Source organism: Lynx rufus, unplaced genomic scaffold (genome assembly GCF_022079265.1).
Source record: "Lynx rufus isolate CCGP_SWC_20201006 ecotype Redwood Valley unplaced genomic scaffold, mLynRuf1.p SCAF_28, whole genome shotgun sequence".
In the NCBI taxonomy this organism is placed as follows: Eukaryota; Metazoa; Chordata; class Mammalia; order Carnivora; family Felidae; genus Lynx; species Lynx rufus.
Window position 1 is genome coordinate 5,115,383 of NW_025814843.1, and position 72,089 is coordinate 5,187,471.

At 46.0% G+C, this 72,089-nt stretch overlaps 1 long non-coding RNA gene across 1 annotated transcript; it reads left to right on the forward strand.

Moving 5' to 3' along the window:
* The first annotated feature begins 403 nt into the window (after positions 1–403).
* Positions 404–33,273, forward strand: LOC124519604 (uncharacterized). Its single transcript, XR_006964143.1, has 6 exons — positions 404–569; positions 4,764–4,923; positions 16,520–16,703; positions 22,618–22,738; positions 31,345–31,505; positions 32,742–33,273. It is a non-coding gene; the product is annotated as an uncharacterized LOC124519604 (long non-coding RNA).
* Positions 33,274–72,089: the final 38,816 nt, after the last annotated feature.

A 72,089-nucleotide genomic window follows, 5' to 3' on the forward strand; every position in this document is an offset into this window, starting at 1 on the left:
CGGGGGCAATCAGCAGAAGAAAAGATTATAGCCCAAAGAATATATTAAATGACACCACGAGGATGTAATTAGGAAAGCCAGAACGTGAGAAATTTTGCAGCCCATTGGGTTATATGACAATTAAGAGACAAAAACCAAATGCAAAGTGTGACTCTTGTTTAAATGAACTAAAAAAAACAAAACAAAACAAAACAAAACTTATGCGTAATTGGGGAAATTTAAACACTTCCTGGCTATTTGATGAGGCATTCGTGTTCATTTTTTCAGTACTCAGGCTATTGTGGTTATGTTTGTTTTTTTAAGGTTTTTTTTTGTTCTATTTTTTATTGTGGTAAAATACACAGAATTTACCAACTCAACCATTTTTCAATGTACAGTTCGGTGGTAATAGATAAATTTCTAATGTTGTGCAACATCACTACCATTGATCTCCACAGCTCTTTGGATCTTGCAAAACTGAGACTCTGTACCCATGAAACACTAATCCTCATTTCCCCATTCTTTGCAGCCCCCGGCAACTCCCATTCTCCTTTCTGTCTCAATAACTTTGATGACCCTAAGCATGTCATGTAAGTGGAATCCTAGAGAATTTGTCTTTCTGTGATTAGTTTATTTCATTTAGCATAATGTGGTTATGTGTTTCACAAGAATAGTACCTTTTAGAGATGCATACAGGAATATTTAGAGATACAATGATGTGATGTCTGAGATTTACCGTGAAATAATCTTGCGGGAGCAGGTGGTGGGGGAATGATTGTGGTATAAATGAGATAAGAATAGCCATGTATCAATAATTATTGATGCTTGGTGATGGATACATGGGGACTCACTCTCTTCTATTTTTGCATATGTTTGAGATTTTTCATTTTTTTAAAAGCTTATTTATTTTGAGAGAGAGAGCGTGCATGCAAATGGGGGAGAGGCAGAGAAAGAGGCGGTGCGGAGAGAGACAGAGGATCCCCAGAGGCTCCACACTGTCAGCACGGAGCCTGATAATGGGGCTGGAACTGACGAACTTCAAGATCATGACCTGAGCCAAAGTCAGATGCTTAACCAATTGAGCCACCCAGGTGCCCCAAGATTTTTCATAACCAAAGTTAAAAAAGGTTCTCTCCTACCCCCACCCCACCCTGACCAAACTCAAGTAGAACTTTTTTCCTAAAGGAAATCTCATGTGGAAACTCAGTCTACAAAGTATGGGTTGGAGGATACCTAAGGCTTTGAACCCAGACCCCATAGCTCTGACTTCCTGGTAACCTTCTTGTCCTGCCTCTTGCTTCCCCAAACTCTAGTTCTTTCCCAGAGGACTGTTGGTAAGTAGATTGGCATGTAGGAAGTGGATAAGGAGTAATGGTATTACCAGTGATACACTTCAACTTTCTCCTCACGCCCATTGAACTCTCTCAAGAGGCAATGAGCATATAAACAACACTGGACATCATACTTACCTTGAAGTAAAGTCATGTGAATTCCCTGGATTTCTTTTAATTATCGGATTTAGTTATTCCTTTAGATATCAAGTTCAATAGGGAAAAAGTGTTGTGTGACCATCACCACTTAAACTGGAGAAAAACACACTGTATTTCTATCACACTGAAAATAATTTCATGAACATGTTTTGCTTTTAAACATGGCCATAGGTAGTAAATTTTAATGTCCAGGAAAGATAAAAATGTACTGTTAAATACAAAAGTAACGCGGTACAATGCTATGAAGTAAACTACAGATAATATTTGGATTTCCTCAGTCTTTCCACTCATGTCCTTTCTCTACCCTGGGATTCAATCCAGGATGCCACAGCGCCTTCAGTTATCACAAGTCCGCAGTCTCCACCAATATGTGCCAGTGTCTCCATCTTTCCCTGTCTTTCATGGTCTGGACACTGACGTGTCCTCGTTTGAACCTCAACATAGTTAATACCCTCCTTCGGGACTGCAGATTCCATGAAAGGTGGGGAGCCGACAGCCTTCACAGACGGTCATCTGTCTGATGAACGGGAAGTTTTAGAAGCTGAACCCCCCCTTTATACCTTGTAGCTTCTTTTACCCCTCCCCCCCCACTTGCCTTTCGCCTCTTCTGTCCAATCCAATCAAACTCTCCCAGATGGGATTCAGCCTACATGACCATCCTCTACGAGGGACGAGCTTCCGTTTACAGGCCAACTTGGTCCTTGCTGGTTTCTAAAGAGGAAAATGGTGGCACTCAGCCACAGAGAAAGCCTTTCAAGTGGTTTTATGCAGAAGACCGTTTGTATTTAGTAGTGGCCGTTCTGTATTTAGTAGTACGCTAACTACTAAACTGGTACAGCATCATGGAACTGGTGCTTCAGATGCCCGTTCTAAAGCCAGGATTGCTAAACCACTTATCCTTTTATTTAAAAAAAAAAAATACTACAACAAAACACAAAACAAACCTGACTTAGGTAGCGGGAGCTGCTGCTTTCCCGATGCTTTCGCTTTATGGTCTAAGATGGGGTTTTAATAAATTTATGCTCCGGTAGACACATTCAGAGCCGGGGTATTTTATATCTGGGCTGGTGCTTTCCTGCCAAGGCTTAGCACTCTTGATCTCCCTCAGGGTCCCCACGAAGGCAAAGTGCACACTTATCACTACTTACACCCCTACTTGCCTTGGGCGCTCGCTCCATAAATACCAAAATGTATTACATCAAGTGTGAACAGGTCAGCTTTCCCTTCGCCATCCCTGCAATAGCGTTCTTTTTTCATCAGTCCCTTTAAAGATAGACTACCAAATCGGAACTCACCCTACTCCCGTGCAAACAGAAGTGAAGACTCATTCACCCAGGCTCCACTAATTCCAGCTCTATGATAATCGTTCATAAAAAGTAAAACACTTTAAGTAAAAAGTTGGGCCTGATGTCTCTCTGTATGACTCTTCAGTTTCCTCAGGGGTAAAGTAAATCTATGCACATGTCGGTTGCTGTTTCAAAAGAAGGATTGATCTTAAGGAAATTAAAGGTTTTTCTAATATGCTTCAGGATCTAGAGATTTGTGTGTGGAAAGGGATTCTGATATTTGATGTATTACAGTGTGATGGGACAATTTATTACCTGGCTGATAATAGGTACCGTATTTGAACATAATGGAACCACTTCTTTAAAACTGATGTGTGATTTAGAATTTTTACTGTCAACTGAACTTTTTCCCCAACTGTAGGATAAGCTTCTTGAATTTAAGGATCATGCATTTCATATTTTTTTTTTTTTTTAGTGTCCCTAGACTACTTGCTCAATCGCTTCCTCATCATAGGGCTCATAAAAGTGCCTTACACAGAGAGAATGCTTAGTAAAAGGTTTTCCTTAAGGATTATGACACTTGATTATTCTGAACGTGTAGATTCAAACCGGTTTAAAGCAGCTGGATGTGCCGTTGTTAGTTTCTTATTTATCTAGTTTTTAAAAATCTCTCTTTAAATTATTTGCTTTATGTTTTCTTTTTTTTAATGCTTATTTATTTTGAGGGGGAGAGAGAGAGAGAGAGACAGAGACAGAGACTGTGAGTGGGGGAGGGGCAGAGAGAGACTCTCAAGCGGGCTCAACGCCATCAGTGCAGAGCCCGACACAGGGCTCAATCTCATGAGCTGTGAGATCATGACCTGAGCCGAAATCAAGCGTTGGATGCTTACTCAACTGAGCCACCCAGGCACCCCGGTTTGCTTTACATTTTCAATTTGAGTATGCTGTCAGGATGATTTGAATGTAAGTACCAAAGGATCAAACTCAAGTGGCCTAACAAAGAAGAAAATTTATGATCGCATAGTGCAAGAAGTTGAGGGGCACAATGGTGAATAGGCTGATTAATTTAGGAAGTCGGCAATAACATCCGGGATCTGTTCTCACTATGATCACTAAAGCCTGACATCCCTCATGGTTGCAAGATGGCTACAACAGGTACAGCAAAGATACCCCCACAGCAGTGTCCCCAGACCAGAGAGCGGGCCTCCTTTCTTCTGTCCCTGTCCAGGGGCTCCCCAGAAGACTTCCCTCCGTGTCACGGTCCTCTTCCTATGCTGGTCACAGACAAGGGGAATGGATTTACCTGGATGGCTGCAGACCAGCGAAGATTCACCCCTACGCCACAAAGAGGCCCAGTGTCTGGAAAGCATTTGGCTGCTCAAACATAAAAGTGAGAGTGTCATTTATGAGAAATAGACTGTGGTCATCGGGGTGATGTATGGTCTTCGTTCATAGTTCCTGGCTCACTGCCTCCGAAACCCTAAGAGCTTCCCCAAAGCTGAGAGTGATAAAGGTGTCTTTTTTATGTTAATGAGGTAACTTTAGGACTCTGCCTAAGGATGGGGGCTTGTTGCCTAGAGGGACAACCCTGTGATTAGGAGGCTGGAACTTTCAGTGCTGCCCCTAGACTGGGGGGGGCGGGGGGGGGGGGATGGGGGTGGGACAGGAGGTTCAATCAATCTGTGGCCAAGGACTTAGTCAATCATGACTATGTAATGAAGCCTCCTTAAAAACCCAAGAGGGGATCCCCTTTGTGTGGGAACTCCTGTCTGTCTTCATCTGGCTGTTTGTTCATATCCTTTAACAGATTTGCAAGTATAAGAAAGTGTTTTCCCTGAGTTCTGCGAGGCGTTTTAGCAAATTAGTCAAACTTAAGGTTATTGGAACCTCCCATCTGTAGGTGGTCAACCAGAAGCACAGGAGGCTTGCGGTTGGCGTCTCAAGTGGGGGATGGGGTGCAGTCTTGTGGGACTGATCCTTAACCTGTGGGATCTGATGCTGTCTCTAGGTCAAGAGTGTCAGAATTGAGTTGAATTCTCAGACACCCCATCGGTGGCTACGACTTGCTTGGTATCGTGTGTGGGGGAACCACTCCTCACCCCCACATGGGAATTGGGTCCAGGAACCCTAGAAGAATAAGCAGATCTGGTGCTGCCGGTAAGAAAGAGGTCGGTAATAACCACTGGGTACAGATAACAGTGTGTGCCGTAAGCCATATGTCTTTGTGGAGAAAACCGGGTAGGTGCTATGTAGCTCCGTGCCTTTTTCACCAGTAAGAGTCGCTTCCTCCTTGTGGCTTTCCTCCTTGATAACACAGCTTAGGTTTTGTGCAGGTACAAGGGGTAACAGGCCAGAGGAAGACGATTCTAGTCCTAGGTGATGAGTTAGTGATGAGTCGTAACACAGTTACGGTAACCCCGCTTCTATTTGCCAACAAGCAGTTTAGGAAAGTCCAGTGACCAGGTCTCTGGGGAAGATTTTTCCACCTGATAACATGGCAGATGAGCTGGGGGTCTGCTACCCTGACTTGCTTCCTGCCTTTTGGGCTTGGTTGCGTGAAGACATGATACAGAATTGATGCGAGCATCCCACGACCTTGAGCGGAAACTTCCTGACCTTCAAGACAGCAGAACAGAGAGTCAGGAAGGGTCTGAGTGTTGTGGATGTTGTTGAGCAATTGAATCAACCCTGAGACTACTTTCCTCCGGACTTCTCCTTAATGAGATGACAGTAAACCCCCGCAGTTTAAGATTTAGATGGCTTTTGCTGCTCGCTACCGAAAGCATCCTGACGGATGGATACTCTTTCTAGAAACGTTCACTGCAAAGCCCTTTATTGTGGTAAATGCACAGAAAGCACGTTAAAGTTTTCTTCCATTTTAAAACATAACAGCTGAAGTCAGCCTGGGGCCAAAAGACAAACAAAACATATATGTGTACAGAATCCAAGCCCCATAAATGTTCATTTAAAGAATTCAATAAATGTTCTATAAGTTTATTATAACGGCTTTCTCAGGAAACATGTTTTTTGGATACGTATATCAACGAACATTATTTCCTTGGCACTTCTAGGAACTCTGTGTTTATGTCCTCCCTAGAAACTTCATGCATTTCTGCACAGTTTTTCCTGCTACTTTGGGATCTTGGGTGTTCTTGGAAAGAACTACTTGTAACTTCCTTGGCTTTCCTTTCTTTAATTGTGAACTTGTAACTTCCTGTTGCTAGCCGCTAGCTAGCTGCCAAGCATTTGTCCAAAAATATGTTCCCACAATAACTTCCCTTTTACAGTATTCAATATGCAAGGTGGTTTAAACATTTCTCCATAGTATTCTGCAGACCATTCATTTTTTTACTAAAAACAAAACAAGGGGCACCTGGGTGGCTCACTCGGTTGGGCGTCTGACTCCGGCTCAGGACATGATCTCACAGTTCGTGAGTTCGAGCCCCACGTCGGGCTCTGTGCTAACAGCTCAGAGCCTGGAGCCTGCTTCAGATTGTGTGTCCTCCTCTCTCTCTGCCCCTCCCCTGCTCATGCTGTCTCTCTCTCTCTCAAAAATAAATAAACATTAAAAAAATTAAAAAGCAAACAAACAAAACAAAACAAAAAACGTTTGATATACGGAGGATTTGAAATGCTCAGCAAAGCCCAGAAACTTATATGGGAAATAATCATGTACTCAGTGCCCTCGGCCTCATAGTCATATTAAATTCAGGTGTAATCTATGTTAGCATAGCCATATTTCCTTACAGATAAAGCTAGAGATTTACCTGCATCCCTACTCCTCCCCTCCCATTAGAGATAGCTAGTGTCTTGATGATGATGATGATGATGATGATGAAGAAAATGATGGTAATAAAAGCAGCAAATGGCCATTATTCTAAGCACTTTGCATACATTAGCTCCTTTAATGCCCACTGAAGACATATGACACAGATACTATTTTCATCCCCCATTTTATAGGTGAAGGGAAGAAGAAAGGTTGGTTAAATAACTTGTCCAAGGCCATATATATATAGCTGGTAACCTCGATTCTAACCCAGGTAATTCAGGTTCCCCCATATACTATCCCTACACTGATATTGCTGTGTATATTACATACGTTCTCTAAATACATATGCACCTGTAAGAAATATACATTGGATTGTTTTTTACATTTAAACAAATATATGACTCGATAACACTTGTGTTTTTTCCCTAGTTTTTTTTGTTTTTTTTGTTTTTGTGTTTTTGTTTTTGTTTTTTTTGCTATTACAAGCCATGTTGCCATGAACATTCTGGCACTTATGTCCTCGTGTGTACCGCTCTGTGGCAGACATCTAGCAGACTAATATCTGGTTGGCAGGACATCATCCACATCTTTTGTAAGTTATTCCAGAATTGTTCTTCCAAACAGTTGTGCCAATGTGCAGCCATGTGAGCACGATATAAGGCTTCCCATTTCCAGTAGCCCCACCCGTTCTTGGAACTGGATGTATTGATTGACTATTGGCTATTGGTTTTTGCCAACCTGATAGGTAAGGATGGTATTTTGTTCTGATCCGCACTTTCTTTGATTACTAGATAGGTTAAGACATCTTTTCATGTGTTTATTTGTGTTTCTTTTTTTTTCTTGGATCGTCTTGCTGTATTTTTAAGGAATTCTATTATATTCCAATTGTAGAAAATTAGTTACATGGGTTGTAAACACCTTCCCATAATAGGTATTGACTTCCTTTTTGTCATTGTCCTGGTACACAGACGTTCATAGTTTAATATAATTATATTTACAGTATTTCTTTTCTCAGTGTGGCTTATGCTTTGGTTACCATAAGTAACATGACAGTATCCACATGTCATTAAGATATTCTCCTGTATTTTCTTTGTAAATTTTGATTTTCACATTTAGTGATTTTTGTGCATGATACGAGGTAGATATCCAGTTTTACCCTTTTACACATGAATAGGTGGATTCCTTTTCTTTTTTTTCTTTCTCTTTTTCTTTTTTTTCTTTTTTCTTTTTTTTTTTTTTTTTTGCATATGGTGATGTCTGAGCATCATTTATTGAATACTCGGATTCTTTGCCCAGTGATTTACAATGCCATCTCTGTCATATTCCAAATTTCCATAGCTAAGTGGTTCTATTTCTAAGCACTCTATTCCCTGTGGCAATATTGCACTGTTTAAATTACTATAGCTTTACGAGGAGTACCGGTATTCAAAAGGGTAAACCCATTTTTTTCTTTTCCTCCTCCTCCTTCTGAAGCCTCTTCCCCTCCTTTTTTTCTTCGTAATTTTTTAGCTTATTCTTGTCAAGCCTTTGAAACAACCTACTGACATTTTTTTTGTGGAAATAATATTGAATGTACAGATGCATTTGGGAGAACATTGCAATCTTTAAAATACCAGACCCTCCCGTCCATGAATATAGTAAATCCTTTTTTCTTTCCCCCTTCAATAAAGTTTTGTGGCTCTCTCCGTAAAAAATCTTACACACCATTTGTTAGATTTATTTCTGGGCACCTTAAAAGCTTTTATTGCCATGGTTAATAATGTCCTTTAAAAATAACTATTGATTTTTGTATATTGATTTCTAGCAACTCGTTAAACTTTCTTATTAGCGCTAATATTTATTTGTAGATACTCTTGGATATTCTGTATAAACACATTGTATGTACTGATTGCATTACCCCCTTCTTTCCAGAATTTAGCCTATTGTGCTTTTTATTTTATTTTATTATTTTTTTTCCCAACGTTTATTTATTTTTGGGACAGAGAGAGACAGAGCATGAACGGGGGAGGGGCAGAGAGAGAGGGAGACACAGAATCGGAAACAGGCTCCAGGCTCTGAGCCATCAGCCCAGAGCCCGACGCGGGGCTCGAACTCACGGACCGCGAGATCGTGACCTGGCTGAAGTCGGACGCTTAACCGACTGCGCCACCCAGGCGCCCCAAGTGCTTTTTAAAATTGAGATATAATTACCAAACAATGAAATGCACAGATCTCAGTTATTCAGTTCAGTTAGCTTTGAAAACTATATACACTTGTGTAATCAACACCCCAATCAGGACATAGAACATGTTCATCACCCCGCATCCAAAAAGCTTCCTCCCTGCAGTCAGTCCCTCATAACCCTTTGGCAACCAACAGTCTGCTTTCTGTGGCTATCAGTTTCCTACTCTCGAACTTTCTATAAATGGAATCACACCGTATATTTTATTTTGAGATCGGTTGCTTTTGCATAGCATAATGTTGTTTTAGGATTCATCCGTGTCCTTGCCAGGATCAGCAACCTTTTATGACTGAACAGTATTCCACTGTGTGGATAGTGTACAATTTGTTTACCTGTTCTCCCGTTGATAGACAGGAGTTGTTTGAATCTGGGGTTATTTTGGGTTGCTTTGGATTTTTGGCTATTATGAATAAGGTTACTGTAAACATTTCAGTCTCTTATTTTCTTGTTAGCACCTTCAGTATCACTTTGAAAGCAGAATAAGGGGGTATTCTTATGCTTTTCACATTAGTAATTTCAATATTTGCAATGGGTTTTTAAAAGATGTCCTTTTAAAAAAATTAAGACAGTTTCCACCTATTGCTAGTTTGCTTAAGAGGATTTATTTATTTCTCTTGGGGAAGTATATTTGGATTAGTAAGGAATGATTGTTGAATTGTATTAAGTACTTTTCCTGCATATATCAAAATGATTTTTCTCCTTTAACCTGTTAATGTAATGATTATATTAATTGATCGTCTAAGGGATTTTTACATTCTTGAATAAATCTTAATCAGCAATGAGTTACAAAATTGCACTGCCAGATATTTTTTAATGTTTATTTACTTTTGAGAGAGAGAGAGTGTGTGTGAGCAGGCGAGGGGCAGAGAGAGAGGGAGACACAGAATCTGAAGCAGGCTCCAGGCTCTTGCTGTCAGCACAGAGCCTGACATGGGGCTCAAACTCATGAGCCGTGAGATCATGACCTGAGCCAAAGTTGGTTGCTTAACCAACTGAGCCCCCCAGGCACCCCAGTCTTTTTTTTTTTTTTTTGAGAGAGAGAGAGAGAGAGAGAGAGCGAGCTTGAGCAGGGCAAGGGCAGAAGGAGAGAGAGAAAGAATCGTAAGCATTCTGCAGCACAGAGCCCGATCCCAGGACCCAGGGATCATGACCTGAATCAAAATCGTGAGTCGGACGTTCAACCCACTGAGCCACCCAGACATTCCAAACTGCCAGATTTTTTAAAATGGCATGCTATGTAATACATTTTTCTCTTTGTTCATGTATGAGACTGGCCTATGGTTTTCCTTTCCAGTTCTGTTTCCATGTTTAATGGCCTCCTAAAAGGAACTGGAGAGCTTTTGTCCTTCTTCTGTTTTTCTGAAGCAACCTTATGATAGTAAAATCATCCATATCTTGAGGGCAGAACTTACCTGTAAAACCACCCAGGCTTGGTAATTGTGTTTGTGTTCGTGTGAAGGGAAAACGGCAGCACGAGCACGTGGATTGACTCTGTTTCTTTGATAGTAACATTTATGCTCACGTTTTAAATTTTTCCTGGAGTCGGTTTTGTTCTTAGTATTCTTCCAGAAAATTGCCCTTTTTTTTTAAATCTAAGTTTTCAAGCTTGTTGGCATCATTTATATTTATCTTCTATTTTTCTACCGCGTATCTTTTGTTCTTTCTATTTAGAGCATTGTTTATTTTTATTTTAATTTCTCTTCCTTTGATCATGTCAGCCAGATGTTTGCCTAGTTAATTCATCTCCCAAAAGAACCATTTCCCCCACTTTTGTTAATCTTCTTAACTGTGTCTTTGTTTGTAATGTTATTAACTTCTGCTCTTATCTTTATTATTTCCTTCCTTCTAATTTTTTGGGTTTACTCCTCTGTTCTTTTTCTAACCTTTGATTTAGATCCTAAGGAAAATCACTTTCAACCTTTCTTCTTTGTTTCCCATATGCATTTAAAGATGTATTTCAGTTGTTAGCATTGGTGTGCCAGAACCAGCTATAGCCAACCCGTATTGGTTGGTGAGAGTTGATTTTGTGTATTTCTTCCCAATTTTACGCTTCCTGTTGATGGCTTGAAATAGACCTAGCGGGATACTTAGACTACAGCTGTTGGCAATTGCTGGATGTCTTTCCCCACCCCCACCCCCTAACAAACATACACACACACCCCCAACCCAGAGAACCTGTTGGAACACATGAACCGGTACACCCCTTGCTGTTTTCCAGATTTGATTTTTAGTGTTTGTATTATGATTTGGTTAAATTGCATTATTTCTTCTTTACTTGTTGGTTGCTTAATTTCCAAGCATATTGACACATTTTTTGTTATTATTGAATTTTCATTAAGTGTTTATTTATTTTTGAGAGAGAGAGAAAGAGAGGGTGTGCAAGCAGGGGTGGGGGGGGTAGGGTCAGAGTGAGAACTAGACAGAGGATCCCAAGCAGGCTCCGTGCTATACAGCACAAGCCCGATGTGGGGCTTGAACTCGAGAACCTCGAGATCATGACCTGAGCTGAAATCGGATGCTTCATTGACTGAACCACCCAGGTGCCCCTGTTGTTGCTGAATTTTAATTTTATTGTGTTGAGGTCTGTAGGATATCACTTCTTTGTCATTTGTTAGAATGTGGTTAGTAGCATACTATATAGTCAATTTATTTAAAATATTCGATGTGTACTTGAAAATGTGTGTGCTTCGATTCTGAGGGTTCTACATATGTCCCTTTAATCGGCTTGCTAATTGTGTTGTTCAGGTTGTCGCTACCATTACTGATTTTTTGTCTGCTTAAATGTCAATTCTGAGAACAGACTATTAAAATCTTCCACTATCTTGGCTCATAAATTTATTTTGGTTGTTACTCCATTCTTGCTTTATATGTTTTGAGGCTAAATTGTTAGGTACATATAGGATTACTACATCATTTTGATCAATTTTTCCTCTTATTATGTAGTGTTGTCTTTATTCTTAACAGTATCTTTTACCTTAATTATTTTTTTATCTGATACTTATGTCAAACAATGGCCTTTTTCAGTTAATATTTGCCTGGTACATATCTTTCCATCTTTTTCATTACATTTTAGATATGTCTTTGATAAACAGAAGATAGATAAATTTTTTCTTGATACAAGTTTTTCCATATTTTAATTAATAAAAAAGTCTTTTATATTTATTGTGGTTGATCAGGTTTTTCTCTAGACTCACTTTCTTTAATTTCCTGCTTTCTCCTTCGGTTGATGATAAGGTTTTCGATGTCATTATTATTATTACTATTATTTATATGAAGTGTTTCATACACGTAGATAAGGAGTAGAGGCCAGTATGGATATAACAAACTCTGTGTACCCAATACTCAACTCTATGAAATTTTAATATGATACTGTGTTTGTTTGAAGATGTGTGTGTGTGTGTGTGTGTGTGTGTGTGTGTGTGTGTGTGTGTATGTGAATGTTTACTTTATTCTCTTATTTTTTGATCTTCTCTTTGGAAATTATAAATTCTATTCCTATTTATCATAGCGTCGGCCATTAGCATGTTAACATGCATCCATGATTTGACATATGACAGGCAACTCAGAATGCTTTAATTCCAATTGCTGTCATCTATCCAGCTTGCCTATTCTGCTTTGTTAGCATTTTATTTTCAAGCGATATCCTCCAAATTATTATTATTTGTATTTTTTATATTTTGAACCAATGTTTATGTAGCTTTACCTATAGGTTTGCCAGCCCTGCAGTTTGCCCCGTGGGGAATATATTATTTTTGCTTTATTTTCCTGATGGCTAACACTCCCAGCCCCTTCTCACTCCACTTCACCCTCATTCCTCAGTGTAGCTGATAGGAGAATTCTAAGTTGCTGGTGATTTTCCTTCAGTGCTTTAAAGCTGTTACTCTATGCCTCCCAGCCTCTATTCCGTGCTTGCATTTTATCATGTTACGATGACATTATCATATTATTCTATGCCTTTGTTGCCATTTGGAGCATCTGGGTGGCTCAGTTGGTTGAGCATCTCACTCGATATCAGCTCAGGTCATGATCTCACGGTCATGAGATCGAGCCCCACCTGGAGCCCTGTGTCCAGGCCACACGGAGTGTGGAACCTGCTTCAGATTCCCTGTCTCCCTCTCCCTCTGCTCCTCCCTGGCTCATGCACACATGCACACATGCCCTCTCTCTGTCTCTCTAAAAAAACCCCAAAAAACAAAAAACAAAAGCTCATTGCCTTTAGGTTATTGTTTTGTTATTGATAGTTTATCCCCCTGCCCCCCGAGATATTGTGGTTTCCTTAGGTTTCCTATAATTTCACTACAATGATCTAAGTGTAAATTTATTTTTATTATTTTTTAATTTTTTAATGTTTTATTTATTTTTGAGACAGAGAGAGACAGAGCGTGAGTGGAGGAGGGGCAGAGAGAGAGACACACACAGAATCCAAAGCAGGCTCCAGGCTTTGAGCTGTCAGCACAGAACCCAACGTGGGGCTCAAGCTCACAAACCACGAGATCATGCCCTGAGCCGAAGTCGGACGCTTAACCAACTGAGCCACCCAGGCACCCCTGTTTTTATTTATTATGTTTAGACTTACTGTCCTTCTTGAATCTGAAGATTCGTTTTCCAGTCAAATCTAGATCATTCTAAGCTATTCCTATTATCAACACTATTTCTTCTAAATTCTTCCCCATCTTTATTCTCTCTTTCTGGAATTCCTATCAAGATATACATTGGGGTTTTTTAATTTATATTCCATGTTTTTTAACCTCTCTTTAAAAATTTCCCGTCTTCTAACATCTTTCCATCTGTGTTCTGGGCAATATGCTCAGATTTGGCTTTCAGTTCATTAATTCTTTTTCCACCTTATTATTTCTGTATCATGTAATACCTTTATTCATTCATGTCATAGTGTACTCCCGGATTATTTTTTAGTTTTTTCATATTTGGGGGCCCTAGTTTTTATGTTTCCTGTTTTTGTTGACTTTCATTCACAAAGAATAATTTCCTTGTGCACTTTATAATTTGGGATTGTAAGAGGGACTTTATTTTTCTTTGGGAATCTGGGCAGCCTGAGTTGTCAGAGTCCCTCCAGTGTGTTTTTGTTTGCTTCTCCTAAACACCCCAGAGCCAGCACCAGCCCAAAAACAATTTTACATTACTTTTTGGCTCAAGGACTTCCCACACTGTGAATGCAGTGTGGAGCAAACTCCAAACACGCAGGCCTGGTATGTTGAGTTTTCGTGGGAGAATTATTTATTGATTTAGCCTTCTAATTTTCCAGCTAGACTCGTGGCTGAGACAACTTCCATATTGTCTCTCTGGACTGGTGGGCAGAGTTTATTAGTCCCAGTTTTCACCAAGTTAGCAATCCATCAAGGGTTGAATACCTAAATAACCAGATTAGATAACAAACCACCCCCACCCCCCACCCCATGACTAGAACATCAGCTCATTCACATACCTGGTGACCCTCAGCTGTCTCCTAACTTCTGACATGTGGGGCTTCTTTTCCTTTTCTTGAACACAGCAGTAGTTTTTTTTTTTTTTTATTTTATTACAATAAAATACACATAGCATACAATGTACCATTTAAACCATTTTAAGTGGCTGTTCAGAGGCATTAAGGGCACATTGTTGTGCAGCTGTTACTACTTTTTCATTTTTACAATTTTTTTTTTTTTTTTACCTTCCCACACTGAAACTCCCTAGCTGTTAAACACCAACACCTCCATCGTCCCCTAACACTCAGCCCCTGGAACCATGATTCTCCTTTCTGTCTCTATGAACTTGATGACTCTAGGTCCCTCACATAAGGAGCATTGTATAGTTTCTGTCTTTTTGTGACTGGCTTATTCACTCAGCGTAATGACGTAGCATAAGTCAGAATCTCCTTAACTTTTTAAGGTTGAATACTATTTCCGCGTATGTGTGTGCCACGTTTTGTTTGGGCATTCAGCATCCGTCGGTGACCACTTGGACTGTGGCCACTGTTTGGCTATTACCGTAAATAATGCTGCTATAAACACCGGTGTACAAATAACCTCTTCAAGTCTCTATTTTCAATTATTTGGGGTATAGCGGAATTGCCACATCATTTGGTAATTCTGTGTTTAATTTCTTAAGAAGCTGCCATAACCATCTTCCACAGCAACCACCATAGACTCTTTCCTTTTCTTACTCAAGGTCTTTCTGTGACTATTCCAGGTCCTAGGTCCCCATTCCAGAATCAGCAAGCTAACACAGATCTGCTCAGGCAAAGAACGGGCACGGCACGTGGATCTGGGTGAAGCAGGGTGGCCCTCTTCGTAGGTTTGGAGGTACAAAGTCTCTCTGAGGCAACCGCTCTTACAAATAGGTTGGCTTTTACTTACAGATTTTTGGGGGTTCTTATCATGTAAGAATGTATTTGATCCCCAAACCCTGGGTTGTTTTTTCCACTTGAGTTATGTCCATTCCAAGTGTCTTTCATGGCAATGAGTTTACCAAACCTCCTTTATTAAAATACAGGCACCGCTAGAGGCCCTGGGTGACTCAGTCAGTTGTGTGCAACTTCAGCTCACATCATGACCTCACAGTTTGTGGGTTTGAGCCCCGCGTCGGGCTCTGTGCTGACAGCTCAGAGCCTGGAGCCTGCTTTGGATTCTGTGTCTCCCTCTCTCTCTGCCCCTCCCCTGCTTGTGCTCTGTCTCTCCCTCTTTCAAAACTAAACACCAAAATTTAACAAAATATAATACCAGCAATGTTAAATATAGGATGATATTTAGTGATTGAGGTAAAATGAAATTCCAGTTCTTTTCCTGGAGGTTTTTTAACTTCATTAAGTATCTGCGAGCATGCTAAATTCTTCGATAATGTCTTCTTTTTTCCACATTTTTTCTTGAACTCAATGCCACCTCACCTGTATTTTTTTTTTCTCTCTCTTCTGGAGAAAAGAGTGAACCCATGATGGAGAAAGTCGTTTTCAGTGAAAGAAAAAGCTTCAAGAACATGACTCGTTCATTAAATTTTAGAAAATAAAACTATATCCCTTTGAGTGGGTCCCTTCCTTTAATCAAGACTATATTCATTGATAGTTTCAATTAGCAAACACTTGCCGAGTTCCTGACACTGCAGCAGGGGATAGATAAACGAGATATGGTGCCCCCTTTGCAAATAGGTCATTATTAGGAAGGCAGTTGTGAAAACAAAGAATTCCAGACATCTATTTCCGACACTATGGCCGACTTGAGGCTCAGGCCAGTTGTTCCTCTGAACACAACAAAAATCCTAGTTAAAATGCAATCAGATTTTTAAAAGTGTTGAGATAAGCTGCTGTAGAAATAAGGATTCCTGGGGCGCCTGCATGGCTCGTCGGTTGAGCGTCCGACTTCAGCTCAGGACATGATCTCTCGGTTTGTGAGTTCGAGCCCCACATCGGGGCTGCTGACAGCTCAGAGCCTGGAGCCTGCTTCGGATTCTGTGTCTCCCTCTCTCTCTGCCCCTCCTCCACTCACGCTCTGTCTCGCTCTGTCTCTCAAAAATAAATAAATGTGAAAGAAAATTTTTAAAAAAGAACTCAACAGTGCTAAGCACAAGGATAAGGAAACAGACGGTTTATTATAAAGGCGATGGCAGAAGACTAATTGCAGAGAGAGATATTGTGTGTGTGCACATGCACGCATGTTACACTGTCGGACGTTGGATGCACAGCAACCGGAACGCTAACCAATTTCCTCCCACTCACCTTTTTTATGATTCAATCCATCTGTTATTTGTGTCTCAATGAATGATTTCCTGGTTCTCACAACTCCAGGTGTAGTAACCCAGAAACCCAGAGATAAAGGTCCAGAGGGAAGGAAGCACGAAACTCTCGACGTTTTCAGTACGCCCGAGGGAAGCCGTGTGAAAGGCTCCCAACCGGAGAATGAAGATCACTGAGTTCCAGAAACATTTAAGAAAGTTTGGGGATTATTGGACTCAGAAGCTGGTAAGGATTGGTGAGTGCCAAGTGAGGCCAAAGAAGGGATTCTGTAGATGAAAAGAGAGAAAGGTTGTGTGGGAGAAGTAGAAACAGCATCTCTGGAACAGGGGCTCCTGGGCGGCACAGTGGGTTAAGCAACAGACTCTCGCTTTGGGCTCAGGTCATGATCTCACGGTTCGTGGGATCGAGCCCCTGAGTTGGGCTCAGCTCTGACAGCACGGAGCCTGCCTGGGACTCTCTCCCTCTCCCTCTCTTTCTACCCCTCCCCTGCTTGTACCCTCTCTCAGAATAAATAAAATAAACTTAAACAAAAAAGAAGACATTTGAAATAGACCAACAATTACAACAAGACTCCTGTCCGAATTGGCAGCCCAGCTCCCAAACTTAAGACCATGAGCCACTTACTCAACCTCGCTGTGCCTCTCTTTTCCCATTGGTAACATGGGGATTCACTCGGCCACAAATAATTATCAGGCACGTAATAACGTAAAGGAAGGGAGGGAGGGAGGGAGGAAGGAAGGAAGGAAGGAAGGAAGGAGAAAGAAAAGAAAGGAAAGGAAAAGAAAAAAGAAAAGAGAAAAGAAAGGAAGGGAAAGGAAGGAAGAAAGAAAAGAAAAGTAAAGAGAAAGAAAGAAAGAAAGAAAGAAAGAAAGAAAGAAAGAAAGGAAAGTGAAGGAGAAAGGAAAGAAGAAGAAAGGACAGGAAAAAGGAAAGGAAAGGAAAGGAAAGGAAAGGAAAGGAAAGGAAAGGAAAGGAAAGAAAAAAGAAAAGAAAAGAAAAGAAAAGAAAAGAAAAGAAAAGAAAAGAAAAGAAAAGAAAAGAAAAGAAAAAAGAAAAGAAAAGAAAAGAAAGAGGCCACCTGGTACGTCAGTGTTAAACAAAAGCCAATGCCCAGAACTTCCTTGGTCTCCCTTTCTTCAATATCCCCACACTTTGCTGTGTCGTCTACTTGTTGACTTTGCTGCTATGTTAATTTCTCAAATGTCACTTAGAGTTATATCTGCCCTCAAATACTGAGTGACTCCCAATGTCTTCAACCCAGGCTGTAAATCTCTCCAATGTGAACATTCAAGATACTTCATAAAATCATTTCTACCTACCTTCCCAGCCTTACCTCTCACTCCCCCCCCCACCCCCGTGTTTTGGGTTGCAGACCACAAATAATGCTTTTGAATGGCTCTGCAGTCCTTCAAGTGGTATTTGATTATAGCATGATCCATTATTTTTTCCTGCTTTATGCAGTTTTGGATACCACAGCTATTTGAACTTATGAACCTCCCCTTCCCCCTCCAAGTAACCAAACAACCTGCTCTGATCAAGCTTGCCTTAATTAATTAGTTAATTAATTAATTTGCCTTGACAGGTGGCAGACTGCCTCGTACACATTAGGTATCAATATTAATTCAGTCCCCTCTGCTTCTTAGCCGTAGTCACACTGCGTGCTCGCCTTGGAATGATGTCCAGGAAGCTCACTATGTTTCCAGGATTCACTTTCACGTCTTTAAAGCTGATCTCTTCCCCTTCGAAGTGTAACTTTATGACCTTATATACTGGACTTCTCAAACGCCACCATAATTGATCATTGTTTTGTGTGGGTGTCTTATGACTGCGCATGCATTAAAGACAATGACCGTGTCCCATTAATTTCTGTATCTTTGCTATCCTCACCTAGCACCTCCCACGTGGGAAATACCCAAGGGATTAAAAAGAAATTTGTTGAGAAATGGAAGCAGTGGAGGTCTGTTAAAGGTCTGAGTGGTTGAGGAGAGGCTGTGTATGGTTCGTTCCAGACTTTTCTCCAGGTCTTCCCTGCCATACCCACCTTCCCCCCACCCCTCAGCTGGACACAGAGTAAGTCTGTGTGGAGAGTAACATGTTTTAAAGGTCACATTTATTAGCAAATAGCTGTGTTTATAAACTCAGCTTGACAAAAAAGAGAGCCTTTGAAATTAATACTGTCTGCTGAAATTAGAACCAAGTTCAATCAACAGTGCATACAGAGTCTGGTTAAGGAAATGTGCAGTCAAGGTGGCTTTCACAATCTTATGCTCCTCACCCACTCTTTTTATTTTTTGAAACTTAATTTTTTTTTTAAAGGCTTCACTGAATTTTTCAGGCTGGGATTTATTTGTCTTGTGTCAACCTGCTGTTGTCATGAAATTCTGCCTCGAGAAGTTTATTTTTTATTTTATTTTTAAGAATTCTTTTAATATTTATTTTTGAGAAAGAGAGAGAGAGAGAGAGAGAGGCAGAGCACACGTAGGGGAGGAGCAGAGAGAGAGGGAGACACAGAATCCGAAGCAGGCTCCAGGCTCCGAGCTGTCAGCAAAGAGCCCGACACGGGGCTCGAACCCACGAACTGTGAGATCATGACCTGTCCAGCTCAGCCACACAGCAGGCCCCTAGTTTACCTTCTTGTTGAGAATCTGGAAGAGTGTAGGACTGGCATTGTCGGGTCCCCTTCTACTGCCCTCTCCTCTCTGCCTCAGAGCATCCTGTTGGAATGAGTCCCCTGAGATACTGGTGGCCTGGGATTTCTAATACAGAAAAGAAACGCTGGGTCAAAAGCTGGGAAGAGGCACTTTCTGATGTGAATGGTACAGGCTCTCCTGGTCCCCAGGTTCCAGCTCCACAGAGAGAAGACTCTAGGCAAAAGGTGGCCCCAGGAGCAAAAATTCATCTGAGGAGGAGATTAACCCAACCCAGAGACTTCTTCCCAGAAGAGATCGTTGTACCTCCAGAACATCTAACTCTTTGTTGCTAAGACTAATAAGGTGAGAGACTGGAAGGTGTGGAATCATTATCTAATGATTCTGCCTAGAGAGGTCAAGATGCCCGCTCCAAAACTAAAATGAAATGTGGAGGAGTTTGACCACTACACATGGTTGAACTCGGTTCTGTTAGGAGAGGAAAGGAGAGGATTTCAGACCATCTTTGTAGAGTGAGAGAGGACACGAAGTTGTGCCGAGTGAGGGGATCCCCTTGGGGGGACGTTAGTGACTCTCATACCCTCCTTTGGTGAGAGAAAGGATAGGAAATGATGACAATTAATGAATATTCTTTCAAAGTACTCACTTGGACCAAAGTGCCTCAAAATGCTTTAAGAATTCCACTGTGGAATTACTTCCGAGCTAGTTTATATTTTTGATTTCATCACTCTAATTGCACCTCACTTTGTAAACCCCAAAATAGTTTCCCGCCTGATCAACCACTTTATTCATCATACTTGGCCCTGGATGACTTTTGGTTGGTTCCAGAAATGAAATTCATCCTCAAAACTGAAAGATTTATGTTACTGAAGCTCCTTAGGAAATGTGACTTCAACTCTTAAGAACTCGAGAGGAGTTCCAGATATATTTTGCTATTGAAAAAAAAAGAATTTGTCTCATTAGTTGGCTGTCCAATCTCATACACGTTTAAATCTTCTTCTTGAATATTGTTTTAGAGATGAAATCCAGACCTTTATAAACTAGTGTAAGTGCATTAATCAGAGTTGTGCCCAATCTAGCCATCAGTAATTAAGTTTTTTTGACTCTACAATATGTCTTTGAAAATGAAAGAGAGAAGGGAGGAAAGATAGATGTAAGAAAAAAATAGAAATGCATATAATTAAATCATAAAAGAGTGATAGTTTCAGATCATGTCTCCCTCTCTCTCTCTGACCCTCCCCTGCTCGTGCTCTGTCTCTCTTGCTCTCAAAAATAAATAAAACATAAACAAATTAAAAAAAAAAGAGTGATACGTACCACCTTGTGCTACTCTATGTAGGTTCGGCTAGCATTGTGCACATTCTATGTGTCAGTAGGTTACATATAGCTTTGTTTTCTTCATGTTACTAGAGTAATATTTATTGTAGAAAATTAGGGGGGGAAAGGCATAAGGAAGAGAATTTAAAATCATTTGTAATGCCATCAACTATAGGTAACTGATTTTGATTTTTCATCTTTGTAGCCTTTTTGGGGGGGTGGATTTTTACATTTACCTTGTAGCAGATTCAAGTCATAACTTCCTTTCGTTTTTTGCTTGTTTCTTAAAAAAATAAGATACCCATAGAAACTTCCATCACCCATGTAGATAGAGTGAATTGTGTTAACCACTCGTCACCACCACCACCCCCCGCCTCCTTTCCCACTATCCAGATTTGTGCAACATTCGTTGTTTTGTGGTTTCTTCATCATATTTTAAAAATCTTTTTTAACGTTTATTTTTGAGACAGAAACAGAGCATGAATGGGGGAGGGTCAGAGAGAGACAGAGACACAGAATCAGAAACAGGCTCCAGGCTCCGAGCTGTCAGCACAGAGCCCAACGCGGGGCTCGAATTCACAAACCGCGAGATCATGACCTGAGCCGAAGTCAGACAATCAACCGACTGAGCCACCCAGGCGCCCCTTCATCATATTTTTTATTATCTAAGCCAAAAACAATTTTTCTTTTCTTCTCTATTATTAACAGTATAGCATCGTGGGTTTTTGTTTACTCGGGTGCAACGATGCTCAAATCATCCTTAAATAGGGGCAGTGGGAGCATCTCCAAGCGGTTCCTGTGAACTTTTTGCACAACCCCACGGGGCAGAACCCTTCTTTGCTTTCTGACACAGTGACATTTTGCAGGCTCACCTTGCAGGCCCCTGCTCCGACCAGTTCTCCAAGGAACCCTGATTTCTGTTAGTGAATAATGGGTTTTAGAAATCAACGCCTGGGTACTGCTTGCACTTTGCTTCTCCAGTAAAAATGTTGCAAGTTCTCAGAGAACAGAACTGGGGGAAATACACACACACACACACACACACACACACGCCCAATGGGCTAGTCTGGGAAGAACACACCCTATGTTTCTCTATTACTCACTTACTCAAGTGCCTCTGGAAAACCCATGCGTCCCTCGATCCTCTGCAGCACCAGCTGGATGTCCCATAATGCACCGAATTTCAGTTCGGACACTATCCACCAGGGCTCAGCATTAGATCCCACAAGTTAAGGGCTCAGTCCCACAGGACTTGCCCCCGCCCCATTTCAGACACCAGCTGTTGAGTCTTGGGTCACCACCTGTACCTCTGACTGACCAGCTATAAATAGGACTTCCCACAATCAGCTCTTTGTATTTGATAATTTGCGGGGAGGGGTCACAGAACTCAGGGAAATATGTTTAATTTTTTTTTTTAATATAGGGTATTACAAAGGGTGGGAATAAACAGCCAGATGAAGGGATACATAGGGCAAGATCCAGAAGTACCACAAGTGAAAGAATTCTAACCGCGTGTCGATGTGTTTACCCACCTGGCATTTCCAGACCCTGTACTTTCAGGCTTTTGACGGAGTTTTTATTATGCAGGCACATCACGGATCATTAACTCAATCTCCAGCCCTTCTCCCCTTGCCCAGGGCTGGAAGATGGGGCCGACAGTTCGAAGCTTTTAATCCTGGCTTGGTCATTCTGGCCCCCAGCCCCATCCCAAAGCCATTCCGGAACCCACCGAGCGTCCCCTCATTGGAACAGAAGACACCCTTATCACCCAGGGAATTACAAGGGTTTTCGGAGCTCTGTGCCAGGAACCAGGGGCAGAGACAAGTTTTTATATGTTGTATTATTTCATAGGGTTCATCCTGACATTTCAAGGTCAAAGTCAGCATTTCTGTTTTTCTTAAGTTTTTCGATTTTAGATCTGGATCTCCTCTATGTCCAGCCTGTGTGTGTGTGTGTGTGTGTGTGTGTGTGTGTGCGCGTGCATGTGTGTTGGATATGCGTGATAATTTACAAAATGATCACTGTATACGTGGAAAGTTCTGGAGAGGAAGCAAGACAATGCTTTTATGGCAACAAGCCCACAGTGGTGTGGGGAAAATGCTGGGGGGGGGGGCGGTGGTGAACACGGGAGGTCCAGATGACCTCACCGCAAACAGCCAAGAGTGAAGAAGATTCTCTCTCTAGGTGACAGGCCCGGTCTGGATGAACGGGGCCCGCCTCCGGGACCGCAAGTGCCTGCCCACGGAGCTTCTAAGGAGGATCCTGTCACCCTAGTGGACCACACCACTGACCTCCAGAGACACAGGTGAGTCTGTCGTCGGTCCGGTGCTTCAGATGCCGGCCACAGACCACGGGCCTCTCTCACTTCTGACCGATTGGCTGTCAATTGGTTCCCATGACCCTCTCCTCAGGTCTGATCATTTGGCGGAATGGCTCCCAGAACTCCGGGAAAGACGGTGCCAGGGTTTATTGGTTAATCATAAAGGATACAAATGAACGACCAAATGGAGGAGACACCTGGGGACAGGCACAGGGGCAGGTGCACCGAACTCCCTTGCCCTCTGTGAGCTCACCACCCCCTCCCACTGCCCTGGCAGCTCCAACTCGGAAATTCTCCAAACCTTGTAGTTCAGGGGTTTTTACAGAGATTTCGTTAAGCAGCCACGGTTAATTAAAACATTGGCTGTTGGTGATGAGCTCACTTTCCAGCCCCGCTCCCTTCCCTGTCATCATGCGGTTGACCCCTCTCCTACCAGCCCCCATCCTGAAACTCTGGGGACACCAAGAGCCACCTTATCAGCACAAACACAGAAAAGGTTGAAAAGGGCCCTTCATGAATACGTCGGAGGCTCCTTTCACTCCTATCTCTTGGGGTTTTAAAATACCCTATGCCAGGAACCAGGGACAAAGACCAAATATATATTTCTTTCTTTCTTTCTTTTTTAAGTTTATTTATTTTAAGACGGGAGACAAGTGGGGAGGGGCAGAGAGAGGGGGAGAGAGAGAGAATCCCAAGCAGGCTCCGTACTGTCAGTACAGAGCCCGACGTGGGGCTTGAACTCACGAATTGTGAGATCATGACCTGAGCCGAACTCAAGAGTCAGATGCGTAACCCACTGAGCCATCCAGGCAACTCCCCCCAAATAAACATTTCTTATTATATCACAATATCACAGCTTCGCAGAAGACAGCAATGTGCTCACATCTACTACCCCTGCATTCAATTTCAAATCACATGACACAGTCTCTGGAGACCTCCACTGTGAGCTCAGGAATGAACAGGAATGGAAAAAGGTGAATAATGCCTTGCTATTATTATGAAAATAATTCTCATCTACCTTGAAAGGATCTCAGGTTCCCCCGGGGTGGCCAGACCACACTCAGAACCCCCAGCCTAGAGAAAGGCACCGTAAAGACAACAGAGCTGGAAATCCCGAGCGAAGGTTTTACGATCTTCTGGTCAGATCTTTATGGCATTGCACTTAGAAACTGATCCTCCAATGCACTGTTAAATATAAACTAATTTTGTAAAAGTTTGCAGACGTTAAAATGGTCCTAATTCATCTCTGGAACTCTAGCTTCTTCTATGTAATGGCTACCCAGCACCTGTGCTCAGATGTCTAAGAGACTTTTCCAGCTCAGCTTGTCCAGAACTGATCTCCTGATCTTCTGCCCGTAAATCTCTCCTCCTGTGGGATTTCCCATTTAGCTCCTCATTATAGCTGCTCAAGCACAAAACCCTGGAATTATATTTTTAAAGTTTATTTTTATTTATTTTGAGAGAGAGCCAGAGAGCAAGCAGGGGAGGGGCGGAGAGAGAGAGAGAGAGAGAGACAGAGAGAGAGACAGAGAGAGACAGAGAGATAGAATCCCAAGCAGGCTTTGCACTGTCAGCCCGATGCGGTTTTGAACTCACGAACCATGAGATCATGACCGGAGCCGAAATCAAGAGTTGGATGCTTAACCGACTGAGCCACCCAGGCACCCCCAAACCCTAGAATTATTTTCGACTCCCCTCTTCCCTGGAATTACTTTGGCCTGAACCACCAGCCTCCCTCGCCGGGGTTCCTTCTACCTGCTCTCTCTGCTCTTACCCTCCTCACCCTAAACCCCTTCACTCTTAGGTTAACAACTGGACTGATCCTTTGATACCTAAGACCACCTAATTTTCTGCTTAATATGATATGATTTTATGACTCCTTCCACTTAGAGTCAAAGCTGACTGTTTGAAACACCTTTAAGTTCTCACCTGGTCCCCCAGTGTTTCCCTTTATGACCCCAATCACTCTCTCCTGAAGCCACTCTGGCCACAGTGACTCCTGTCTGTTCCTTGAACACACCAGACCCAGTTCTGCCTCAGGACCTTTGCCCTGGCAGTTTCCCCTCCATCCCTGATATGTTCTAACCCCCTCATTTTCCAGGTGTTGCTCAGGTGTGACCTTCTCACTGTGTTCTACCCTGCCTATTCGATTTAAAACTGCAAATCCCACTTTCTGTGCTGGAATGTCTGTCTCCCCCTTACCATGCTCTACCGTTTCTTTTTCTCCTCCCCGCCCCCCACACCACAGCATTTATACTCATCTATTTATTGAGTTATTGTCTGTTGTTTATTTTCCGTCTTGCTCCATTAGAATGTCAATCCCACAGGTCAGAGATTCTTGTCAGTTTTCCTTCACTGGTGTATCCTAAGAAACCAGAATTGTGTCTGGCATTTAGGAGGCACCCAATAAATGTTTGTTAAATAAATGACAACATGGATATACAAATGCCTTTTAAAAAGTAGGATGCCTGGAATATCTGAGGTTGTGATTCCATGGAGACCAATCATCAGGAATTTTTTGAGAGTATTAATAAAACCTTTTCACGTCAAGTGCCAACAATTCAACCAACCCTACAGGAAGGAAGGAAGGAAGGAAGGAAGGAAGGAAGGAAGGAAGGAAGGGAAGAAGGAAGGAAGGAAGGAAGGAAGGAAGGAAGGAAGGAAGGGAAGAAGGAAGGAAGGAAGGGAGGAGGGAAGGAAAAAGAAAGGAAAGAAAAAAGAAAGAAAAAAGGAAGGAAGGAAGAAGGAAGAAAGGAAGGGAGAAAAACGAAAGAAAGGAAGAAGAAAAAGGAAGGAAGGAGAAAGAAGAAAGAAAGGAAGGAAGGAAAAGAAAGAAAGAAAGAAAGAAAGAAAGAAAGAAGAAAGAAAGCAAGAAAGAAAGAAAGAAAGAGAAAAGGGAGGAAAAGAAAGAAAAAAGAAAGAATTGTGTTCAGTTACAAGATAAGCTTCAGGCATGGCTGGATCCAGGTCTTCAAATAATGTTATCAGGATCCCTCTTTGCTCTCCTTCTCCTCTGTTTTACTCCCAGGCAGGCTCTCCCTTTATGGTGGTAAAGATATCACAGGTTTCTCTAAGCTTTTATATTACCAGCTCCACCACACCCATGAGAAAGACAGTTGCATTTATTGGGTGTTCTTGTTCCCAGGCTCTCAACGGCACAGCAAGGGAGTGTGTATATTCATTTGTATTTATTTCAGTGTCTATCTCTATGGATTGGAGATGACGTGTCTACTCCGATCTCTCCAATTCCAATCCAACAGCACAGGGTTTATTCTCGCCTTCTCCCTTTCCCCGTATGTGTACCTCCTTTCTCTGACAGTTAGAAGGCAGACTCCCATTACCTTAATTTGTTTGCTCATTTGACCAATGCTTTTGTATGTGACCATTTCCCCCTTCCGCTGAGCGTCCCTGTGGATGCCCTCCTCACCCCGCTGGAGCTCTGACACCCTTTAGTGGCAGTTTTCTCCTTGCCTCGTTGGGGCTTCGAGTCCCCATGCCAAACTGCCCTACCAGTGGATGCTCTCCTCACCCTGGGGAAGCCAGGATTCCCCTTCCCTGGCTGCCCTTCTACGGGGACACCCTCTTCCAGCTTTGACCCTGAGTCCCCACGCTGGCTGCTGGCATACATATATGTCCTCCAAGTCCTGTTGGGTCCCTAACACCCACCATCAGGCTCAGAGCCCCGCCCCCCCCCCCCCCCCCCCCGCCAGGCCGTCACTTTGCAGGGACACTCCTGTCACCCTTCTTGGACTCTGATACCCTCGGGCCACCGTGTTTCCTTTTCCTTCCTGCAGAGTTGCTGACTTTTATTCTGCCCCACCCAACGGCTTTATGGCTGAATTGTTTAGGGAAGGAAGAGAGGGAACAGAAAGCAGAAGTGCCTCTATGTCAGTCACCCCAAGAGACTCAGGACTCCCGGGCCGTCACCGTTTGGGGGGGGGGGGCTGAATGCCCACATGGCTTCCGTGGTCAGACAACTTGCTGGCATCCCTCAGGCAGCCAAGGGCAGGGACCTCCTCTCTGCTTTCCCTGACGTGCTTCCCCCCTGACACTTCTCACCGTGGATGCACTTACCTGCACGCACTCAGAGCTGCGCCTGGCCCATGGAAGCATCGAGAAGTATTTGTTAACGAAGGAGTCCTACGCGAGAGTCATCCCACGTGGAGAGGGAAGTTAGGAGCCTACTACCCAAGGAGGGTGTCCTGGGGCCCTCGTGGGGCTCACGGAGGCCCCTGTGTCCTTCCTCGCGGGGTCCCCCTGGCAGGTGGTACCCCTCTGGTCTGTGCAGTGCCGGTGACTTCTGGGAGCGGACAGACAAGGAAGTGTAGTTAGCATTCATTCATTGCTTATGTTGTACAAGCTGTCAAAACTAATGAAATTTTATGACAGACGGGCAACGACCAGCTTCCTGGTGTTATTTATCTTTCTCGCTCCTGGCTCGGAGCACCGGGTGATTTTTCATTTACGTTTAAAAATGCCAAAATGACTAAGCTCAATTCGCCTCCTCAGAAAACCGGCAAATTGTATCAATGCACAAATGTAATTAATAATCATCAGGCATGAGAAATGAGGAACGGTTATGCAGGAAAGTCTATCTTTCCAGGCTCCTTCCTCTCCCCGCTACCTTTTCAGCCGGTTCCCAAACTCCAGGCACATACATCATGGGTCCCCCGCGCCCCCCACCCCCCACCGTCATTGTTCATATCTGATAGCGGGTGTTTGCAATGACAAACAAGAGGTTCTTGGGACTGGTCACATGAGTTCCCATGGCTCAACGGATTCATTTGTAGCAGCCTCACAGGGATGATGCAAATAGATGTAACACGTAGGGGAAGGAAAGATGAAAAAAAAAATCCAATGGAAGAGGGGAGCGAGGTGTCAGGAGACAGGTTAATTCTAGAGTGACGAGACTGTGAGACCGTGTTCGTGTAGCCGGGAGAAACCTGCAGACCCAGTCCGTCCTGACATCCCCATAATATGTGCTCCGAACGGTTCTTTCGTGTACATCACCTTGATCTCTCTCACCTGCTCATTCCGGCCACGTGTGATCTGCACTGTTCTCTTGCTCTCGGCAGTACCTGTGATTTGCCAGGCTCTTTCGCCTCTGCAATTCCTGGCCCTCCCCCAAGTACTTCCGGGGGTCTTTAGAGGTAGATGGTTAGTTCTTTGCATCATCTGCATGATCATGACGATGCTGATGATGTCTTTTCTGCTGGCCCCATTGGGGTTCGGTTCTGACGAGCTGCGTTTTTAAGGCCCCAAAGCAATGGCCCCGTGTCCTCAGGGGCCCTCCAGTACCAAAGGCATTTTTCCTTCTGTGGAGTCAGGGCAGTAATTCCTCCACTTCCAGTGTTTTAACAGAGGCTTTAAAAAAACAATTTTTTTTTTTTTTACATTTTTTTAATGTTTATTTTTGAAAGAGAAAGAGAGAGACAGAGCGCGAGCAGGGAAGGGGCAGAGAGAGAAGAGAAGAAGACGCAGAATCTGAAGCAGGCTCCAGGCTCTGAGCTGTCAGCACAGAGCCTGACTTGGGGCTCAAACCCACGAACTGTGAGATCGTGGCCTGAGCCGACAACTGAGCCACCCAGGCGCCCCAACAGAGACCTTTAAATTGCTCTATGTGCCTTCTAGAAAAGCCTTCTCGATTTTTTTATTTTTTTATTTTTTTTCAGTAAACAGGTCTTGGGCGAGGAGACAAAGCTGAAAGGCAGACATTATGGCCCACTTGAAACCCAAGCCCCGGCCACCATGACTAAGGCTTTGTGAGGGGGCCAAGCTTCTCTGCTCGCCTTTTCTCCCCCAGGATGGGCGATTTCCCAGAGGGCTCCTCCGGTGTCTGTGCACCTTGGCCCTGGGAAGGCCAGACGTGTCCAAACATGCTGGTGTCACAGCACCAGCTCAGGCTCCAAACGGCACTCTTGACTCAAAGGTGGCCTTACAGAGAGTCCGCTCTGTGCCTGGCACCGTGGGGCTTCCTGACAAGCCAGTCAGACCCAGTACTTGCCCTCAAGGACGTTGTCATACCAACAGGCATGTAGGAAACAACCAGATGGTAGGGGAGGTGACAGTAAGTGGAACAAGAGAAGTACAGATGATGGAGAACAGGTAATGCGGTAAAGAGGAGGGCTGTGTCCACAGAGTTGAAGTAGGAGGTTGGACTCGAACTCAGCCGTGAGAGATGGGAGCGCGTACAGGAGGAGACTAGAAACGGTGCTCCAGGAAGAAGCTCGAAGCTCCTCCAGGGGCTGTAGGAACGAGCAAAAGGTGGATGGATGTTACTAGCAATACGCAGGGAAGGGCGAGGGTTCAGATTGGCTAGGAAGAGGAAGTTTGGGGAGGTTCTGGTGAAAGCGGGGGGCGGGGGAGGTGGTCAGACTGGAAAACAGAGATCCTTGACCAGCTGGCTGAGTCTGTGTCCTGTTGTATACGCAGCAACACCTACCAAATAGAGGTGACGTTTCAAACAGAGCCATGGAACGGCCGTGGAGAACAGGAGCGTCTTTCTGGATCAGGTAGACCTACCTGGACCAGTGAGCGTCAGGTGAACAGGAGAAACCAAGGCGGGCAGGTTCGTGGGGGGCCTCTGCAGTAACAGCACACGTGGGTACGGAGATTGGAGCCGGACAAGATGAAAATAAGGAGAGAGGGGCTGGACACAGCATGTGGGGGAAGAGAGGAATCTAAGCAAAGTCGAGCATGAGCAGTTGGAAAGGGAGAGCAGCAGGGCGCCTGGGTGGCTCAGTCTAAAACCATCTGACTTCGGCTCAGGTCATGATCTCATCGTGGTTCATGGGTTCGGGCCCCGCGTCGGGCTCTGTGCTGACAGCTCGGAGCCTGGAGCCTGCGTCGGATTCTGTGTCTCCCTCTCTCTGCCCTCTCCTCTCTCTCTCTCTCTCTGTCTCTCTCTCTCTCTCTCTCCCAAAAATAAATACACATTAAAATTTTTTTTTAAAAAATAAAGGAAAGAGAACAGCATGAGATCCAAGAGGCAGAGTGATTTTTTTTTGGGGGGGGGGGTTGGCGCAGGATTGTGATGGAATCATATCTCCAAAGCAGCTTTAAAAGGTGGGTGGGAGGCAGTGATTCCCAATTTGGAGGCAGGAAAAATGTGCCAGAGAGCAGTCAGTGGTGTGTTCATGCTCAATTGCTAGAAGGCAGACCCGTCTCTTACACCCGGACTTTTGGCTTTAAAACCTTTGCTTTTTTGGGGGCGCCTGGGTGGCGCAGTCGGTTAAGCGTCCGACTTCAGCCAGGTCACGATCTCGCGGTCCGCGAGTTCGAGCCCCGCGTCAGGCTCTGGGCTGATGGCTCGGAGCCTGGAGCCTGTTTCCGATTCTGTGTCTCCCTCTCTCTCTGCCCCTCCCCCGTTCATGCTCTGTCTCTCTCTGTCTCAAAAATAAATAAACGTTGAAAAAAAAAAAATTAAAAAAAAAAAAAAAAAAAAAACCTTTGCTTTTTTTGCCTTTGCATGCCTGCACAAGCAGCTGTATAGAGAGGGGTGGTAGAGAAAGGACTAGAATAAAAAAGATGAGTAGTAAAGATTTAAGCTTGGTGACAGAACAAAGCCCGTTGTAACGGTTCTTGGGAGAACCATCAGGCGAATGAACTCTCCTAATCCAATCGGGTAAGAAATTTCCTGGGCATATGGATCCATAATCCCATTTTAAATCCCCTAAAAGGAGAGTCTAATAAGAAATCGACTCCAACGGAAAACAAACTAGAGGTAATAATTGCGCAAAGACACTGGGCATTCCCTCCTTTCCCCCCACCCTGCCCGGGAACACAGGCCGTGCAATAAAAGCCATGAAATCCATAATAGAAATGGCCTCAGCCCGAAGCTTCTGGAAGGTCCATGTGTTCATAACAGACCTGTTGCTGTTGATTATCTCCAGCGATAACCAGCCGCTTACGAAAACATCCGTTTTCTGAGAATTTGGATCCTTTCATGGTCTGTTTCACACTTGGGGACGAAATGGCATTGCGTCGTACCTCTCTTTAGCTGGTGGGGAGGAGAGGTGGGAAATCAGGGTCTTGCCAATGTTCTATTTTTCTTTCTGTTTGTTGTTGCAACTGGACTCGTTAGACCAGGCAAGAGCTGCCAACATTTATAACTTGGGCTTTTCTAATTAAAGTTCTGCTGAAAAGCCTCCTCTTGTCTTCTGACTCCCTCGGCAGGAATGTGCGCTCATAACAGAGGCATCTGCCCCCTGGACTAACCTTTCTTGAAACCAGATAAACAAAGTAATACTAATAAAAATATCCATCTGTGCTTAAAGATAAATAGAGCATTAATATACCAAACTGAGATCTGGATTCTTTTGGAAGCCAGCTTTAATGATATTAGACATCTGTCCCAGCTTGCTTTCCGTTCCTTTTCCGTTTGCACACTCGTGTAAGAAAACAATGCGGAAGGAGTTTGTCGGGGGTACGTGGAGCCACCCCCTGACCGACGCCCTTTTCCAAGGCCACCGCCCCAGCGGAGGGTGTGAGACATAAGTCTAAGCCGATGGGGTCCCTTAACATTTGGCACGCTGCTTGGGTTTCATCCTGCATTTTAAACACTGTGGTCTTTCTTCATTTTTTGCTTTTAGATGCCTGCCTGAAAGCCAACTTAATCGTTCATAACGCTAAGCAGGATTGCCGTGTAGACCAGATGTACAAACGTCATGGCAGCCATTCTCTTTCCGAAGTCAAGATGCGAGAGTATCCGGGAAGCATCTGGAGCCATCCGTTTGCAAGGAGAGAGCACCAGGTCAGGTCTGCAAAGAGGGAGGGTGAACGTTTCTTTTTAAGGAGAGTACGCGGAAGGTAGAAACCAGCGTCTCAGTGTTCCAAGTAACATGGTTAACACTCAAGGAGCATCACAGGCAAGGTGCAATGGTGGGAAAATGTTCTCCACTTGAGGGCAGACCCATGGACCTTGGTTTCTTAGATTTGGCACTAACTCCAAAGAGATAGGGGTGAGTCAGTGGGACGAGGGCCAAGAGGGAAATGTACCAGGGGCGTTTAGCATTGTTACGATGATAGGGTGGGGTGTTGCTGGCCGGTTAGTGCCTGAAGACCAAGGATGCCCAGGTACAGCAACGTAAGGAACAGGCTTGCACAGCAAAGGCTGGCCAGTCCCAAACGCGGATGAGTTAGTATTGAGATGCGTTGACATTTTTAAGTAGTGAAAATGGGGGCGCCTGGGTGGCTCAGTCAGTTAAGCGTCTAACTCTTGGTTTCGGCTCGGATCGTGATCTCACCGCTCATGGGATCGAGCCCCACGTTGGGCTCTGTGCTGACAGTGCAGAGCCTGCTTGGGATTTTCTCTCTCTCCCTCTGTGCCCCTTCCCTGCTCACACACACACTCTCTCTCTGTCTCAAAATACATACACTAAAAATAAATAAGTAAATAAATAATGAAAACTTTTTTTAAAGACAAAAATCTTACACAGAATCCACAACATATAAAACATAGTAAAGAAGGGCTATTTTTCCTGAAGGAGAGGAAGTCCCTAAAACACTTCTAGGGAACACAGCTTAAGAACCACTATTCTAGGGGCACCTGGATGGCTCAGTCGGTTGAACACCGAACTCTTGATTTCAGCTCAGCTCATGATCTCAGGGTCATAGGATCAAGCCCCATGTGGGGCTCCGTGCTAAGGGTGGAGACTGCTTAAGAGTCTCTCTCTCTCTCTTTTTGCCCTTCTCCCCTGCTCATGCTCTCTCTCTCTCTCAAATAAAATGGAAAAAAAAATCCACTATTCTAGGTGCTACTCAATGGCCATAGAGTTCTAACAACCTGTCTGGTTGTGCAATGTGCTGTAAGAATTGACTGATTAAAAAAAAACACACACATTTTTTAAAAACTGTAATTGTGTTCCTCTCAACATTTTACATCGAGTTTTTAAACATACAGAAAAATGGAAAGAATTGTAGGTGCCCCAGGTACCGACCACTTAGATCCCACGGTTGCCAACGGTTTGCCCTTTTTGTCTCCTCCCAGATCCTTCCGTTTACGTTGATTCATCTTATTTTGAAAGTCCTTTCAAAGTGAGTTGCCGACATCAGTACGTCTCATCTCTAATTTCTCAACCTGCATTTAACGAGAGCAAGAAGTCAAACTGACGTGCAGAGAAGGGAATAGATCTAGGGTAAGGTTTGGTGAGCTGTAAAAATATAATTCTATGGCTCAGACCCTCATCAAGATATAACACCTCCGAAAGATACGACCTCTGAAAGTTTGTTCATGGCCCTCCCCAGCTAGCGCCCTGCCCCCCCCCACCCCCCTGGGTCCTGACAGCTGCTCAAACAATCTGTCCGTGGAGTTCATTCCGTCAGACGAGCTGACAGTTTGCTGGAAAGAATCATGGCTGGTTTCTGAACGGACGGGGCAGGGGTAGTCAGGAGGCTTGTGGCCCATCAGGAACACTGCTCTCTTCTACAAGCCCGAAGGCTGGGCTGGATCCTTTGCTCCCCTCGATTTTTTTTTTAATTGTGCTAAAAGATACATAACATAAAATGTCAGTTTTGGGGCGCCTGGGTGGCGCAGTCGGTTAAGCGTCCGACTTCAGCCAGGTCACGATCTCGCGGTCCATGAGTTCGAGCCCCGCGTCGGGCTCTGGGCTGATGGCTCAGAGCCTGGAGCCTGTTTCCGATTCTGTGTCTCCCTCTCTCTCTGCCCCTCCCCCGTTCATGCTCTGTCTCTCTCTGTCCCAAAAATAAATAAACGTTGAAAAAAAAAAATTTAACAACAACAACAAAAAAATGTCAGTTTTATGTGTGCACTTTGGCGACGTTAAGCATTCACATCGTGGGGTGACCATCGCTCCTGTCCATCCCCAGGAATGTTTTCATCACCCCAGGCTGAAGCTCCGTCCCCCTTAAATGCTAACTCCGCACTCCACATCCCCCCAGCCCCTGGGAGCCTCCTTGCTACTTTCTGGCTCTATCAATCTACCTACTGTCTACGCATCGCATCCATGGAATCATACAGCATTTGTGCTTTTATGACTGGCTTATTTCACTCAGCGCAATGTCCTCAGGGCTCCTCCGTGTTGTTACCTATGGCAGAATTTCCTTCCTTTTTACGGCTGAGGAATATTCCGTTGCATGCGTACAGAGTATTGTGTGTTTCCGTTTTTCTGGTGATGGATGCTTGGGTCGTTTCCACCGTTCGCTGCCGTGAAGGATGCAGCCGTGGGCACGGCTGTCACACACATCTGTTCCCGTCCTTACTTGCGTTGCTTCTCTGCCTTCTCCGAAAATTCTTCAGCCACACCTGCGGTCATGAGGGTCCGCACCAAAAATGCGCTCAGATGCGTCCCTCCTTCCTTCCCGGAGGCCCTCCTCCTCCCTCACCTGGACCACTCCCCTCGCTTCCTCCCCGCAGTTCTCCACGGCCTCTCTTGGCCAGTCCTCTACCTGACATTTTCTTTTTATCTTTGAGAGAGAGAAAGAATGGAGGAGGGGGGGCAGAAGGAGAGAGAGAGGAAGAGAGAGACTCTCACACAGGCTCCACGCTGTCAGCGTGGACCCCGATGCGGGGCTCGATGCCACGACCCTGGGATCGCGACCTGGGCCAAAATCAAGAGTCGCACACTCAACCCACTGAGCTGCCCAGGCACTTCCTCTACCAACATTTTCTGAGCCTTATACTGCAGCCAGAGAGCTTTCAAAGGCAGTTCTGGTCATACCCCCTCCCTGTTCGAACTCTCCAGCGGCTCCTGATGACGCGGAGGAGAAAACCCCAGCACAGTCAGTCCTGCCCGTCTGGCCCTGCTCACACTTTCCCTCCCATACTCTGTGCCGAAGTGACTTTTGCTTGCCTAAGCACGCTCGGTTCCACTCGCCTCTTGCCTTTTGCACAACACGTACTTGCCTGGGCCGTTCTCCCTGCTCCTGGGATGTCCTAACGTCTTGTCCTTTAGGACTTAATGTAGATACCACTGCTTCCGAAAAGCCTTCTCTGTGCCCACCCAAGACGGAGGTAGGTGTACCCATGGCTTCCTCCCTTAGCAGCCCCGAGGGATGTTGGTCTGTCTCCTGAGACATGTTTGGCACATACGTCTTAGGTTGTAATATCCTCAGTGTAAACACAGGTCGCATCCACATGGGGTCGGACCGCCAGGTTGAGCCTGGTCAATCATTTTGGAAAAACCTGACCTCCAAAACTTTGGAAAAGCCTGTGCTATAGTTCCAGCGAGGTACTGATAAGCCAGTTTTTGAGAAAAAGTTAAAAAAAAAAAAAAGCCCAGAGTTGTGGTATTTGTTGATTATTATGATGTTGATTCTCTGCTCGTGGCCAATTTCAAGCCGCTGTTGTAAGGTTACTGGGCACAGACTTGGGAAGTCAGTCATGCTGACCACACCCCAGTGGTTTCCTCCCAAGACCTTTAAATTCCGCCAGATTGAACAAATCAGTTGTTTCTAGAAGATTCCTTCAATTCTGTATACCTGTTGTCGACTTCCAGATAATGTTCTACAAACTCCTTCAGATTTTTTTTCTATTAAAAAAAATCACCCCCTAAATACCCTGAAGGGCTAAAGAATGTGTTACAAAGATATGTGCAGCATTCAGTGCGAGATAAGAACAAAGCCAGCATGTATTAAGTGCTTACTGTGTACCAAGTACTGGGTAGTGACCTTTCCCTGTGTTTTTCCTGTTAATTCTCATAATCCTGTGAGGGCAGTATTACAATATTCCCATTGTATAGAGGTGGAAACTGAGTCCCAGAGCCACGAATGGAACTCACATCCATCTGATCTGCGAATCCAAGCTATGGCAAATCGCCTCCAGGGAAGAGGGAGGGACTAGAAGCGAAAGCAAAGGGAAGGAAAGTTAGCTGCTCAGACAATAATCCATCAAAATACTGTCACCCTCATTTCTTGGCTTCCCTGTTGCTCCTTAAGCTTCATTCATAACAAATTACGTGCTGTCCCCCTTTCCTTCTTCTTGCGTCCGTTTCTCCTGTCACCTGGCTAAGGATTTCTTGAACTCCGGGGTCTGTGTCCCCAAGGCAAGGGTAGTCCTCACCACCATGGGCCTGGCCTGTGCGGCTCTGACCTTCCTGAACTGTGTTCTCCTCTCCTCAGCCGTATCCTGACGCCTAGCACAGTGCCTGACACGTACACATTGAGTGGATGAATGCAGCCGTGTATTTTTGGCTGCCCGGCAACTTGATTTTGAACTGGGGGGAGATTTCGCTCAAGGGAGAAAAGGTGGGACACCGGAATGAATGTCACCATCAACAACAACACAGTATGGTTGGGAGAAGGTGCAGGCTTGGGGCTGGGGCCCAGGCCTGGTTTTTGCATTTATTTCGTGTGTGACCATGTATGTTACTTCACTTTTCCAGTGTCCTCATCTAGAAAGAGGCATCTCATGCCTCTCTTTTATAGATATTTACAGGTGTCCGTTGCTCTCCAGCTGTTGGGGAAATGGCAGTGAACCAAACATAGGCCTTGCCTGTGGCACTTACATGGCAGACAGAATCCAATACTGATGTGAGTAATAATGGGTCAGGCACGGATGGGGCCTAGGAGGAGAAAGAGAGCAAGGTAACAGGGTGGGGAGTGATTGGAGGTGCTTTGTGAGCGGTGTGGTCAGGTGCGCCATTTTGGACGGATGATGTTCGATGTTCAGAGGCTGAGGGAAGTGAGGGGAAACCCGTGTGGGTTTTCCTGTTCTTTCTTTTCTGTAAATTGTGTTAAAATATACATAATGTAGGGGCGCCTGGGTGGCTCAGCCGGTTAAGCATCCGACTTCAACTCAGGTCATGATCTTGCGGTCCATGAGTTTGAGCCCCGAGTCGGGCTCCGTGCTGACAGCTCAGAGCCTGGAGCCTGCTTCGGATTCTGTGTCTCCCTCTCTCTCTGCCCCTCCCCCCGTTCATGGTCTGTCTCTCTCTGTCTCAAAAATAAATAAACGTTAAAAAAAATTTTTTTGAATAAAAAAATACACATAATGTAAAATTTCCCATTTCGACCCTTTTTTAAAATACTTATTTTTGAGAGCGATGCAAGCGGGGGAGGGGCAGAGAGGGTGGGAGAGAGGGAATCCCAAGCAGGCTCCACGTTCAGTGCAGAGCCCGACACGGGGCTCCATCCCATGACCTGTGAGATCGTGACCTGAGCCCAAATCAAGAGTCAGATGCTCAACCGACCGAGCCACCCAGGCGCTCCCATTTTAACCCTTTTCAAGAGCACAGTTCTGGAGGGTGCCTGCGTGACTCGGTCGGTTGAGTGTCCAACTTTTGAGTTCGGCTGAGGTCATGATCTCACGGATTCTGGGATGGAACCCCTCGTCAGGCTCTGCACTGAGTGTGGAGGCTGCTTGGGATTCTTTCTCTGCCTCTGTCTCTCTGCCCCTCCCCTCCCCCTCAAAAATAGATAAAGAAAACAAAAGAGTACAGTTCTGTAGCATTAAGTGCCTTCACATGATCGTGCAGCAGTCAGCACCACCCATCTCTAGAACTTCCTTTCATTTTCCAAACCAAAGCTCTGTCTCTTTTAAACGCTGACTCCCCACCCCCTCTCCCCAAGGCCCTGGTGCCCACCCTTCCACTTTCTGTCTCTATGGATCTGACTAATCTGGTCACATCGCAGAAGTGACGTCGTGACCGACTGATTTCACTCAGCACGGTGTCCCCAGGATTCATCCAGATTGTAGCGTGCATCAGAACTGTCCGCCTGTCTGAGGCTGGCCGCCATTCCATCATATGTCTATACCGCATTGCCTTTTTCCGTTCATTTGTTGGCAGACATTCAGGTCATTTCCACATCTTGTCCGCTGCGAATAATGCTGTAGTGAACATCAGAGTGCAGATACCTGTTTGACTCCCCGTTTTTAAATTCTTTTGGGTATATGTCTACCCAGAAGTGGGATTGCCAAATCGTACAGAAGTTCTATTTTTCACCTTTGAGGAAGCACCATACTATTTTCCGTAGCGGCGGGACCGTCTTACCTTCCTGTCGACGGTGCGCGAGGGTCCCAATCTCTCCGGGTCATGGCCGACATGTGTTATTTTCCGTTTACGTTAATAATAGCCATCTCAATGGGTGTGAGGTGCTATCTCCTTGTCGCTTTGATTTGCTTTTCTTCGGCGATTCGTGATGTTAAGCATCTTTCCATGTGGATTTTAGAATTTTACACGAAGGACGTAATAACAGGAAAGCAACTGTAGGACTGACCTGATCGAGGTCCCCATGGAAGACGTCCCCTGTCTGATTTGGGGGCCGTGGCAAGGAGTTTGAGTTTGCCTCTGAGCGGGACAGAAGTCTCCGGAGGCTTTTGAGAAGGGTCGTAGCATGATCTGACTTACATTTTGAGTGGATTTCATTCTGGCTTTCTGACCACACATATATTTTTTTTTTCCAATGGGGCACCGTCTGGGACTAATTATCCACCGAATACACTTAGCGGTGATATTTATCATCATCATAAAAACACACTGTGGGTAAAGAGATTTACGCTTTGTAGAACGCCTCCTCATACATCATCTTGTTCAACTCTTTGGGCAGTTTGTGTTGCCTCCGGTCTCCTTAGTCACTGGGTATTTTAAGAGAGGATCCTGGGCATGCCCCTCATGATCAGAAAAGAGTTTTAGCACCCGGCTCTGGTGACAGCCTATTAGTGGTGGAATTTTCTGGAAATTAGCCCATCTGTTTATAGCTAAGCCACGGGTGCCTGTGCAGAATCACACATGGGCAACCCCAAATTTTCCTTTAAAGCCCTTCACTGGCTGTCCTTTGACCCCGCGATATTTTCTTAGTGGGCCATTCATTGTCACTGCCTCCTTTTTCATCCAGGGCTCCTGAAGATTCTACTCCATGTCAATGAGCTTTAGAGACTCTTTCAATGGGTTTTAGTGGTCCTTCCTCTGGAAAAACTCTAATTCATTCATTTGTTGATTCATTCATTCACCCAGTGTGTATTTACTAAGAGTCCACAGTGGATAGGAATTATAGTAAACACTGGAAACCCAGTGGTGAACAAGCAGAGGCGGTCTTTGGCGCCCCGGATCTGGGGAAGTTAGATGGACGCACCAGGCATAAGGGATAAGGGTAAGAAATGGGCACGAACAACACACGACCCTGAGACACACTCCACCTCCACGGGGGACGGACGCACACAAGGCCACACGCGGTGTGATGCCGGCATTCAGAACAGAGAGGGTCCCTTGGCAGCCCCTATGGCACAGCCACCTGACAAGCAAGCTCACTCCTCAGTGGAATGAGACCCAAGACCCAGTTAACCGCAGAGAACCTCCCGCAGGACAAGGGATGGCCACCTGGGACAAAATGCGCTTTTCACGTGGCAGGAATAAACCGCCTCAGTTCAAGGCAGGAGTCTAGCATTCTGACAGTTATATCGTCCCAAGAGCGTAAAGACCGAGTCCATTTTTATCACACCATCCAACTGTCCTTTCTGGTCGGGTCTTAACCTGCAGGACCGGGTGACCAGAAGAGATGGTGAACTCTGGGTGCCTCAGTGAAAGGACAGTGACCTCTGAAGCTTGGGAAAGAACTTTCCTTATTTCCCCCTCTCCATGGGCTTGACGTTGTTTTGTTTTGTTTTGTTTTGTTTTTAGTGGGGGGTGTCAGAAATGTGGGGCGGCTTCGTAGGATACCCTAGCCTTCAGTGGGAAATCCCATGAACAGACGAAGAAGCAGTTCAGAATCAGCTGTGAGCTCACTCGTCTCTCAGCAGATATTTATTGAGCACCTACTTTGGGTCAGGCGTCGGTCAGACGCTGGGGACAAACAAAGAATCCCTCTCCTCTCGTGGAGCTTACGTTCTCTCTGTAGCGAAGAGAGTCAATAAAAAAAGAGTAAATGAGGGGCGCCTGGGTCGCTCGGTCAGTTAAGCATCTGACTCCTGATGTCGACTCAGTTCGTGGGATTGAGCCCCACGTCAGCTCTGCACTGACAGCGTGGAGCCTGCTTGGGATTCTCTCTCTCTTCTCTCTCTGCCTCTCCTCGTGAGTTCAAGCCCCACATCAGGCTTTCTGCTGTCAGCACAGAGCCTGCTTCAGATCCTCTGTCTCTCTCTCTCTCTCTTTCTCTCTCTCTCTCTCTCTCTGCCCTTCCTCCGCTCATTCTCTCTCTGTCTCTCTGTCTCTCAAAAATAAATAAACTTAAAAAAAAAACTCTAAAAAAGAAAAAGGTAATAGGGACAGATTAGGGAATGTCATTTCACCTGGATGGATGTCCTAACCAGGCTCCGAGACCAGGATGGGAGTGCAAGCGGTTTACTGGAGAGGTCGTTCCAGAAAAGACCAGCAGAGGAGTGGGGGAAATGAGACCGAGTAGGGAACCAGTAACGGGTGTCGTGCCAGACAAGTGACCGTGCGGGCACCTGGGGACCCAATGTACACCTGTGCCTCAGAGTTATCTCAGCTGTGCGTCGAAGGTGCTGGGAACGAATGAGTGGCCGCTCCCGGGGCCATCGAGTCACTGGCAGGGCCAGCCGTACCTGCCTCTGGGCAGAGTGGGCTCCAGCCGTCAGAAGCCTCAGGTGGGGCCACAGATGCTGTGTCTAGAATCCAGCCACGTGCACACCCAACGCTGACCATGACAGCATCGGGGTGACATTGCCGCCCTCCATTCCCTCGGCTAATGTCAAGCAGGAAGCAGCCGTGGAAGGATCTGGGCAAAGAACATTCGCGCAAAGAGAAATGGTGTGCGCCCAGGCTGGAGGTCCGCTGGGGGTGACGTGGGGGAGGCAGGCAGGGCCCCGTTCGTGGCAAGGAGGCCGGCGTCATTCTAAGTGCAATGGGAAGCCAGCGGAGAGTTCTCGAAGGGCCCATCTACCTCATGGGATCACGTTTTCCTAGCGCTGGAAGGGACTGGCCCCTTGGAGGAAGGGTAGGACGGCCTGTTGGAGGCAGCCCGGGGCATAGAAAGTAGAACCTGGGACAATGAGGGCAAACACCGCCCAGCCCAGGGCTGTGGGAAGGGCCTCTCTCTCTTTTGTAGCGCATTCTGATTGAAAGTGGAGACAGCCCAGGCGGGGACCCTGGCCTATTCTGAGGATGGCCAAGCCTTGAAGAAGAGGAACAATTAGATAGTAAAAGGATTGGAAAACGGGGAGTTTCCAGGGGCCGTTTCTTTGTGAAGCTCGTGATGCCTTTTGACAAAGTGTGACGCAGGGAGAAAGCCACAGGATTGCGGGGCCGCCTGGCTCGGCTCGGCGGGGTGGCCAACAAGCGGTCGCTCACACACAACGGGGTCGGCTCCTCCAGTTATGAATCTGGAACCGAGGCATGCAAAAAGAGATTACAGTTCAGCATTCACTGCATGCGGTCGGTGAAAAATGAGGCTGTCATATGCAGGCTGGGACTCAATCTGCAAGGGAATGTGTGGACACGGGAGCCCTGGCGGCTGGGCACGGGCGATGGGCAGAAACGGCCAGGCTAGAGGCTCAGGGCTCCCAACAGCTCTGGGTGGGAATTTCTTCCTTTTTGGCTGTGAATTCCGTCCTTCCTTGTGTCTCTGACCCCGGGGCGGGGGGGGGGGGGGTGGTTCCTTTGTTTCTTTCTTTCTTTTTTCTTTCTTCTCCTGCTTATTCTCCATTAGAAACGTGTCACCTGGCTTTCAAAACTTAGGTGGCCGAAACGAAGAGCGCCCTTTCAGTTCCGGAGGGAAGGGGAAGGCATTCAGTACCCTAGAATGACAGCACCCTAGAATTAGGTGAATTTTTTGGAGCCGTTGAGAATCATCCGATCAAAACCCCTCCTCCTGGAATGAGAAGACAGAGGCCCCGAGATGCTAAGTGACCACCTCAGGTTCCCACGGCCTCCCGGTTGGCAGAGCCGAGGTCAGAGCCTAAGTGCACTCACTTTCGTGCCAAGATTCTTTCCGTGACACCCACAGACTCGTTTTCCTCCTTTCTGTGCAGGGAAGCTTGAGTTACTGGCAGAGCTCATTCAGAGCCCCAGACGGCTGGAGCCTTTGGCCTGCTGCTAAGCTTTGCTCCTGCCCAGAAGCCATGGGAGGAACGTCCGTGACTTATTGGTCCGTGCTCTTTCCTTTGTGCAGCACGAATTCCATGCCTTGGACTTGGCAATGGAATTGCAAGGGAGGGCGCTGCGGCCTCAGGAGACGGGTCTGCACCCTAAGGAGATGACCGATGGACTAGTCAGTACAGTATTAGCAGAGGCAGTAAGTAGAGTGGTTAAGGCCAGCCTTCCAGAACCAGACATCCTGGGTGTTCCCCTCAGCCCTACCTCTTACTAGCTGTGGAACTTGGGCGATTTATTTAATCTTCCCCCTGTGAAACAGGGATACGGGTACACATACCTCTGGTGGTTATCTTTTGCTGAGTAACAGTACTGCTCTACACATCATGGCTTAAAACAACACGTATTTATTCTCTCGCGGCTTCCGTGGGTCAGGATCTGGGCACCGCTCAGCTGCGTCCTCTACGAGACTGAAGGCCAAGTGTCCGCTGGGGTTGCGATCTCATCTGACACTCGACTGGGGAAGGATCCACTTCCAGCTCGATGCAGGTGCCTGCAAAATGTATTTCCTTGTGACTGTGGGACCGACGGCTTCATGTGCTTGTCGGTTATTGACCAGAGGCCACTCTTGGTTCCTTGCCACGGGGGCCCTCGTGTGGCTTCTTGCTTTCTCAAAACCAGCCAGGGAGAGAGAGGCTCTGGCAAGTCAGGCACTACTGTGTCGCGTGATCATGTCACCTTTGCTGTGTTCCATTGATCAGGAGTAAGTCACAGGTCCTGGCTGCCCCTCAAAGGTGGGGGCGGGGATCACACAAAGGTATGAACACCAGGAGTTGGGGATCATGGGGCCACCCTTAGCGTCTGTCCACCGGGTCTCAAAGGGTTATTGTGAGGAGTGAGGTCATATACATCAAGCTCTTTGAAGAGGACCCCTAGTCAGGAATCACTGTGACTATTGGCTGTGGTGAAGGTCATGTTATCATCGCCATCAGGAGACTATGCCCTCTTCCCTTATACTTGAAAAGTCTCCCGTGGTCTTTAGGGGACTTGAGAGGAGGACAGGACTCAATGTAAGCAAACACCTACAATAGTTAGCAAGTAAGATAGCTCCAATGACCTAATTTAATTCTGTTTTCTTAGTTGGAGGCTCCATGGTGAGTGGGAAATATACAAAGTTGGGAGTTTTAAAATCTATGAATCTATAGGCGACTTCCTCTGGACTACACGAATACTGCCCGTCCTCTTTACCTTCTTCTTAAACCAGACTTTCCAACTTATTGTCACTTTTTTTTTTTTTTATTTTTTTTTTCAACGTTTATTTATTTTTTTTGGGGACAGAGAGAGACAGAGCATGAACGGGGGAGGGGCAGAGAGAGAGGGAGACACAGAATCGGAAACAGGCTCCAGGCTCTGAGCCATCAGCCCAGAGCCTGATGCGGGGCTCGAACTCACGGACCGCGAGATCGTGACCTGGCTGAAGTTGGACGCTTAACCGACTGCGCCACCCAGGCGCCCCTGTCACTTTTTTTTTTTTTTATAATTATGAGGTTTAAATGTTAGAAAAGTATCCAAGGTGGTATCATTACCACTGCTTTTATTTTTTTACTGAGGCGTAATCGGCCTATAGCATCATGTTCGTTTCAGGTCTATCACATGATGGTTCGGTATTTGTATATACTGTGAGTTGATCACATCCCCTAGGTTAACCCCCACGTGAAGACCCCCCATGATACGTAGTGAACAGATTTTTTTCCTGTGATGAGATCGTTTAAGATCTGTTCTCCTAGCAACTTCCAAGCTTGTAATTTGGGTGGCTCGGTCGATTAAGCGTCCGACTCTTGATTTCGGCTCAGGTCGTGATCTCACAGTTTGTGGGTTTGAGTCCCGCGTCGGGCTCTGCACTGACAGTGTGGAGCCTGCTTGGAATTCTCTCTCTCTCCGCCCCTCCCCCTGCTCACCTCTGTCTCTCTCTCTCTCTCTCTCTCTCTCAAAATAAATAAATAAACTTAAAAAAAATTCTTACCGTGCATCTCCAATATATGCATCTTCATTTATGTTGAAAGACACGCACACAGTAGAAATTACAAAAGGTTGGGATAAATAAGAAATAAGCAATAAAATGTCTTTCTAACCCTGAAGGGTTCCAAACATCATTAGCTCATACTTCAAGGCTCTTTAGATGAGGTTTGTCTTTGACAATAGTGGATGGGCATTCATATTTCAAACTTTTGTCAGATCTAATTAGCCCCGTTCTTTTTTTTTTTTTTCCCCCTCATAGTGCGGCTGACAGAGAGATCAAATAGCACAGGGAGAACGGACTGCATGCCTGTGAGGCATTATTGCTGTGAGGCTATGTTATCACTGTATCGTCAATTCTAGTATCTTTGCAAGAATATCGTTTAAGCCTCTGGTCCATGTTGTAAGAATTGGTTTAGGTGAAATCAATCATGTAGTCAAATCAATTTTACTGGTCTCACATAAACTGTGATCTGTCACAGTCTGCGTGAAATATCAGTGAGGAAGGACATTCCTTCGGTCTGTCTCCTACCCCTTCCCGTGGGGGACCCGTGTGTCCCCTGAGACAATGTGCCAGCTCACATGGAGACTGCATACAGGTGCTTGAGAAAAGTTTAAAAATGTAATTTCTTTTTAAAAATGTATTAATGAGTGCACAAGTGGGGGAGGAACAGAGACGGTGGGGGGAGAGAGAAAATCCCAAGCGGGCTCCGCACTGTCAGTGCAGAGCCCAACACGGGGCTCCGACTTATGAACCGTGAGATCATGGCCTGGACAGAATTCAAGAGTCAGATGCTTAACCAACCGAGCCACCCAGGCGCCCCGTCTTTTTTTTTTTTTTTTTTTTTTTTGAGACACAAATAAATAATTGTAACGTATCGTTTGTATACATCAATGCTTCACCTTATATCCGCCTCGGGAGCTGAACGCACAACTTGGAGACCCCTTTCCTATATCATGCAACACAAGTTCACCCTCTTGCCGATTGACTTCTGGCTTTATGTAGATGCGTCTGGAACCTTCCATCCCTCTGAGGTGGGTTGAGCTTGTGACATGCTCCCGTCGTGCCTGCCGGAAAACTGCCCCATGGTGCTGCTCTGAGCTCCCACCCTGAAAGCGTTTTAGGGAAGTCTGCAAAGTTGGTGGACGTGCCGGGGCCAGGAGCTGTGAGAGACCATCCTGCACAACCTTTCTGAGAGGAAAAAGTGCTGACGGCACCAGCAGCTAACAGGAGCTCTCTGTCATCCTTGTAAACAGGGTCGAGCTGGCCTGCTTTATCTCTGTGTGCACAATGCAGATTTAATAGGAAGTGCCCTCAGAATCATTGCTGCTAGGTTGAGTCTCCAAAGGAATTAGGGATAACAGTTTAATAACTGGAGAAAGAGCTTAGGCGCTTTGCTGTGTCGGGTGTCTCTGAGTTGGCTACTGAAAAACGAACTTGGGACATTAAACCCTTTTATCACTCAGATAGCGCAATATGGGGAAAATCCATTCCTTGGCAGGGGATGAGTTTACCGGCTTCTGAAGGGGGTGTGTGTTTGAATATGATAGGGAAGGGAGCATTTGTCAGAGCGGAAGGTGGATCAAAAGACAAATGAATTCTTTGAGTTAACTAAGAGCTTTAAATTATCTGGCTTTGAACTGCCTCACCATTAGCAGAGCATGCTACGCTGAAAGCCAGCCTGTCTTTCCAAGGTCTGTGGATGGCACAGGGGTCTCTATCTGCTAATGCTGCATTTTAAAGGAAGAAGCGGTGTTAGGGCAGATGGCTAAGGCTGGGGAGGCAAGATAAATGTCTATTTAGCTGGGTGATGGAGTCACTCTTGCTAACCTATTCACCCAGAAGCCTGCAGAAAATAGGAGATTTGGACATAGCTGGCTCCCCTCGTATTAGTTAGGCTGGCTGGAAGTCATCCGTCCAGACTGAGAATGGATAAATCAGGTTGGCTTCGCCCAGTGGTTTCCAAATTGGGACCCACGGAATCCCATCGGAGTTTACCTTCTATGGAAGACTGAGACACGGTCACAAATTCTACGTGTGCGTCATCCCTGTGTTCATACCCGTGCAGCCCACCACTACAGATCCTTCCACCAAGAAGTGGAGACTCTTTCTCCTCTCTTGGAATCTGATTTGGATATGTGACTTGCCTCGGCCAGAGGGACGCCATCAATGGTGAGGAAGGCGAAGGCTTGACAAGCAGTTGTGCATTAGAGCTTGCCCTTCTGAGGCTCATGGAAGCCATGAGAAGCCCACGTCTGTCTGTGAGATGATGAGAGACCCAGTGGTTGTCATCTCAACCAGCCAAACCCTGTAAGTAGCTCTGCCTGGCTGATAGGTGGCAGGTGGCAGACACGGGAATGACCCCCCCTGAGATCTGCACAGGACGGGTTAGCTGAGCCCAATGCAACTTGATGACTTCCTGAAACGCCAGCTAAATGAATGGCCATTGTCTTTTCTTTTTTAGTTTACTTATTTATTTTGAGAGACAGACAGCATGCACGTGAGTGAGGGAGGAGCAGAGAGAGAGCGGGAGAGAGAGAGAGAAATCCCCAGCAGGCTCTGCACAGTCAGTGCAGAGCCCAATGTGGGGCTCCAACCCACGGACAGCAAGATCATGACCTGAGCCAAAAGCATGAGTCAGACCCTTAACGGACTGAGCCACCCAGGTGCCCCACGAATGGCCATTGCCTTAAGTCATTAGTTTTGGGCAGTGTAGCAAAAACTAGAGGCAGAACAAGGGGGACTGAGGGCAATATTACGAGCCCCCACATTTGCTTTCACACGGAGCCGCTCTGATTTGCTTGCTCTTTCCTTTAAGCTCTTGTTTGAATAATGTTAAGGGGTCGGTGGGAGGGGGAGAGGGAGAGCCTTTGCCTTAGTCTAGAGTATCCCAGAATACTCCTGTTGCTGGTGATGAGCCTTGAGCCATCTGATCTGAAGCTTCTGCTTCTGGTTTTGCAGTGTAGAAGCTGGGAAAAGTTTCTCGGGGCAGCTGACCTGTCCCCGTAACCCCCGAAACCATTCCTTTTTCACTCAAAATGCCACACATCCAGCCATCTCATCGTAGGGTCAGTTCCTACCAGGGAGGACAGGAATAAATCAGTTTTTGAAGAGCTCAGACACTTGATTTTTTTTCTCACTTAAAAGTGAGACATTTGCCTTGACCTTGTTGGCCTTGACCTTGCTGCCATTCATTATTTCCACAACCGTATTGTGATTCCGCTAATGCCATAAGATGGGAGTTGTTCTTGAGGAGGAAGGGGGAAGCTAGACTTCTTTTGGGAAGAAGTAAACCAGAAGAAAGGTGCAACCTTAGGGGTCTCTAGATAAGGGATGCAGAAATCCAGTCTTCCCACAATTTCCTGTTGCATGGGCGCTCTTTCCATCAGCCCTGATGGAAGTTTCAGGAAGTCATCAAGTTGCATTGGGCTCCATCAGCCTTTCGAATTTTACGATTAGGTACGCATGATGGACATGAATACCTTTTTCTCAAACTGTATTAACCTTCCCTCTTGTAACAGTGTCCTGCTTTTCCTTTGGGTTACTATCTTTCCTTCCACTGCACAGAGTCTTGGTGGGACTGAGTATCCAGGATGACCGGGTGTCATCCCTGGTCAAGGTGGGTGTGTGGTCCAAGCCACGCCAATTCAATGCTCTCATCTAAGGGCCCGAGAATTACACACATGACGTGAGGCTGAATGTGGTTGTGGCTGATGCATACTATCAGAGGCACTCTGATGAGCCTTTTCGTCTGGTTCTATTTTTAGACAGCCTGCATTCCATCTTGAAAGTCATTCTGTCATGGTAGCACCATCCACCTGGGCACCCGATGAAACCTCCAAATGGTTTCTATTTCCACCTTTCTTCTTCCCACTCCGTGCCCAACTAGTTACCCGCGTTCGTTAATTCTGCAACTGCAACATGTCGTAAGTCCCTCCCCATACGTTTATCCTTTCTGCTCTCACCCTGTTCCTGGTCCTCCTTGTGGCTTACCTCAAGGAAAGGAATAGCTCCTTTCTTGTTGTTGTTTATTTATTTCGAGACAGCGAGCAGGCACAAGCAGGAGAGAGGCAGAGAGAGAGGGAGAGAGAATCCCAAGCAGGCTCTGCACTGTCAGCACAGAGCCCAACGTGGGGCTCAAACTCACAAACCATGAGATCACCACCCGAGTCGAAATCAAGAGTTGGATGCTCAACCGACTGGGCCACCCACGAGCCCCTAAAGGAACAGCTTCCTCATCGTTTTCCTGCCCCTAGCTCTTCCAGACTCCTTTATATGGTTACCACTTGTCTCCATTAAATGCAGATGATGTAACCTCACTCCGCACATGGCCATTTGTCACATTGAATAAAGCCTGAGCATTTTGTCATGAGATTGGGGTCACACTGTAAGAAGCCTCAGGGGACGTGGCTGCTGATATTCGTTCAGCACCTCAGTGACATCAGGGACGACGACCCTGCCCTTCCTTCTGCTCCCCCCCTCACAGTCACAAATAGTTACCCCAACACCAGGCATCACATCCAGAATCCAAACCTAGGCGGGAAGAAGGGAGAAAGAAGTGTTTCCAACCATATTTGTCTCCATTACTGGGAAGAGAAAAAGCCTTTCCAGAAGTCCTCAGCCAGCCGCTTCTTCCATCCCATTGACCAACTGGTACCTCCTGGCCCCTCCTAGCTGAAAGAGGGGGCTGAAAAATTAAGCTTCTCTCGCCTCTAATGAAGGTGGGCAGGGACGAAGGGGGTCGAGACCAGGAGTAGCATTGGAGACATGAGACTATCTGCTGCTTTCCTTCCCACGGCATCTCACAGGATCGTTATTACTCTGTCATTTCATTAACCTAGAAATATACTGTCGTAATAAAATATCAAAGAGGTGCAGAAAGCGAATGCCAAGAACATCCCAATACGTTAACTGAAACACAGACATTACAAACGTCAGACACACGGAGGGCGTAAACCGTAATCATCAGAGAAGACTGAACAGCAAAGGTGGGTCTTGAGCTGAGCCAGGGAAGCCTTTAAAAGTATACAACGTAATCCCCAGGTCTCAGAGGATTTACAGTCTATGGTGAGGTAAGTGTAACACACACGAGACACAAGCCAGCAAGGCAACTCATAAATAAGCCTTAAAACCAGAGGGAATAGATGAGGTGTTACAGAAATTAAGACGGGGAGAGAATTAAGGATTAAGTCTTTTCTTTAGCTCAGTTTCTCTCATTCCCATTGCCTTAGCATTGGAAATACTAGTGTCTGTCATTTCAGGTGGTGGGAGTTGCAATGAAGTTTTGGGGGGACTCATGCCCTTCATGGCATCTGGCTACACAGCATTTACCAAGAAGCCCCTTACGTCCCCGCCTCTTCTGATCCGAGAGGCATTTCCATAACCTTCTGTGCCACTCCAGGGCGTAGATGACCCATTTTGCCTCTCTGTTACTGAGGCAGTTTCCGGAAAACTCTAGGGGACTATTTATTCTTTGAAGTTAGTTGTTTATTTATTTTGAGAGAGAGAGAGAGAGAGAGAGAGGCAGAGAGAGGGAGTGAGAGAATCCCAAGCAGGCTCTGCACTGTCAGTACGGACCCCGACGCGAGGCGCAAACTCATGAACTGTGAGCTGATGACCGGAGCCGAAATCAAGAGTGAGACGCTTAACAGACTGAGCCACCCAGGTGCCCCTGGGAGATGTATGAAGCCCATCTTCCCTGACACGCCACACAGCCCTCTCCCCGCTGGGAACTCTCCACCTCCATGGTTCTTCCCGGAAAAGGGGTGCACGATGCCTCCGCCCTTTCATCTCACGGCCTTGTTAGAGATTTTGCTTCTTTTCTAGAATCCCCTACTGTGCATTCTTGTCGCAATGTGAAATTCAACAGCATGGTCAAACGTGGCAACGATCCTCACATCCACAGAGAAACGTTATATGTTTTTTTGGAAAAGAAAAAGTTTTAATGTGGCCAATTTTAAATACATGGGAAAGTAGAAAGAATAGCGATGAGCCCCTAGGAGCCTATGTCCCACCCTAGCTACTGTTACTAACATCCTTCCGCCCTTGAAAAAATGGTCATGCCTTTATCGTCACAGATAAAGTGTCTTGAAGTGAAAGCCAATCTTTTTCCCCCCTCCTGGTGAAATTTGAGTGAACTTTGGCCTTTGTGTCTAGGCTCAGAAATCAACCCAACTGAAATGATTTTCGAGAAAGTTCATTTTGGACAAGACTACGAATTCCTTTCCTGACACCAGCTCACCCAAGAACCCTGAGCTTCCTGCTTTCCCTGCCTGTCTACACAAGGGGCCCGGGTATAGATGTGGCTCTTTTTCCTTCTGTGTCCCTCTCTAAGAAGTGGGCGTAACGAGACTTGGCTTCGAGGCCGACCAGGTAGCATTCCCCTGCATCAGGACTCCTCAGAGACCATTATATGTAATCACAGAGTGTCACCGGCCTGACATGAATGATTATGCAAAACTCTATGCCCAATTTCCAAGTAGCTCCACGGTCTTGACAAAATGATGTGGCCATTTGTGAAATGCAAGCAAATGGGAGGAAATGGAGGGTGTAGGATTTCTGCAGAAGTGACAGACTCATCCAAGAGCAAGAACTCTTCTAGTCCAGCAGCAGACAAAGCAGAAATTCTTACCCCGAATGAACCAGCCTTGTGAAGTATGAATTCATACCCAGCTGTCACCGGGGAACATTTTGGATTCGTTTTAACCGGCTGTGACACAGCCAACCTGGGCTCACTTGGGCTTGGGTGACATTGTGCCCATCCGCCACTCTCACGGGAGACAGTTCAAGGTGGGGATAAGGCTGCTTCTGAGCCCCCCAGCGGCTGGTCACAAAGCGGACACACATGCGGGGTGCCTGGGCGGCTCAGTCGGTTAAGCGTCCGGCCTCAGTTCAGGTCCCCGTCTCACAGTTCGTGGGTCCGAGCCCCATATGGGGCCCCAGGCTGACGGTGCGGAGCCTGCTTGGGATTGTCTCTCTTTCCCTCTCTCTCTGCCCCTCCCCAACTCGTGCTTTCTCTCTCAAAAAGCAGATGAACTTAAAGAAAAAGTGGACACCCATGCACACAGACACGTCGTCACTGCACACACAGGCTCGTGCTATGTGGCTGGCATCCCCAGGGCTCGCCCACGGTGGGGAGGGTGTGATTTTTATTCCCACACCCAGACCTAAGAGTAATTCTAAGGGAAGGCTGTAGAAGGAAGACAGACCATTCAGATATAGCTAACCTTTACTGGGTTTCCTGTTCATTCACATGCTCAAGAAGGTGCATACTCGGGGCACCTGGCTGGCTCAGTTGGTTAAGCGTCCGACGGGCCCAGGTCATGATCTCACAGTTCGTGAGTTCAAGCCCCACACCGGGCTCTGTGCTGACAGCTCGGAGCCTGGAGCCTGCTTCGGATTTGTGTCTCCCCCTCTCTCTGCCTCTTTCCTGGCTCGTGCTGTCTCTCTCTTTCTCCCTCTCTCAAAACTAAACATTAAACAAAAAATTTTTTAATAAAAAAAGGAAAGTGCGTACTCTGTGATGTGCAGGGCAAAGTTGGGAGAATGGCCTTCCCTAACGACGACCAGCTGGTCCCTCATCAAGTGTATCGGGGAGGGATGGACTGTAGCATAGCAAACTCTTGGACTGGAAGCCGAGACACTGGTTATGAAGCATTTCTGTGACTCTGATATAGTATTGAGCATCTCTGGAACTCAGTTTTCTTATCTATAAAATGAGAACACTCGGGGCACCTGGGTGGCTCCGTCGGTTGAGCGTCCGACTTCGGCTCAGCTCACGATCTCAGTTCGGGGGTTCGAGCCCCGGGTCGGGCTCTGTGCTGACAGCGCGGAGCCCGGAGCCTGCTTCGGATTCTGTGTCTCCGCTAGTGAGCATTTCCTAGGCGGGGTCACTACCGCTCTATGCAGTGACACAGATTTAAACAAGAAAAGTAAAGACGAGAAGAAAAAACCCACACGGGAAAGAATTCTCTTCCCATGTTGACACCCCCTTGCTTTGTGTTCCAAGTTCCATATGCCATTTGAAAGAGTCATCATTTTCAACTCCCGTCATTGGCTCTTTAGTGGACTTTCGGGGAGGAGAGCTTCTGGAAGTTCAAGTGTCTCACTCAGAGCCACAGCTCCTGACCGGTAGAGCTTCCAGCACAAGGTATATCCCTGAGACGATCTCTGTGGAAGGCGACCCAGAGTTGTCTCTTGTTCTAAACAATAAGCCAACCCTTCCTCAACCACTGGCAAAATGCTCTGACTTGATAACACTCATCCATCACTGTGTAGACACAGTCGACTCACCACCCACCCTCTCCAACCTTCCCAGTTCGGTGCCTCTGTTTCCAGTTTTATCTTTCACGGCATCGAGGTCAAATAGGGCTATGAGAGGGATGGGACCATCCCCTGCCTTTTGCAGGTTTCAAGGTCCGAGGTGCGACCGTGACCTCTAATTAAAGCACCTACCCATGTGGGAGACAGACTGTAGATCCCTTTCTGGGTCCTTTAAATGTTCCCGTAAAGCTCTAACTATAGGGAACAAAATGTGGTTTCTTTTCAGTTGTGACCGGGGGGCTGGTCGTTGGGCTCAATGGCGTGTGGTTTTAATTAATCTTCAGCTCTTGAACTCAAGCCAGCCGAACGAGGATTCCTCCACCAGGGTTGGGTTAATCCGTAGATGCCGGTCAGTTTTCGGACACTCACCGTGAGCTGAGTTTTCAAGTTGAGCCTCTTTTGTCTTCCATGAATGGCGCTAGTCCAACACGGAGGAGCAGGGGAAGCAAGTGACTTGATAACATCTTTAGAAACCAAGTAACAAGCCATTAGGAGGACTAACAATGAATAAATGCATTTTCCATTCAGTGTCTCTGTGGCAATCCAGACGAGCATATGACTAGGAAAATGTAATGAAAGCAATTGTAACTCTTTCGGTAGAGAGGTAATTACAGTCTAGGGCTGCCTGACTGATGAAAATTACACTGCTTATAATAAATTGCCACACAGCTAAGTCTTTTCTGAAGTCCTTAGTATGATTTGTGTTTGTGCACTTACTTAAAACATCAGGGAACAATTTATAAACATGAGCCTTTTTGGACATTGCCAGGATCGGCATTTACGATTAGAGAGCCTGTTTAAGGTTTCCTGATTTATAGAGGATAGATCATATTTTCCCGACACTCTCATGGTCAATTACAGACCTGCATGGTGCATTTGGTAACTTAAAAGCAAATTTAATCTTTTTATTCATTTATTTTTTCATTTGTGAGCAGGCCAAGTCAAGAAAACATTTTCTCTTAGCTTGAGGAGAAAGAGGGTTCAAAGACAACTTCCTATCCATGGTATTGATGCAGGTGGGGAGCCATACAATGCCTTGTTTGTCGTCTTCTAGTAGAAACGTTAGGAACTTCTATGTGGAAATAAAGGGCACCAGGCTAAATACCTGAGTCCCCAAGCCCTTGTCAAGAAAAGTTCAAGAAGGCTACTGTCTTTGGTGGCACTGCCTTGCGGACCACGGGAACCATTGTGGAAGTCACCAGGCACAGGTTCTAAGCCCCCATTGTGTAATTAACTAGCTTTGTGATCTTGGGAAGATCACTAAGTCTTTCTGGGGTTTAGTTTTCTCATCCTTCAAATGAGGGTTGGACTAATCGGGGTCTAGGTCCCTCCGGACAAAAGATGAACGATTCTGTCTCAGCTCAAGGGGTTCTCAACTGTAGCTGTACATTAGAAACACCTCTTTTTTTTTTTTTTTTTTTTAACATCAGAAACACCTCTTACAAACACTCAAGCCTGGGGTGCCTGGGTGGCTCAGCCGGGTAAGCATCTGACTCTTGACTTTGGCTCAAATCATGATCTCAAGGTTAATGAGTTCGAGCCCCACATCAGGCTCTGTGCTGACAGTGCTTGGGATTCTCTCTCTCTGCCCCTCCCCGACTCATGCTCACGCATGCACTTTCTGTCTCTCAAAATAAATTAATAAACTTAAACAACAACAACAAATACCCAAGCCCAAGCCCCACTCCTGATTAATTAAGTCACGAGATCTGGGAGTATTTACATATTAAAAAAACTAACACCGCACAGGTGACTCTCATGGGCAGCTGTGGTTAAGAGCTTTGCTTTCTCTGTTTGAGATTTCTGAAAGCCTTGATGACTGGAAGCGGAAGAGACTGAGCCACACAGGAGCCCAGCGCCCTGGTCCTCTGCCAGAGGTTCTGAGAACCAAGTCCTATCTGACACAATGCCCGGGGCCCTCTGCTGCCTCTTTGTGGGCTTCTTGTCCCCTGGAACACTTCCAACGATAAGCAGATGGCATGAGTGGGTGTGAAAGAAGTCCTGGGATGGGTTTGGGGGAGCTCTACCATTTAAACTGGTTTTCACCGGAACCTTTGGAGGAATACTTTTAGCATTTTGCAGTCGAGAGGCTAAAGACTCCCCCAGTGAAAAACCAGACAGTCCAGGTGCTGAGCTGGGCTGGGCCACCCAGCATTCAGGAACAGCGATTCCCCTGCCAGCGACCATCCTCCTGTGAATCCCAAGGGAAACGAGGTGGTGGCGGGCTGGAGCCCACTCACACGGGCTCGCGGGAGTCAACCACGGATGCCTCTACACAGTCTTGCATTTAGTGACACGACATTGGTAGCTTTTGCTTTCAGCCCTGGTGGGGGTATTTACACAGGAGAGATTGGCAAATGATGCACACGGGCACCCCTCCCCACCTAAGTCGGTTGTTAAACATTTATCAGCACCCCGCTGAATTGAAGTACTTAGATGATTCTCTTCTGCCCTGGCAGCTGGGACTTTTTCATAGTCTACCGGGAGGAAAAAAGCTCAGAGTAAATATTTATACATTAACTGTACCTCTGGCTTGGAGGTTGTCACATATTGGGAAGGCAGCAGAGTGGCCTCTTGTGCATGTCGGACTGTACGAAGTTGCCTGAGAGGGTGAGGTTTACCTTAAAAGAAATGGAGAAAGCCTGGTCTTTTCCATGGATGAACTCAGCTTAAAAGAAACATTTTTTTAATGTTTATTTTTGAGAGAGAGAGCGTGGGAGCAGGCAAGGGAGGGGCAGAGAGAGAGGGAGACACAGAATTGGAAGCAGGCTCCAGGCTCCGAGCTGTCGGCACAGAGCCTGATGCGGGGCTCGAACCCAGGAACCGTGAGATCATGCCCTGAGCCGGAGTAAGACACTTAACTGACTGAGCCACCCAGCCGCCCCAAGGATGAATTCAGTTTTAATGGGGAGATCTAATATCCACGGCTGAAACCTAGAGCAGTGACTGCCCCAGTGTGGTCCTTGAGCCAACAGCAGTAGCATCGCTTGGGAATTTGTTAGAAATACAAATTCTCAGGTCCCACCTCAGACCTGCGGAATCAGAAACTCTGAGGTGGGGCTCAGCAATCTGTTTTAACAAGTCTGCCTGCAAAATGCAAACTTTTTTTTTCTTTTTTTTTTTTTTTTTTGCGAACTGCTGTTCTAAACAGATGCGCCAGAGGCCATAAAATGATGCAAAGATTCTATAATGACAGAGTTGAACAGTTGGGACCCAGATCATCTGGCCCAAAGGACCTCAGATGGTTACTGTCTCTCCCCCAGACACCCTGCCCTGGGCCATTTCATGCACACACACACACACACACACACACGGGCACACACACGGGCACACACATATACCCAATCATGAGTGTGCCCCTGCAAAATTTATGGAACACTAGCCATTATTACCTGTTGAAGGCTTTGGCATTACCTGCTGTCACCTCTTCCTCGCCTCTCACTCTTGCCTCAAAGCTCTGACACTTTTCACTCCCCCCAAAGCTACATTTTCCCAGGTCTTGAAAAAGCTTATGATTGCTAAATTCAAGGGGCACTTGAAAATCCTCAACTTCCTCTCCTTTTTTTTACAGTATTTGCCACAATTGATCATTACCACCATCCTGGAAATTTCTCTTATTAGATTCTCTGACACTTCCTTACGCTTACCTACCTTAGTCTTCCCCTCCTTCAGGGGACCCTTCCTTCACTGCCCAGGGAGGGAAATCAGAAGAAGAACATGTCTATGAAGCCTTGGAAGAGAGTCCTTGGAGAAGGCAGGTAAATGGTTTTATAGGCTTCTCTTAGCCGACTAACAGGCCAGTTGAAAACCCTCATCTTTGGGGCGCCTGGGAGGCTCATTCGGTTAGGTGTCAGACTTCAGCTCAGGTCATGATCTCGTGGTTCGTAGGTTCGAGCCCCGCGTCGGGCTCTGTGCCGACAGCTCGGAGCCTGGAGCCTGCTTCGGGTTCTGCGTCTCCCTCTCTCTCTGCCCCTCCCCCGCTTGCTCTCTGTCTCTGTCTCTCTCTCAAAAATAATAAACAGTGAAAAAATTTTTAAAAACCCCTCATTTTCTCCAGTGTGGTCCTATGCCCTCACAACATTACACACTTATGCTGATGAATTCACTCATGCTGAAGCCTTCACTGACCGTGTTGTTCAGAATCGCAGACCTAGAGAACCTACTTGTCATGGATATCTTCAGTTAATCGTGCTTCGAGCACCTCAAACTCAACATGTCTCCCCCTGGAAGATACCGTCTCCCCTTAGGGCCTCACCTCCTCTTTCAGTGGTCCCACTGCGGTGTGGGGGACCAAGGCCTTTCCACGTGCTCCAGTTAAAAAATGAAACTACCTTTGCAGGGTCTCATCTCACGGCCACAACAGCCCATTAACACACTTTGCTGAACAAAAGTCAGTTTCCTCCTTTTGCTCCCTTCTTTTAAATGAGTCACAAACTCAATGCCTTCCAGACATAGGACATGAAAAAAAAAAAAGGCAAATAATAGTAGTGGGGACAGTGGCACAATGGAGAGGCTACCTGTCTCCCTCCCAGTGCCCCACCAGGTATGTAAATTCTTTTAAGTTTTAAAATAATTCCCCCTCGCTCGGCCATTTAGACTCTTACTGGGTGTTTTCCCTCCGCACTCAACATGCCTAAAACGAAAGTCACCTTCTTTATAAATATTTCCACAAGACCAAATCTTTAGAATTAGATGGATTGTAGGTTGTGTGTATTCATGAATCTGACACATCTGTTAAATTATGCTGTAGAAAAGCGATTCCAATTTGTGTCCTGTTGTCTTAGGAAACATTGGGTATCCTCATTCAAGAAATATCTTTTGTAACTTGATACGCAAAAAGACACATCATTCCTTCCATTTGCGTTTCTTTGACTACTGGTTAAGCTGAACACCTGTCTTGGGTCAGGTCCCCTGGAAACAGACCTGAGATAGGCTAGCTGTCGTGTGTCTGTTGGGGAGCAATCCTTGGGACACCACCTGAAAGAGAGCGAATGGAACAGGACTGGGCAGAAGAGAGGCTGACCCATAAGCTGGGTTGCCTTTGGAGTTGTCTTAACTTGAAGCAAGGGGGAGGGATCTATCCTTTGTAGCCCCTCATTCTACCAGTCACTGGGTGTGGGCTCTTCCAGGGGAAGGACGCCATCTTGGGAGAGACAACTACCTTTGGGAGGGAAGTCTAGAGAGGGACTCAGCCAGAGCCCAGGCACCTGACATTCCCAGGGTCTAGGCTATGTTGGCTGGACAGACCTCATCACCCTCCACCCACAACCCTTTTTCATATTGACGGACATAGGGTCTGGCCTAGAGTACGCATAAAGATTTATTGCATAAATTTCTCTTTCTTCTTTTGTTCATGCCTTGTGCCCATTTTGTTCTGTTGCCATATTTATCTTTCTTCCCCCGTCATTTCTTTGCGAAGTGCTACTTGCATTTTAAAATATTAACTCTTCGTCATATAGTGAAATATTTTCTCCTATTCGCCACTTTTGCCTCAGGATTTCATCAGTTTCACTTCTGTGATACATATGTATATACAGTGTATACCTTTCAAATTTTTATGTGGTTCAATCTATCCATCTTTTTTTTTTCTTCTTTTTTTGCTTGCGTGTTTTGTAACCCTTTACAATCCCCAGATCAGAGAATGCTCACTTCTCTGTATTTTATTTTTCTCAGGTTCTTCTTAGGTTTTATTTCTTCCATTTAACTCTCCGACCCATCTGGAAAGTATTTTGGTTTAAAGCATGAGGTAGAGATCTAACTTAGGTTTTGTTGTTTTTTTTTTCTTTTTCTTCCTTGGGAAGATCCCTTTATATCACTCCAAGGGATGTGGATTTTATTTGGAAGTTGATGGGGAGTCCCTGAACAAAGCTGGGCGGGGGCAGCGATGTGATCAGTTTTGCCGTAATGGAGGGCTTTCGGCCCTGTGGCACCTGGAAATGCGCAGATGGTTTGGCGTAGCGGGCCTTCCTGCCTCTCCCATCGCACTGTGTAAGGCTTTCTCCACCTTCCTGGAAGTCTGGCTGTGCCTTTCAATGATTAAAGCAGGATCCTCTGACACTTCAGGAACGCATCAGAGAAACCCATCATGAATTTGCTACAATTCAGCACTTGCCAGAAGCCGGCTGGAGACATTTGATGTGTGTAAAAGCAGGCACTGAGGGCTCATGTTAAACATCCATTCATCTACATTCTTTGAGCTCAAGCCTGGTATTGAGTTAGCTCTTCAGAAAGCCATGTGTCTGGTGCGGATTATCTTAGTCCCCTTCAGAAACACTTCTATTCCGTTAAGATTTAATGTTATTTCCCTAGCTTTTATCTAAGGGACGTGCAAGAAACATCCATTTTGAGAACCTTGCCGTATCTTTTCATAAAAACACATGGCCGCCGGGGCTTGGTGTTTCTTTGTTCGATGAAAATATTTTACATGTGTTTCAAGATTGAAACTTATCTCGGATTCTTGGAATTTATTACCGACAAACGTCCAAATTAATGTTCAGAGGGCTTCCCAGAGAACTTCAGAGAGGTGTTCTGAATGTTAGGTGAGCCCTGTCTTTGTCGGTTTGGGGTTCTCTAACAGAATACGACAGGCTGAGGGGCTCAGACAACAAACATTTAATTCTTACAGTCTGGAGGCTGGGAAGTCCAAGGTGGAGGTGCCAACAGATTCAGTGTCTCCTTCCCGGTTGCTAGATGGCCGTCTTCTCGTTGTATCCTCACATGGCCAAGAGAACAATTCTCTCTCTCCTGTTATCTTCTAATAAAGGGCATTCTTGAGGGCTCCACTCACACGCCCTGATGACCCCCAGAGGCCCACCTCCAAACACCATCCAACTGGGGACTGGTATTTCAACGTATACATTTTGGGGGAGACGCACATTCAATCCATAACAAGCTCTTTGGGCTCGATCCTGTAGAAAATCTCAGAATCTGCTTCTGCCTGACACGGGCAGGGACTGATCAGAAGGCAAGGCGGTCCTGTTTTGGTAGAGGTCAAAGGGTCTGCCTGCTCCGCATCACTCGGCCTTCCAACTTTTAAGGAAGCCTGACTCCCGTCTTGACCGGTAACATGACTTGTGATCCCAGAATAGCCTGTACTGACTCGTAGGCATTTCACAAAGGGGTGAAATTCTTTGTCCACTCACTAAAGGCCCTTCTGGGGGCTTGAGCTCCGAGAGGGCAGGTCTGTCTCATTCATTCTTCACTCCTCAGTGGCTGACACCAGGCCTGGCCATACCATAGTAGGTGTTCATTAAAACATTTGTTGAATGGGGCGCCTGGGTGGCGCAGTTGGTTAAGCGTCCGACTTCAGCCAGGTCACGATCTCGCGGTCCGTGAGTTCGAGCCCCGCGTCGGGCTCTGGGCTGATGGCTCAGAGCCTGGAGCCTGTTTCCGACTCTGTGTCTCCCTCTCTCTCTGCCCCTCCCCCGTTCATGCTCTGTCTCTCTCTGTCCCAAAAATAAATAAACGTTGAAAAAAAAAAAAAAAAAAAAACATTTGTTGAATGGGTGAGTGGAGCATGAGGTTGGAGACCGAATGCAGGGGAATCCAGAAACGGGACGTTGGACTCCAATTAAAAAGAAACATGACCGGGGCGCCTGGGTGGCGCAGTCGGTTAAGCGTCCGACTTCAGCCAGGTCACGATCTCACGGTCCGTGGGTTCGAGCCCCGCGTCGGGCTCTGGGCTGATGGCCCAGAGCCTGGAGCCTGTTTCCGATTCTGTGTCTCCCTCTCTCTCTGCCCCTCCCCCGTTCATGCTCTGTCTCGCTCTGTCCCAAAAATAAATAAAAAACGTTTAAAAAAAAAAAAAAAAAGAAACATGACCAAAGGCATCTTCCGAGTTCCTTGGGAATCAGTCACATATTTTTCATAGCGATTTCATTCATTCCTCAGTTAATTCACTCAAAAGTAACTTTTTTATTTTCTTTGAGTTCCCACTTTGTGCCAGCTCCCATGTAGGAGGCTTATTTGAAATCTCGAGCATGCGGCCTGCAGACTAAGTCCCACGGGCCACATCTGGCCCACGACCTGCTTCCACCTGGCTCTTGAGCTAAGAATAGCTTTTACCTGTTTAAATGGTTTTTAATAAAAAATGAAAAGAAGACTATCGTTTGTGACTTGTAAACTTCAGAAAAAATTCAAATTTTAGTTGTCCACCAATAGATTTTTTTTTTTTTTTTTTTTTTTAAAGAACACAGCCAGGCTCTCTTGCATACGTACATTGCATAGGGCTTTTTATGCAGGAGGTGGTGGCTAATTTTACGTATCAACTTGACTGGGCTGAGAGATGCCCAGATGGCTGATAAAATAGTAGTTTGGGGGGGGTGTCTGTGAGGGTGTTTCTGGGAGAGATTGATGTTTGCTTCGGCAGACTGAGCAAAAGATCAGCTTCGCTCATGTGGGCAGAGCCCATCCAATCTTTCGGGGGGCCAGAATGCAATAAAAAGGTAAAGGAAAGGTGAATTCCCTCTTTTCCTCTTGAGGTGGAATGTCCATGTTCCCCAGCCTTCAGGCATTGGAGCTCCTGGTTCCCAGGCCTTAGGACTCAGACCGAATGATACCTCCAGTTTGCAGACGGTGGACTGTGGGCCTGCTTGGCCTCCCTAAACACATGAGCCAATTCCCATAACACATCTCCTCTAGATATCTCTGTATCTCTAGATAGACAGATGCCAGATAGACAGACAGATAGGCATATAGATTCCGCTGCTTCTGTTTCTCCGGAGAACCCTGACTGATACACAGGACCATGGCGGAACTGTGGTTGTGGCAGGAGCTCCGTGGCCCGTGATTTACTCTCTGGTCCTCTATAGGAAGCATTCACTGGCCCCTGTTCTAACACGCAAAGTGCACACTCAAAACCCAGGGCGCATGCCCCTGATGTCCTGACTTTACATGATGAGGGCATAATGGTAGGGATGGACCTAAGGCTAGGAACATCTCCAGCCAAGGGTGGTCTGCAGATACTATGAGTCCGACAGGTGACGGGGAAGGAGTAAGGCGGTAAGGCAGCTGGTGTGGCTCTGGGAAGTTCAAAATCAAGTTCAAAAAAGCAGCTGAAACACGAATGGCCATGGAGACCTGGAAGGGCCTAGGGAAACGGGTTTTCCACTGTGAGTGCCACAGGATCAGCCTAACCAAGGTAGCTGAGGAAGAGCCATTTCATTCCGACAGCGGAAGCTGCCGTTTACTCGCGCGTCCCTCTGGGCGTGTGGGAGGGGGGAAAGCTCAGAGCGCATGCTTGCAGGCAGGGTAGACACTCCAGGGTGGCGCCCGTGTCTCAGTGAAGCTGAGCCCAAGTCAGGGCCGGGGATATGGGGCGAGACTCCTGGCAGGTTCGTTCACCGCCAAGGGAGAGAGAGGAAAGATCCGAAAGATCTGAAAGCTGGAATTCGCAACACAAGGGAAGGCACTGAAGCTATTCACGAGGGCCTCCACAGACTTCTGTCTGGATTGCTAAAGTACTTATCTTCTTGGCATCTGAATGCACTAAGGCAAACATGAAATGTATGCTGCAGGGAAGGGGGGAAACAAAATGAGGTGGCACCCATCTCAGCTCTTGATTTCATTCGACGTGGCTTTATGTAGCGACAACCTGCAATTTGTTAGGGGAAGCCTTGCTGTAAAGTGATCTGACGTTCCTTTGCGATGTGAGAGCGGATAAAATCTCATCAATGCTTTTGGGGGAGGATATGGATTTTCATTCCATTTGTCCCTGGCAGGTCAAGAAGACCGAGGCAGGCACGTTAATGGAGTAGAAGCCAGGATGTTAAATACAGGTGGTTCCTCACCGTTAACCTCAAGGAGCTGTCAGGATGCTTCATTTTCATATTGATGTGGTCCAGCTACTTCTTTAAATACAAGGAAGCTGGGACTGACAGCCTCAATTTCATAAGGCAGGAATTTTAAGGCCACTGTGTATTTTTATTCGTTAATGGATTTATTCTGCTTAAATATCCAGAGAAAGGAAAGCACGGCTCCTTATAGAACACGGGTCCTGCCAGAGACTTCTTTAACGTGTAACATTAAGCAAATTGATGCAAACTCTTTTGATAGTTAGGAAGTTATGGAAGAGCAGGGAATGGGAAATGAAGACATTTTTATTCGAATAGAAAAAAAACAGACGCCACAGAGAATTTTTTTCATGTTTATTTATTTTGAGGGGGAGGAGGGGCAGAGAGAGAGAGAGAATCCCCAAAGAACTATTTTCTAAGTGGCTTAATCTGTCTTTTGTCTCCTTACTGTTGTAATCAGGGAAAGAAAAGACAGAAACCAGGACGTGTCTATTCTATCCCACCGTATTTCCCTCCCTCTGCCGCCACGTAAGAGGATAAAGCAAGACCTTGTATTCTCTTAAGGTGCATCATTTCACAGCTATGAGAGTCCATAAAACGCAGCCTGAATCTTAGAAATAGAACTTTGTGGGGTGCCTGGGTGGCTCAGTCGGTTAATCATCCAGCTCTTGATTTCCGCTCAGGTCACGATCTCACCGTTCACGGGTTCGAGCCCCACGTCGGGCTCTGCGCTGGCAGTGAGGAGCCCGGTTGGGATTCACTCTCTCCCTCTTTCTGCTCTCCCCGCCCCAGCATCTCAAAATAAATAAACTGAAAGAAAGAAAGAAAGAAAGAAAGAAAGAAAGAAAGAAAGGGAACTTCTTTTCTAGAACTCTGTCTTCTCTCTGCTTTGATCCACCACTTACCGCCTACAGATAATTTAGTTCATTCTAGCCTCTGGTCTGTTGATTTCTAGCTCGGTCCATTCAGAGCTCTTTATCTGAGTTTCTTTCCCTCCTCTCCACTCTTGCTGATCGTGAAAGCGACAGCCTCAGCCAGGTGTTGAGTCTGGGAGGAGAGGTGTCCTGTTCGAAGTCTCTTGAGACGCCCCCCTCTACTGTCAGCAGCTGTTGCCCTTGTGGGGTCTTTTTCTCCATTTGGCAGAGGAGGGACCCTGGGTGGCTCTGGGGGGGTGGCACACCCAATTGCAGTGGAAAGGTTTGGCACGGATGCTTCTGTACTGATGCAGCCTCATATCTGGCAAGGAGCCCAGGACATCACTCTGACGCGTTTCCTTTCATTTAACCAGGCAACCCCCCGGGGCTGGTCCAGGCAACCTTTCGGCCACTTTCTCTCCCTCCAAGAAGTTTGAGTTCCCCCTCATGCCATTCCATTCCCAGTCCATGGACACCTCGGGGCCATTTTGAATTTCTCATATTTAAATAGACTGTCTACCTCCTTTTTTATTTTCTGTGCCCAGGGCTGCCATTTTCCAATAACAGCTGAGAGCCAGCGTATCCGCCTTCCTTTACGTGCCCCGGAATATTGTAGGCATCCTTCTTCTCCTCCCTCCTTTTTTTTTTTTTTAATGTTTATTTATTTTTGAGAGAGACAGAGCATGAGTGGGGAAGGGGCAGAGAGAGAGACACACACAGAGTCCAAAGCAGGCTCCAGGCTCTGAGCTGTCAGCACAGAGCCCGACACAGGGCTCGAACCCACGAACCGCGAGATCATGACCTGAGCCGAAGTTGGACGCTTAACTGGCTGAGCCACTCAGGCACCTCTGAAGTTTGTTTTTTAAACTTGGCAGTATTGGTTCTCATCTATTCTCTCACAACTTTTGTCTCGCAGTAAAGAATAGGGTGTTGGTTTGTTTGGTTTGTTTGGTTTTGACCTAGAAATTTCACCTCTGTTATCTTTGCTGTCGGCAGAGTTTATTTGCCAGGTGGGGTGGGGCAAGGCCAACAGAGGGGTGGAGAAAACGGAACAAGGTTCATTCCAGGAACGCCTCACATGCCCACTCTCCTGTGATATTTTATTAAGTTAATTTTTGTGCAAACGAAGGAATCGATGAGATTACATGACGTCTAGTTTCTGCCTTGGCATCTACTCGACAAGATAGGATGCATGATAGCTTTGAAGGGCCCTCCCGAGTGCCGGCCGTCCTTTCGAGCACTGTCGCTGTTCGATTGCTCTGCCGGGCACACCCAGAGACCAATTTCCTACCACTACCTCTTCCAACCCAACCCATTCTGTTCGCATAGTTTGCTTTGCCTCTGGATGAAACCCCAGAAAGTTCCCAGAGCTTTGCTGCCTACTTTTCTTCGGGCGATGATGGTAATGCAACCCAGGCCGGTCCATCAAAACTCTGGGCTCTTATTCAATTGAAAAGTTCTCCCCTCCCTCTGCTCGCACCCAGATGGGCTCAGAAGTCCGCAGCGGGAGGGGAGACACGTCCGGCTTCTTCCCCACGTCCTCTCACTCCCTCGTCTTGCGTTGGCTAGCCAGGGTGGCTGTCCTGAGCTTTGGGAAGACTGCATTCTCACGCGGGTGATGCTGTTTTATCAGGCGTTGGCACTTGCCTACTGCGTCATGATGAGCGTTTTGGCTTCTTTCTTGTGTTGTGGGGCTTGGGAGGGTTTCTTTCGAATCCCTGCCTGCTGGTGAGGTCTGCTACCTGCAGTTTCCTTGACTGGTGAACTATTTACCTGACCACGAAGACTCCTTCATCTCCTGGCTATTTGTTGGTTCACCTCTATCGGGGTCCCCTTGCTCCTCTAGGTTCCTTGGGCACGGTCCATTTGAAAATGACTCTGGCCGGCTCCCTTTCAGAAGGAGCTCATGTGACCCAAAGCAACCTGGATGCATCCTCAGCAACCTCTAAGATGCCAGACGATACCTAATGCAGCTGCCGTCACCGGGATCCTCCCACTATGTTTTCTTCGGGTGTGAGGCAGCCACCAGTCCCTGTGGCCCCACATTTCATGGGAAAATGTCAAGTCTCTGAGTTTTTCTCCTGAAGTTCCTATCATGGCTTAAGGGGAGGGGGGAGCATTTTATTTCTCTCCCCCTTGGGTAAGAGAACAGAAAGGTTGCCCTCTCGAAAGAAAGCTTTATACCTTCATCTTCCTCCTTAATCTTCTGAGCCTCCCATTAATAACCTCGGGGCAGGTAATGGGATGATGCAGGTGTATGAATTTCCGGCGACCTCTTTCACAAGTCTCGTGTACACAGTCTAGCATGTCACTATAAAAAGGAGAGGTGAGGGGCGCCTGGGCGGCTCAGTTGGTTAGGCGACTGACTGCAGCTCAGGTCATGATCTCGCAGATGGTGAGTTCGAGCCCCGCGTCAGGCTCTGTGCTGACAGCTCGGAGCCTGGAGCCTGCTTCGGATTCTGTGTCTCTCCCTCTCTCTACCCGTCCCCTGCTCACGCTTTGTGTCTCTCTGTCTCTCAATAATAAATGTTAAAAAAATTAAAACAAAGGGGAGGTGATGGGGCTTGGCACCTTTTTCTCTTGTCCTTGGACGTCTTTACTGAAATTGATCAAATGGACCAAATAGGAAAATTCTTTCTCTCCCTTTTTAGAAGCAGTTGCCTATGTATAAGCCTCTTGTCCTACAAAAAGAACGCCTGATTCTAAGTCTCACCCGATACCAAGTGATGACCAACCTGATGACACTCCCTCCCATTGGCTCTGCTTCTCCCTTTTTCCCCTCACTCACTCCTTTCTCTTGGTGTTGTCCTGCCTACTTGACTAGAGGACATGAGCCTTTGCTCTGGGCTCTGCTTTCTGGGGAAACCAGGCAAACACAACCAGCAAGTGGAAGACTGCTAGATGCCCCGGGAGAACACAGGGTGGAGACAGAAACATGGCTCTTCTCAAACTTATTGCGCCTGTGGAAATGCACGTGAGGTCAACCACAGCTGGGGGGAGGCACAGTGGTTGGAAGGCATCTCCCCGGACCAATCTGAGGATGTCTGTTGTACTTTCCTCCATCGTTTCCTCAACTGGGTTACTAATCCATTTCTTGCTCGTGATCTGGGTTGTAACAAGGAATTGAAGAAATAAGGGCCCTTCTTGGAAAGATCAAAAGTCTTCACTGGGAAATATGGTGATCATCTCCTACTTAAATCTCTCTACTTAGCTCCCAACACACAGTAAGCTAACAAGTCCATCAGACACAGAGAAAGACCATTTTGGATTAAGGGTTCTCTGCTTCTTGTTCATTGTCTTTCTAGGCTAGTGGAGGGTAGCTATGAGTGTACCTTTTAAAAAAACAAAAAAACTCCAGGCTCTTTTATCCATTCTATTCTACAGGTCACTTTTTGTTTTTATTAATGTTTTTATTTATTTTTGAGACAGAGACAGCGCATGAGCAGGGGAGGGGCAGAGAGAGAGGGAGACACAGAATCCAAAGCAGGCTCCAGGCTCTGAGCTGTCAGCACAGAGCCGGACACGGGGCTCGAACTCACAGACCGTGAGATCATGACCTGAGCTGAAGTCGGACGCCCAACCTGCTAAGCCACCCAGGCGCCCCTCTACAGGTCACTTCTTAACTTTCCACTAAGCAGGAGTCAAAAAAGACATAAGAAAGAAGTCTGCCATGTTCAAGGTTAATTAACTTTGCATTAAAATGGGTATGTGAGCGCCCATACATTCTCCAACACACATCTATCCACATTCTTGGATAAATATTCTCTTATTAAAAGTAGCTGAAACTCTGGGGAAATTAACTGTTGTAATAAAGAAAAAAGATGGTATTGGCCTTGGCCCCAAGATAAGCATCAGCCATAGATCTGAATCAAGGCTGGGAGGAACGCATTTCCCTCTGGGAGTAGTAAAATCAGGCCAGCTCTGGCATTCTGCCCAGGGCGGTCTCCTTGTGTTGGGATTCTGTTCAGAGATTCTTGATGTCCATTCTTAACAGCAGACATGATGTTTTGATTAAGTCCAAACAAGAAGACCCAATGGTTATCTAAGGAATTTGGTAATATCTCCAGTACTACCTGGCGATATTTTGACCTCCACAAAGGCTCTATCATCCCTTGATTTGTTTCAAGTCAGCATCTTGTTAGCCATGAGTGACGATCCAAGTTGTGTCAGACAGTCAAGACAGAGAATATTTCCATCATCCATCTTTAGCTTAAAAAGCGTAATTAATCGTGAGGAGTTCACAAGTCTGTGGCTCACAGGTTTCTGTGAGTCTTTTGAGGTATAGCAGGAGAAGAAGCAGAAGCAAATGAAGGAATCTTAATAGAAGCATCAGAGAGCATGGGGGAATGGTCAGGAAAAACGGGGGATAGTTCTTGATCTCTCCATAACTAGCAAAATAAGTTTAGCCTCATGACCTTCTAGTTTGGGGGACCTGAACTTATTTATCTGAGACGTGAGGTGACTGAGCTTGACCAGGGATTAGACACTCAAACGCCTACAGACTAAGCAGGTCGCTCACCTGGATGGGGTGCCCAAGGTGGACACAGACGAGTACGTTTCGGAAGCAGTACGGATGGTTCAGAACAGCAAAACATGCCCTGTTGTGTGCGCCTTGAAACCCATTCCAGCTTGCTTGTTTTCCAATGAGAGCAGCTGGCACTCAGCTTTAACCTCTAGTAGCCATGAAGGAATACAGACTCGATGATATCAGGTGTCTTCATTTGTAGAGAAGTTAGAACTCCAGATTTGAATGTGAAATCCCCCAGGTTTTAAAAGCCAGCTTAAATTACTTACAAGCATTGTATTGACTGATCAAAACATGTCTGTAGGCGATATCTAACTTTTGGAACACTACCTGCGGATCTCTGAACTATGTTGACATTTGTAAAGTGTGTTCCTGTGGAGTAGATGCTAATAGATGGAACTGAGAAAGAAAGAAAGAAAGAAAGAAAGAAAGAAAGAAAGAAAGAAAGAAAGAAAGAAAGAAAGAAAGAAAGAAAAGGAAGGAAAGAAAGGAAAGAAAGAAAGAGAAGGAAGGAAGAAATAAAGAGAAGGAAGGAAGGAAGAAACAAAGAAAGGAGGGAGGGAGGGAGTCAAATTAGCTTTGGAAACCCAGGGTTAAACCAAGTTGAAGATGTTTCTTTACTGTTGGGCCGTCAGAGCCTTTAATATTCTAAGGCTGTGCTATTCAATATGGCAGCCACTAGACACATGTGGCTATTGAGCACTCGAAATATGGCTCCTTTGTATTGAGATGTGCTGTCAGTTAAAATACATGCCAGATTTTACAGATTTCATGTGAAAAAAATGGAATGTAAAGTATCTCATTAATTTTTATAATAATTGCGTGTTGGAATATTCATATTTTTGATATATTGGGTGACATAAAAATATTATTAAACTTAAGTGTATTTTTTAAAGGTGGTGTTCTGAAACTTTTAAATTACAAATGTAACTCACACTATAATTCTCTTGGGCAGAACTGGTCTAATGGATCTCGTGATCATCCAAGAGACGGACAAATTATGAACATTTCCAAAATTTATTTGACTTCAGATTCCTTTTATTCAGGGAATAACTCATGAAATTAGTGTTTCATGGAATATACTTCAGGAAAGGAATTGAGCTCTGACACTCAACATTATGCAACTCTCAGATGAAGGAGCACTGTTGCCTTTGATTTTGGTCTGTGGCCCCCATGGTCAAAGCCTGTGAGATGACACTGAGGGCATCCCAGCCCAGGCTTGGCCAGCGCTCTGGCCCTTCTCTTCTATTCAAAACTTCCTGACCCATTCTTCCTTAATTTTGAAAACACTATATTCAATTTATTGATGAATTAGAATTTATATCAATTTATTGGCATACTATAAAATGCAGCCCATTCGATGAGTTTTGACAAATGAATACACCTACACAACCGTCACCCACCATCAAGACAGAGAATATTTCCATCATCCTACAACATCCTCTTGAATCTTTTTCTCAGTTAATCCCCATCTCTCAACATCCAGCTGGTGAGCCTACCTTTCTGCTTTCTCCTTCTGGTCTTGTGACCTCTGATTGCTCTGTCTCCTCTCCTCCCAGCATTTGGGTTTAATACAGTCATTCTGTCTATCCAGAATCCTTGCTCATCTACAAGTCTTTTCATCTACATTCTGGATCTGGGGTTTTTTGTTTTTTTTTTTTCCAGCCACTCTAATCTGCTCCATTAGCTCTTGGTGACCTGGCTTCCTGTGCCCTTCCTGGTATCTGTTGGTCTAATCAGGATTTCTATTGAGTCAGAGTCAATTCCTTCCAAAGGAGATAAATCAACCAAGTAGTGAGAAACCAGATTATATGCCTTACAGACTGTGAGAAAATGTGTTTCTAGAGCCTAGAATCCTAACTGTAGTGTAAGTTCAATCCCTTGTTCCATTTCCACTGGGCAATTGTGATGGGTGAGCCAGTTTCTGCCATAGATGAGAGAGGTGGATGGAAGGTGCTGAGGCAAAGAAAATTGAGAAAAGGAGCCAGGGCAGAAGGAAGTTGAGGAAATGGTATAGCGGTTATCAGTATGGCCCACACGTTGGAATCCCCCTCGGAGCTTTGAAAACGTCATCGATGTTCAGGCTCAGCTTCAGACATTCTGATCTCATTGACTTTATATTTAAAAAAAAATTTCCCCGACTGATTTTGAAATATAACCAGTCTTAAGATCCACAAACACAGCGAGATCAATCCAGTTTGCTTTCTTGGTGAATTGTCCGTAAGGATCTTCTTAGATTTAGAACTTTGGCCAGAACCTGGTGAGCTCCCAGACCTCACGTGGAGAGAGTGGGCAGAGGAGCCATTCTATGATGGGTTTTTGCGGTGAGTTCAGGTGGAAGTAAGACCAGGACAAAGTCTGTCCAATGGTATCTAGGTACTGGTGCTGTCCCCCAATCTGATCCCGACATAGAAATCATCTCAACTTCCCTCTCCTTACAGCCACACAGCCAGTAACGAGAAGGCAATATGCCTCTGAATATCCCCAGGGTAGAGGAAGAGAGGACTACAGGCAAAATTATGAAGGAAGGAGGATCAGATTTACAGGGAAACCGTAGGTAGCTCAGCATGACTGCAGGGTAAAGTGTGCAGAGAAAAACTGTAGGTGGCTCAGGATGGCTGGAGCATAAAGTGTGGAGACGTGGCAGGTGACCACGTTAGGGAAGCAGTTGGGCAGGGATCGTGGGTGCCATGCGAGTGGATTGACATTTTACCCTGGAGAGGTGATGAGGCCATTACCAACTTTGCACTCGTGAGTCAAGGGTCCAACTTGACGGTGAGAGCCTTCTCTGACCAGAGGGACCAGGAAGGTGGTCGTTGGCGCTGTGTAGTCCTTTCTTATGGCTGTGAATATCCATTTTCCTGCTCCGTGGCTACACTGGAAGAAGCCTCCACACCTGAGGAAGACGGTCTGATGCCTGGTTCCTTCCAGTCCTTAGAGCTGTCTGCAGCATCAGGGCCATGCTGGGACCCTGGTGGGAGGCCAGGTTATGCTTTGAGCTAGTTGGGGCAGCAAAGAACCACTGAGGATTTAGAAGCCCCAGGACCGTGGGCATTCTGGGTGGTGGTGCCTCCTGGTGGCGTAAGTCTCTGGACAGGGCATTTGCTTCAGGACTCTACTAAGACCTTTTAAAATAAAATGCCCAGTGCACCTGGATGGCTCAGTCCATTAAATGTCCGACTTTCGCTTGCGGCTCAGGTCATGGTCTCATGGTTCATGAGTTCGAGCCCTGAGTCGGGCTCTGCGCTCAAGCTCTGTGCTTGAGATTCTCTCTCTCCCCATCTCTCCCCCTGCCCTCCTCTCAAAATAAATAAATTGAATTAGATTAAAATAAAGTCAGTAAAATACCAGCATTTGTAGTGACGGTTATTTCCCGTAGTCACATGACCATGGACAGCTCTATGTGACTTCTAACAGTGCTGCCATTGCTGTCGGCCATCTTTTTTCATCTTGGCGTATTACCTGCAATTTGAGTCACACAGGAAATCAGTCTGTTATTTTTGGATTTACTTCGATTTCCCATGAAAGCGATCCATCCTTATTACAGGGAAACCTCATCATTCTGTGGCACCAACACTGCACCTAGGCACTGACCTGATTCTCCCTTGTTGGCTCCGATTGTCCATTGCCTGTTGCCAAACCTCAAATCCCATGCAGAGGATTAAGATCTGCCTCAGGCTCTGGAGGAATTTGCAAAAGAGGGATTTTCCACACTCGCTTCTGTAAATTCTGGAACGTTGGGTAAGAAGCGATTCATTACCTTATAGTAGCACCTCATAAAGTGGCCCTGGATGCCAGATCTGGTCCCTGAGAAGTGTCCATGAAAATGGTTTCTCCAAGGGAGCCGTTACTAAACAGACCCCTGGCTCTTCCTCGAGCTGTCTGCAAGGGGGCCACCTCCTGCCTGGCAGCGTCTCTTCCCCTCACAGATGGTCTGCAGTTGGCAGTGATCACAGCCATTTTCTCCATCCCTTCCCTATAGACAGGAAGTCTCTCCGTGAGATGCAAAGACTCTCCCCAATTCTTTGAAGGTGGTCATTTGTTTCCTGAAAGAATCACGTATGGAACGAGACCACAAATACTGCTTCATCTGTGTTACTCTACTTCTGCAAAGGATGCTGACCAGTTCTTATTTCTTATTCTAATCGATGAATGTGGAATTATCCCTGCACCTGAACATCTATTGGGTCCATGGAGGCTGATGGAAGACCTAGAGCAGGAAAGACGCCAGCTTACAGGTTCCCCTCGATGCTCCTGTTCTCAGCTCAGACAGAAATCTCAGCTCAGGCAGAAATCTTAAGGGCAGCAGAAGCATGTTATGGAGCAGAATGTCCTCCAAAGGACGCACAGGACCCTAACAAAGCCTTTGCAGCTCTTTCTGGACCACTCATGAAAGGCTTCCAAAATTCTCTGAACTTGCTACTTGCTTAAGGCCTTTGGACACTATCCCAGAGGGCCACACAAACCGACTTTTGCTTTCCTCACTTGGCCTCACTTCTGTAGGAACCTTGTGCCCACATCCCACTTGCCTCCATGACTGTTTGACTTTACTTTCCTAAAGATTTGGTGATTTGTCCTCATTTCTTACCTCGCCCCCCACTGCATTCTTGTGTTGGGTGCTTTAGAGTAGTTAGTACCCAAGTCTTGCTTGAAGCAGTCTTTATTCAAGATCAAATTTCTGCAGATGCTGAATATGTAAACCAATGCAGACGTAAAAGCCTGCTTGACCCCCACGCGCTTCAGAATCACCAATGGATTATCATTGTTGATCACATGTTTACAACATCTAGGATACATCCTACAGCGTTCTGCGTACTACCCAG